At 40.0% G+C, this 72,089-nt stretch overlaps 1 protein-coding gene across 1 annotated transcript; it reads right to left on the bottom strand.

Moving 5' to 3' along the window:
* Positions 1–34,891: 34,891 nt before the first annotated feature.
* Positions 34,892–39,847, bottom strand: LOC148027171 (uncharacterized). The gene is made up of 4 exons (XM_087690398.1): positions 39,831–39,847; positions 39,506–39,701; positions 38,150–38,257; positions 34,892–35,886 (listed from the first exon to the last, which is right to left on the bottom strand). Exons 1-4 carry the CDS (start codon positions 39,845–39,847, stop codon positions 35,131–35,133), a joined length of 1,077 nt encoding a protein of 358 aa, XP_087546524.1. The 3' UTR covers positions 34,892–35,130.
* Between the last annotated feature and the right edge of the window lie 32,242 nt (positions 39,848–72,089).

Here is a 72,089-nt window from a genome sequence, read left to right as displayed (position 1 = left end):
GGAGAGATGATTTTTGTATCACTCTATGGAGTGATGATTGTGGCTATTTTATTATAAAGTAAAGTATTGATTTTAAATTGTTTTTAATGTACTAAAGATTGAGTTTAATGAACCTTGTTAAACGATATTAAAAAAGGAATCTAGTTTTATTTGTCAAAACAGTGTGATAGTATGCTCTACTTAAATAGAAAAATAAAGCAAACCCAATCAAGGAAAGTGGAAGGCTTAATTCTTGATGATTGAATGCCTAAGATTGGGTGGACATGATAAGTTGGACAACTTTCCAATACTAGATATAGGATATTTAGTTAATGACCCTCCAAATTCAAAAGGGTTAATTCCCAAATTTAATAGTTTTCACATAGACCTCTTGATTTTCAATTTTCAACAATGCTGAAAGATCCTCCATTGTATCCGAGCATGACAGCCTATCATAGAGACCCTCTACCCTATCTTCATCTTGTAAAAGACTGCAAGCTTCAATTCTTTTTCTTTTCTCTTCAAGTACTGCCTAGCAGCTCTAGGCATGTTGGTAATATGTTGAAAACACAAAGTACTTACAGTAAACATACCATAAAATCTTGAGGAAAAACTGCCACTACCAGGATGTGAGAGCTTTCCCTGTCTCGTACCACCATCGTCTCGCAAGACAGTGGTATCTCACAAAAATCCAGCTCTCCTACTGGAAGAGGGGAATCCCTCAAAGAATCCTTATTCCGTTGATAGTTGACACAAACCGTCATGAACTGGACAACCCTCTTTCGAATCCGTGCATAAGCAGACCCATCGTCCAAAATCTTAGTCCCCATCCAAGACCCAACAATGAATGGCTACCCCAAAATAATAGGATAGGAACAAGAATTCTGCAGAAAGAAATGATAAGTCTCATCCACATTTCCAATAGAAATCTTCAAGTTCGGACAAGCAGCATACAAATCTCCTGCAGTGTTGTTGTCCAGACGCATGTGCAAACCATGATCCACATCAACTGGCCATCTATCAGTATCATACAATCCACACACTATGACATTAATCTCAGAGTCATGATCCAAAAGAGCAACAAAAGGGGTCTCCATCTCACCAAGCTTGACTACCATCTCCATAGTCACATGAGCCCAGTGACTATGAGAAAAATAGCTACAAGGCACTAATCTAGGTGCGCCATCACTTTCTGCATACTATACAGGTTGAAGTAAAGACTGAAGAGTCTTCTTAGACTATGTACATAATGATCCATCTATAGACTCCTCAGTAATCTCCTCATCTACAAGCCATAGATAAATAATAGCCTCATCAATAACTAAAGCCTCTCGATGGATCATATCCTGTGTCGACTCTTTAACAATATGTTGTTTTCTTTTAATGATGTCAATGATAACATCATGAAATTCTCTTTTGGCAATTCCCAAGATATCTCCAACAATGAATTCAATTTTGCAGTTAAAAATCCGATCCTCTATCACCTTCTTCAAGTCTGTAGCTGTCTCAATATCGGAAAGCAGCTTGAATCTAGGTTGCTTTTTTGGCTTCAGATCCTTTGTCTTTGAGGCTTTCTGATCTTCCTATACTTTCGGCTTCTAAACATTAGGCATACTTTGCTCTAGTTCTAAAGAAGAAGGCTGAGAAACTAGATCACTCCTTCTAGTCACCCTCTTCAGGCTAATCATTATCTCTTTTTCGCTTCTCCTCAACAAGCGCTTCGAATCAATGAGATTTCGCCATATAGGCATAGATAGAAAATGCATCAACTCGATCATCCCATCCAGTCCCTTTCCCCTGATCTCATCACCTATGGCTAAAAGTTTGGATGTTGAAGCTTTTCCCTTTTTCTCTGCATGCAGTGCATAGGACGATGAAGGAGATTGGTCCTTTGGCAACTGCTCTAACTGAAGGCCATAGGCAGCAGCTTCTCTTGCCACCTCTCGCATCACATAAGAAGAGCACAAAAGAGACTCCTCTAACAATTTCTTCGTACCACCCTTACCAAAATTTGGTTTGATCGGCTACTCTGTATCTCCAAAAGATATCATCTTGTCTCTCCAAACTACCAACTTCAGCCTTTTTGCCTCTTCAAAATCTTGACAATCCTTCCACTCATGATTCTAGACTATCACACCACATGCAACGGCGAACACAATCACTCCTTGAAGAATTTGTAGGAGTAGAAGAAGTTGGGGCTGAAACCAGAGCTGGACTAAGCAGCTATTGCTCCATTCTAGTCATCTTGATTTGTAGGTCTTTTAAGTTCTTTGATATCTTCTCCACCATATCTTCAACAGTCAGTTTTGTAGTTGGTCTGACAACCACAATAGGAATAGGCATAGGCATAGACACAGGCTAAGAAATAGGAGAAGTAGTGGATGGTGCAATTGGAGAAGTAGGAGAAGTCGTGGTAGAAGAAGACATCGTTGGTAGAAGCCTTCCATCTCCGCCTCTTTGTCAGTGTAGAAACCGCATCGACAACATCCTGCCAATCAATCTTCAATCCCATAAGCTGCGTGCGATCCTCTAGTAGCTCTCCCAACTCATCTGAGAGCGGAGCTTTGAGCCCGAGATGTGCCTAAAATTTGCCAAAAAATCGAGAATTTAAGGGAAAAATATTTCACATCGAAGGCAGCGGCTCTAGCTAGGACGATTATAAGCATCAATTAAAAGACGACTTTTAAAAGGTGCCCAAGTGACACTTGTGGATTTTTGATAAATTTTCTGACTATCGTGCGGGATGTCAAGAGTTGCCAGTCAATACGGGATGTCAAGCGGGACGCCCAAGATTTTTCAGAGCTCGAATCGGAGCCAGGACGGGGAAATGGCCACAAAAGGGTCAAGATGCGAAAAGGTGGACGAGTTTAAGGCCAAAATTGGATGTGCCCTTTGAGAGCCTTGGAAACCCCCCCTCCCCCCCAAATTTTATGCATCACATGAAGAAAATCGTGGAGAAGAAGATGAAGACGACGTGAAGAAACTGTGCCGAAATTTGCGCCCCCATTCTCTCACATCAAGCATGGAGGTTGAATACAACCCCTGCAACCGATGTTACCCCTGATCTTCTCCCTCTTTGCCGGTCTAATCACTGCCCTTCACTCATGGAATGATAGATTGAATGGAGAGAACAGATTCTAGTCTTTCTCTCTCCTCCCTCTCTCTCTTCTCTATGGGCTGTTCATGTGTGCCATCTTGATGAAGGAATCCGGGGTGGAGAATGAAGGAAATGGTGATGGAGATGGATGGAGATGCTGAAGATTGAAGTATAGCATTGGATTGAGAGCAATGGAGGCTCCGTTTGCTGATTATGCAATCATTCAAAGCGTCTCGGGTTGCGTAAAAACACGATATGACCATTTTTATGAAGAAAATGAAGGATTTTTGATAGTTTATGATGATAATTATGTTCTTGTTGGATGAAACTTTGTGTGTGGGCTGTTTGCATTATGAATAATTGCTGTGTATCAGGAAATTTTGATTTTGCAATGATTTACATGCTTTATTTAATTCCTGTAATCCCGAAATGCGGGTTTTAAGTGGCAAAATGTTAGTTTTTCCATTTCGGGTGGGGAAAAAGTGTTCCCATGGGGGGAATATGGAAGATAAATTGAATGGTAGTATGTTGAAGTGATTGGAATAAGAAAAACCAGAAAATAGTATATTTTATTGCCAAATAAATCAAGAAAATAGAGAAAATAAGGAAAAAAATAGAAATACATCTTGGAAAAATAAGGAAAAATATGAGAATTGTTTATGGATGTGTGGTGGTGGTAAAGCATGAGGTTTAGCCTTAGTTTGCCCTATCTCTTTGTCAAAGTTTGTGATTTACCGCTTTTTCTACATCAAAACATGCTAAAATGAACCTCTACATCTATGCAACGAAATCAATACCTAAACGTAGGGGGTTGGGATGTTTGAATGGTGTGATTTGCGTGCTGATTGTTGCTGATTTTTTGATGCACATCATGTCATAGAGTACGTAGTATGTTAATTAAGAGGGTAGTAGCACGAGTTGTCTCGGTGCTATCCTTTCATCGCTGCAACGGGTTAGTAAGGAAATGCATTAAAAGCCTGATTGTGCACAAAGCACGTTGCTGATTTGAAAATGATGTTTGAGCACTTTAGAATCATTCACCTTTGCATGTGCAAGACGACCATGGTCTCGAAATAAGGAATCCTGGATGCATAGTACCTGTTTTCAATGACAATGACTACGTTTGAGTGTGGAAAGGCATCCTAAGTCGTAGGATAGACGTTGGTTCTTGGGGAATTATTTGGTGAGGAAGCATGGTATATCTCCTAGAGACGTTTGAAATGAAGAGTGGAGTTTGTTCGTTTGTTTTATATGTTGAGCAACACATCAAGGGGCTAATCCTTGCGATGTAGGAGAGCTGCAGTGGGGTCGCAGTGTTGTCGAGAGGTTGCCTTTCATGTATGTGATTATCGTGGTATTTATGGCCAATGTGTATGGGTTCTCCCTTTGTGGGGTTTATAGAAAGGGAAACATTGGACTACAAAACTATAAAACTATATACGGATAGATTAGGCTGTAGGGCAGTTTGTCCTTTAGCAACAGATTGACACTCCTGGTCCGTGAGGCCGTGAGGGTGTGGTTGTCTGTTATGAGCATGAGGTCCAGCTAGTGCCATAGCCAATGCCAACCCATTTCAGGTCCCATTAGTGGTGCATTTGCCGAGAGCTGCTGCCAACAAGTGGTGGTTCTCGAATCTAGGGTTTTTAGGGACCAAAAAGTTGGTTTATGTCCTCTGACAAGGACTGTCAAGCCGAAATACAAAAAGCAGAACGTGCTGAGAGGGCTAGACGGCGGTTGGAGATTGTAAGTCGCTATTTTCCTCAAAGGAGTAGCCCGATACGCATAAGAGGCAGTGGTCTTAGTAACCCAATTGTTGCACATAGTCCCTTAGGTGCAGGAGGAAGCACAAGTTCTTCCTCTCTTCTACCAAGTCAACCCACTTCAAGTGGGGGTGTGAGTCCATCAGTTCAAACTCCTATTGTCAATTCGACTGTCGTCATGGCACAACCCATTGCAATTCCTGCAGGGACGCCGAATTTGCCAGCTTTAGGAGTTCCTTTGCCCATTTTTAATGGGTTAGCCAAAGAAGATGCAGAGTTTCACATTTGTGAATTCCAAAGATTAATGTTTAATTACCGTATCCAAGATGAGGGACATCTTATGATGTTCTTTAACATGACATTAAAAGGAAGGGCTGCAGTATGGTATCATAGCATAGAGACTGGAACCATCACCACAATTGACCAATTTCATGCAACTTTTCGAGGAGAATATACCCCCAAAAGAGGCGGCCAATACTGGTTGCGTGTTTTGAATGTAACACGCCAAGATCCCCATGAGAATGTGAAAGCCTATGCCAAGAAGCTGAAGGAAGTGTTTCGTAAGTTACAAACTTACATTCCTATTCCGCCGGCTTCCCAATTGCAATACTTCTTGCATGGATTGGATTTCAATATTCAAGTGCAATTGAGCAGTGTGGCTTTGGCTGATATAGACACCGCCATCGCACGGGCAGAAGGAGTAGAGTCACGATTACAAATGGCCTACTCCTCTCAAATAAATCTTAATGTGGGTTTAGTACTTGGAGGCAATTTACCATTGATAAATGAAAGTCAAGGGATGCCTATGAATAACCCTAATGGGAGAGGAAGCATGGTTCAAAATGTACCTTTATTGCCAGCTCCTCCTAGGGTGACTATTCCTATGGCAAGTCAGTTGGCTCCACCAAGTGTTGGAGGCCAAGTTTCGAACCCTAATGCTGTTCCTGTGAGTCAACAACCAATGCCCAATCAAATTGTTAGGCCAATGGAACGACGGATAGACGATCAAGGCGTTGAGTCGAGTGCATCTAATGTCCTTGGCGAAGTTAAGGATATGATGAAGCACTACACTGATATGATTTTTGAACAATATCGGCAAATAGCTGTTGACATCAATTTCTTGAAGAAGCAGCAGAATCTGATAGGGAGTCGACGCCCTGAAGAGGGTGGACCCTCAAGATTCAGCTGTAAGTGGTGTGGCGGACAACATTTCCCTAGAAATTGTCCAAATGTTAAATGTGATATTTGTGGGAAGTTGGGCCATTTAGCCGCTACCTATTGGAGTAAGATTAGTTTCCTCCAACAAGGGAGTAAACAGCCAGGTCCCGTTAATCATAGAGTGCAAGGTAATAACCTGCAGCAAAATGACGGACCAAGACAAATATTGCAAAGGGGAAAGACCACTATAGAGGAGTTGCCACAAGGCAATGGAGTTAGCCTTATTGAGGCTGTACGCATCAATGGCACCAAGACCTCTAACCTACGAGCCGTGACAAGAGGCCAAAAGGCTAAAGAGGGTGATAAAGATAATGCAAAACTGGTCGAGGAAAACCCTAAGCAAGGGGATAAGGGGATGCAAGTCCTGAATCCTGGCATGGAAGGTGGACCTCTAAGGCCGGTTGACAGAAGAGTCGATCCTAAAAAGGATGAGGAAGTGCCAAGAAAGAAGGCAAGAGCTAAGAAAGAAGCACCAAAGCCGGTCCCGAGACCAAAAGAAAGGATGGTTTGGCGAGAAAAGAGAGCTTTGGCTACCTATCATGATTTTGATTTAGCAAGTTCTCTTTGCGAAGTCAAACTAGATGTAAACCTCTTACAATTGATTAAATTATCTCCAGGAGTATGCAAGGAATTCAAGAAGATCCTGCGTATTGGGTATATTGTAGAACCTTTGGGCATAGCACGAGTAGGGGAAGATTGGTTTGATCATGCTGAAAAGAATTGCCCTAGGGTTCCGACATATGTGGATGGAATATTAGTAGAGCATGCTATCGTAGACACTAGGTCCTCCGTCAATATCATGAGTTCAGAGTTGATGGAGATGTTGGGTCTAGGCATCCAAAAAGATAGCTCCACTTTTCTTAGTTTGGCTGATGATAGTCTAAGGCAACCAGAAGGTTGCGTTACTAAAGTTCATGTTGCAGTTGCAAGTGTAGAATGCTTCTTGGACTTTAGGGTGATAAGGTTTGCAGGACGTCCTAGCTATTGAGTCTTGCTAGGTAGGCCTTGGATCTTATGAATAGACTGTCAAGTCGATATACCCGTCGGTCGAGTGGTTTTAGGTAGAGGTGCTAATCGAGTAATAGTCGATGCTTACCCTGAGTCTCCTCAGAGTGAGAGAGCTCCTTTATCCTCTACTGAATTAGAGATAGCAGGTGATCCATCTGGTAGTGAGACATCATCTAGTGATGAATCTAAAGAGGGTTCCACTATAGAGGATATTTATCAGATAACTCTAAATGAGTCGATAGAGCCGCAATATAGGATAAGAGACGTGGATGTGATTGAGTTGGACCTTGACACGCTGAATGATTCGCGGCCAATTAAATTAGGTTCCATGCTCAGTTCAATAGAAAGGGAGCTATGTGTCCTTGATTCAAGAATTCCACGACATCTTTGCTTGGAGTTATGATGAGCTGAGAGGCATTCTTCCTAGCTTGGCTGTTCATACTATTCTTGTAGAAGAAGGTAGTCGTCCTGTGCATCAAAAAGTAAGGCGTATGCCTTTTGAATTGAGTGACGAGCTATTTGAGGAGTTACAGAAGATAAGGAAAGCTGGTTAAATCTTCCCTGTATAGCACACGGAATGGTGTTCACTGATTGTCATCAGGAAGAAGAAAAACAACCAAATCCGACTATGTGTAGATTTTAGAGAGCTGAATAAGCAGACGGTTAAGGATTACTACCCGTTGCCATTTATTGACCAGATTTTGGATCAGTTATCTGGAGCAGAGATACCATAAGGGGAAACTTATCTGGTGGAGCAAAGGATACAAAGTGATTGAGCAAGAGGACGGAACCTTTGTATGGGAGATCAAAGTCTTCTGCCATCACTGCTTACGAGTGTTGACAAGTATCCTTGTTGAGTTCAATAAAGAAGGTGGGATGGAGCCGTCAGTTCATGCTATAAACATGTTAAATTTTGACTATCATAATTACGAATAGGGGAGTTCGTGATGGCAGGCTGTGTAAACCCATTGTGGACGTACACATTATATTTTGACGGAGCCTCCAGGGGCCCTAATAAAAAAGGAAGTGTTGGAGTAGTAATCCGAGATCCCCGACGTAGAGTTACGATGAAGTTAGCGGCTTATCTCGGGGTAGGATTCACTAACAATATGGCGGAGTATAAAGCCTTGATTATGGGACTGCATATTGCCAAGCAAGGTGGTATTCGTCGGTTTTTAGTAAAAGGGGATTCCCAGTTGATCCTGAATCAGCTAGATGGGACATACACAGTGCGGAATCCCATTCTTTGTATGTATCATTGAACTGCGATGACCCTACTTGAGGAGTTCGAGAGAGTGTCTTTTCAGCTGATTCCACGTTACTGGAATCAGTTTGTGGATTCACTGGCAAACCTTGCTTATGAAGAATACCTTTTCTTCAGCTGTAGTCCTAGTTTGGATATTGCTATCAATAATGAGACAGGGCCCGGTCGCTTGTGGGGAATGTTATCAGAGCATGCAATATATGGCAGGCGATGGTTGATATGGGTGATGCAAAGAGTAGCCGAGACCAATCTACCGTTGTTATCCTGGACCCATAGGCTGATTAGACAACATGTTATGTGTACATCTCTTGCTATATATGTAGGAGGGATGGGTCATAATCTTATGCATTTAGTTTAGGGCTGTGAATCCTATTTTTCCTCCTTGGAAAGGAGCATATTATTGTATATCTATATTATTTCGGGGAGGGATGTTTAGGTACTATGCCGTTTGATCTTGTTAGGCTAAGAGGGCCAGCTTTGCGAGGTTTTAAATGTTTTATTTCATTAGGCCAAGAGGGCCGATCAATTTTTGTAGTGAAATGCTTTATTTCATTAGGCCAAGAGGGCCAGTCGTCTGTTTAGTACAGGTGCGGTTAATGGTTTCTTGTTTTAGTCTTGTGCTAGACAGGTTCGAAGAAGAGCTTGGAAGGAGCCTATGTCGGCGGAAGCTTCTCGTGGCCCTATCCAGGTGATATCTCTCCTTTACGAGTACCATGTTTTTATGTTATATGTGTCTGTGTACTTGTAGGGGATTTTTGTTTCTTGTTGGGGACCGGCGTCCAAGGCATGAAGTCCCAGGTCTAGGTTAGGTATGTCTGAGGGAGGGCTGAGTAGTTGTTGCCTCCTGTAAAGACATTGCCATGCATCGAAAGACCTGTTTTAGAAGGTAGTTCTAGTGACCTTGTTCTGCTAGCCTGCTAGGCAGCCGTTCTAGGAGTTCTTGTTAGTTGTGAGACAGTTAGAGAAGCCTACTGAAGGAAAATAATGATGATGATAGAGAGGAAAAAAACCTTGAATATCTCAAAGAAAATAAATATGTACAAAGGTGTGTAAAAAGGGGTTCAACCCCTATAAAAATAGAAAAGGAAAGAAAAAAAATTTTATAATCAGTTGATCATCGCCTTGCGAAGGCTTGGTAGGTTCCTAGGGACGAGTCAGACCTGGTGCCTTGTCTTCCTAGGGGTGGCGTCTTGCTAGCAAAGAAGAAAGTAAGGAAGGTTGGAGAGAAAATAAAAGTGAGCGTCAAAAAAGGATTAAGTATCACCTTGCGAGGGCTTGGTAGGTTCTTGGGTACCGAGACAGGACCTGAGGCCGATGCCCTGTTCTCCTTGGGTCACTACGCTCAGCTCCCTCCTTTTTACATGCCCGAGTATGGAAATAAAAAACCTAAAGAAGAAATGTGCTAAAAGTAAATGCTTTTTGATTAGGCTATAGGAGTCCTCGCCTAGTAGGAGCTCCTGGTTATGTTGTCCTTAGTTAGGTAGGTAGTTCAGACCACCACTTAGGGCGACCTCTTTGATAGTTCTTTTTAGTTTACCTGTGTTGGAGCAGTCGGTTAATGACTAGCTTTGGACCTTTTATTAGATTATGCTAGGCCTACTCCTTGTGGATTTCATGCCTTGGTTTTGTCAGGGGGTAGGGTGAACATTGTGCTGTGGTTTCAATATGTATATATTTGTATCGACTTGATGCTTCCTTTTGGTTGTTTTGTGCAGATCTATTGTGGGATTCGACGGGCTGAGTCACCCTATCCCATGGTCGCTAATGAGAGCGGAGTTTTGAGCCCGGGATGTGCCAAAAATTTGCCAAAAATTTTGAAATTTAAGGAAAAAATATTTAACATCGAAGGCGGCGGCTCCAGCTAGGACGATGTTAAGCATCAAGTGAAAGACGAGTTTTAAAAGGCGCCCGAGCGACACGTGGATTTTTGATAATTTTTTCAACTACTGTGCGGAATGTTAGGAGTTGCCAGTCAATGCGGGATGTCAAGCGGGACGCCCAGGATTTTTTAGAGCTCGAATCGGAGCCAGGATGGGGAATGGCCACAAAAGGGTCAAGATGCGAAAAGGTGGACAAGTTTAAGGCCAAAATTGGATGTGCCCTTTGGGAGCCTTGGACCCCCCCCCCCCCCCCCTAAATTTTATGCATCACATGAAGAAAATCGTGGAGAAGAAGATGAAGACGATGTGAAGAAATTGTGCCGAAATTTGCACCCCCATTCTCTCACATCAAGCATGGAGGTTGAATACAACCCTTGCAACCGATGTTATCCCTGATCTTCTCCCTCTTTGCTAGTCTTATCGCCACCCTTCACTCGTGGAATGATGGACTGAATGGAGAGAACAGATTCTAGTCTCTCTCTCCTCCCTCTCTCTCTTCTCTATGGGCTGTTCATATGTGCCATCTTGATGAAGGAATCTGGGGTGGAGAATGAAGGAAATGGTGATGAAGACGGATGGAGATGCTGAAGATTGAAGTACAGCATTGGATTGAGAGCAATAGAGGCTCAATTTGCTGATTATACAATCATTCAAAGTGTCTCGGGTTACGTAAAAACACGGTATGACCATTTTTATGAAGAAAATGAAGGATTTTTTATAGTTTATGATGATAATTATGTTCTTGTTGGATGAAAATTTGTGTGTGGCCTATTTGCATTATGAGTAATTTCTGTGTATCAGAAAATTTTGATTTTGCAATGATTTACATGCTTTATTTAATTCCCATAATCCCAAAATGCGGGTTTTAAGTGGCAAAATGCTAGTTTTTCCGTTTCGGGTGGGGGAAAAGTGTTCCCATGGGGGGAATATGGAAGATAAATTGAATGATAGTATGATGAAGTGATTGGAATAAGAAAAACCAGAAAATATTATATTTTATTGCCAAATAAATCAAGAAAATGGGAAAAATAAGGAAAAAAAATAGAAATACGTCTTGGAAAAATAAGGAAAAATATGAGAATTGTTTGTAGATGTGTCGTAGTGGTAAAGCATGAGGTTTAGCCTTAGTTTGCCCTATCTCTTTGTCAAAGTTTGTGATTTACCACTTTTTCTACATCAAAACATGCTAAAATGAACCTCTACACCTATGCAACGAAAGCAATACCTAAACGTAGGGGGTTGGGATGTTTGAATGGTGTGATTTGCATGCTGATTGTTGCTAATTTTTTGATACACATCATGTCATAAAGTACGTGGTATGTTAATTAAGAGGGTAGTAGCACGAGTTGTCTCGGTGCTATCGTTTCATCGCTGCAACGGGTTAGTGAGGAAATGCATTAAAAGCTTGATTGTGCATAAAGCACCTTGCTGATTTGAAAATGATGTTTGAGCACTTTAGAATCATTCACCTTTGCATGTGCAGGACGACCATGGTATCGGAATAAGGAATCCTGGATGCGTAGCACCTGTTTTCAATGACAATGACTATGTTTGAGTGTGGAAAGGCATCCTAAGCCATAGGATAGATGTTGGTTCTTGGGGAATTATTTAGTGAGGAAGATGGTATATCTCCTGGAGACGTTTGAAATGAAGAGTGGAGTTTGTTCGTTTGTTTTATATGTTGAGCAGCGTATCAAGGGGCTAATCCCTGCGATGTAGGAGAGCTGCAGTGGGGCCGCAGTGTTTCTACCAGAGGTTGCCTTTCATGTATGTGATTATCGTGGTATTTATGGCCAATGTGTATGGGTTCTCCCATTTGTGGAGTTTATAGAAAGGGAAACGTTGGACTATAAAACTATAAAACTATAAACGGATAGATTAGGCTTTAGGGCAGTTTGTCCTTTAGCAGCAGATTGACGCTCCTGGTCCGCGAGGCCATGAGGGTGTGGTTGTCCGTTATGAGCATGAGGTCCGGCTAGTGCCATAGCTAGTGCCGGCCCATTTCAGGTCCCATCATCATCCTGAAGTGTAGGATCAACCGCCTATAAGAGTAACTCCACTTTCTGTGAGTTCAGAGCCGTTTGCTCTAGTGCATCTAACTAGTTGTATCGCTCTTCAAACTCCCGCAACACTTCAGAGAAACAAGTCCTCTGTTGGATTGATAAACCCACTCTCTAAATGTCTTGTGTAGCAATACCGTAATCCTCTAGAAAATATTCATCTTTGAGCACTTTCTTGAAAGCATCCCAGTTAGATTCTTGTAAAAACAAATCTGTCACTCTAACCTGCAAAGCAGGAGTGACAAGTTGTAAGAAATAGTTGCTCTAGTTGGTCGAAACTGTGAAAAAGTGCATCTGGCTTTCAAAGGCCTTAATATAGGTTGAAACATTCGAGCCATCAAATAATTTTTGCTCACTAACCACAACCTCGATCGCCTTGGTCACACCAGCGTATACTCCTGCTCTTGATGCAACAGTCGTTGTTGATCCAACTGCTGCTGATGTAACTATTTTTATCCATATTGGTTCCTTGTAATATCCTATCATTCACCATGACATGGGATACATTTAAGATAATGCATATTGCTATGATGATGATCCTTTGAGCTTTGCTTTTGCTAAGTGCATCATGTGAAGCTTCCATGCTAGATCCACATCCACTTCATCATCAAGAGCCACTCTATCTGGTGCTTCTCTTGAAGAAAAGCAAGTAGTCTTTGCATACATAACTGATCACTCCCCAAACCTGTTGCCCAGTTGGTTTCTATCAATGTATTATTTTGTCTTCAGCAGATCTGAGGATACCAGCTATCCCCAAAACCCATTTCTGTTGTTCTTCGTGTGGTGGAGCCTCATAAATGTCTCTGAACCAAAGTGCAAGGAAGCTTCAATGTTCGAAACCTTGTTGTGACTAAGGTCGAGGCCCTACACTCTTCCTTCTTGAAATTTGATAAACTGTCCACCATCATATGCCTTCTCCATCATGCTATAGGCCATCCATGTGACTATAGTCATCTTCCCCGCCGCTACATAAGCACGGTCCTTCCTCTCTGATGCTATGGCTGCAATCCTGTCGAGATGGTCTCTTGGCTACTTCTTCGATTGCCACAGACATTTCAGTAGACGAACCCCTGCGATAATTGCACCAATCGGTCTTTTCCTCCTTTTTCCATAGCTCTAACTTCTCTAACACACTTACAGCTTGCCATTAGTTGCTTAAGAGTGGCAAGACTGTTCACCTTCTCCTCTCCAATAGTGCAGGTTATCTCCTTCCTTAGCAGCCCCTCGAATACTCTTTGTTCAGTGAAGCTCCTCCCCCCCGGCTTGTAGTCTGGGCCTCTTTTGATGGTGCCATTCTCCCCTCCCCCTCCCCCCCGAGATCAGAATCTCCACTCTAGCTATTTGTGGGCACACCTTTCTTAGCACCAAAGTGTGCCACTATGTAACTGTAATCTTCCACCCGTGATCATCTGATGCCAGGAGGCATATTCCACAATGGATTCCGTGATTATATTTATTTTTTGGGCTCTATACGAGGTGGATTCCTTGTGCGAGAAGTTGATGGGGACGCCTGTCCTTTTTGGACGTCACATTAATTTAATGTGCACATGGGTGATTCCATAGCGGGTGATTCTGTAAAATACATATTAAATTAATAGATGTTTATGAGTTTAGAGTGCGCACTCAAATTAAATTAAGGTCAGGACAGATTTCCAACCTATTTAATTATTTTTAGCTAAAGACTGCTAGGTATTCACTTTTTTTTGGGTTTTATTTAATTATTTTCTAACAATTGTGAATGCTTCAATTGATGTGTAGAACAGGCGGCAATGGCGTTGGGTAGCACTTGTGCGATGACGTGAATTCAAATGTCTAGAATAATTACTATTTTTTATGGGTGCGCGCCTTATCACTAAAGGCGTGGTGCCAATATTTATTCAAGTACAGTTATTTATTAAAGCACTTGACAAAATATTTATTATCTTGTATGCACATAGGTACTCAGTTAAATATTTCATTATTTGATATTTGTATTTGGACACAACCCACCATCGACTTTTGGACGCCCAAACGCCTTACTCTATATTTTGGCAAAAGCAAATTCAAAAGAAAAAACATGCTATTTGTAAAGTGGGCTATTTTTTAGCTTAAAGATAAATAAATCTATAAATACATGCCTTGTGAAGCACTCACACAAGGCATGGGGGGAGATTGCACCCAATTTGTCTTTTTGTCTCATGTTGTGCAAATTCCCTTTTGCTTTTTACTTGCAATTATGAAGGTTTGTAGAGTTCATTGTTCTTGGGGACCTTCCGAAATTCACTACGCATGCATACATCATTTGATCTACGCACCAGTGGTATCAGAGCAAAGTTGAAATCAAGAGCTTCCAATTGCTTACCATCTCGTGCGAAGGCAAAGCTCTTGGAATGAACGGGCTCTACAGGTTGTCTTGCGACGAATTAACAACACAGGCATGTTCTTGGCGGTGAAGAACTCCCTATTGTACCCTCTGATTGCGAAGGACATCTCCCAAAAGGCGGAGGACCACTCATGAAGTTCCTTTACAAGTCTTTTTTGTTGACAAAGAAGCAGACAAGAAGTTTATGAAGTTTGAGTTTATAAGCTTCATAAGCTTAAAAGAGGCACAAGCCTCACCAATTTCACGATTTGTGGTGGCGGAAGTATGTACTCACAGCCGTCAATTTCGATTAAGAACATGCCACTGTCCTACATGCTGATCTAATGATTTGCTTAAGCTTTTATTTTTTAAAAAAGTTTTAAGTTATTAAGCTTAACTAAAGCTTAAAGTTCAATTATCAATCTCTTACCAAGTAGGTGTTCACACTGTGATATTCCCAAACCAGTTTTGAAGCTTCAACAAGCCCCTATTCCCACTTGCAACTTGGCTGAGCAAATTTATAGCAAGTAGGCTATCACGCATAGTCTATGCGGAAGACTATTTTGCTTGGAAGAAGACCATTATCAATTGCCGTACTTGAGAACAGAAAGATCGTAAAAAGCAAAGGATATCAGATCATAATATGGGCGATTTTATGGGCGAAGGCGATTTGCTAGAGCTGACTATGGAGCAAAAATTGGATCTAATCATGATACAGCTTCAAGAAGAGCAAAGGGCACGTCAAAACTTGCAAGCAAAATTGGCTACACTTCAACAATCCACTGTCAATCAAGACAGAGTGCAACCTAAAGATGTTATTCGATGTATTATTGATACGACACTCGATGCACAAGCTCTTAGGAAAGAAGCCAAGATAAGTAAAAGAAATTTTGGATTCCGCAATTTTAATGGGCAACATGATGGTAAAGTTGTTCTTGCTTTCATTAGTCAGTTTGACGACTATTTTCATGAAGAGCAATATGCTGAAAAAGATAAACTTAAATGTGTCACTAACCATCTAGCAAATAGAGCATCATTATGGTGGACTATTGTCCACAAGAGTGTTGATTGTCCCTCTACTTGGGAAGCCTTTCAAAAGAAAATTTTTTAGAATTTCCTTCCACCTCAATTCCATGAGAAAGCTATCAAACAGTGGGATGTCCTACAACAAAGAGATTGTGAATCCACCCTGCAATACACTGAGTGTTTCTCGAGTGCTTTACTTCAACTTGGAATGCTTAAGATGTTCCTGAGGTGACCCACAAGCAGAAGTATATGTCTAGTTTGTGGAAGTGAATATGTTCAAGTCAAAGACTTTAGAGAATGTGATTTCTTTAGCGCATGATGCGAATGATAAAATTTGTGGACGAGAAAAGTAACCGCAATAATTTTTGATTAATGGTAACTTTGGTACAAAGCAATTCAATTCTAACTTTTGAAGATTCAATCAAAATCACTTTACTCCTTCTTCTTTTTGTAAACCCTGGACTCGACCTCCTACTTTACTATCAAATACAAATTCAAACCCTAAGCCTTTCCTCCCTCCAACCAATTCTCAATATACCCAAACTTTCAGCCCTTACCAATAATCCTTACCAATAATGTCCCCAAAGCAAAGCCTATGACAAGTGTCATCACCCTGAACACTTAGCAACAAACTATCAGTCCAAGAAGCAAGTTATTCAAATCAATCACTTGGGAGCAACTAATGACGAGGACCATAAAGATATGCCAAACTTTACTAAAGAAGATGGTGATATCGGTGATACTTCAGATACTTTACCAGGTATGCCAAATCCTCATTCATTATTAACGATGAAATGTTTTGTGCATGGTCAAGAAACGATTGTTTTACATGATGATGGAAGCACACATGATTTTATTTCAGTAAAGTTGGTAAAAGAATTGAATTTATCTACTATTCCAACTCATTATCGCATAACGGCTACATTCTTAGGCACTAGATACAATGATACACAAGAAGTACATGATTTAGAGATTAAAATCAGTGATTATGTTGAGCGCAAAAATTTCTTGGTTGTGCCTTTGCAAGCTAGTGATATTATTTTAGAAATGCCTTGGCATCACAAATATAACCCTGACATAGAGTATTTCACACATTCCATGAAAATTCATCTTAATCGAAACCAAATTACATTACATGGATTGCACACCTTTGATAATTTTCCACTACTTAGTCACACACAAGCTAAACGTGCATTGAGAAGAGGTAGTAAATCATATTTAATATGGGTGAATGAAATTAAAGCTAAGAAAAATCGGATGCATCCTAGGCATGCATAATTTCTTTCACAATATAAAGATTGTTTTGATGTTGATTTACCACCTACACGTCCTGAAGACCATAGAATAGATTTAATCCCAGGTTCTCAAACCACAATGTAAAGCACTTTACAGACACAATCTAATTGAACAAAAAAAAATCCAAGCACAAGTTGAAAAACTATTGAACCAAGGACTCATTAGGCCCAACAGTTCTCCTTTTGGTGCACCTGTCCTACTAGTTAAGAAAAAAAGTAATACCTATAGGATGTGCATTGACTATCACGTCCTAAACAAAATCACTATTAAGAATAGATATCCGATCCCTAGGGTAGACGACCTCATGGATAAACTACAAGGGGCCACTTTTTTTAGCAAGATAGATCTCAAATTTGGATATCATCAAGTACGTTTGGATACACTTGACATTTTTAAGACTGCATTTAGAACTCAGTTTGGTCATTATGAATTTCTTGTTATGCCTTTCGGTTTGACCAATGCACTAGCTACATTTAGTTGTATGATGAATTGTATATTTTTGAAATATCAGAATTGTGTTATTATTTTCTTTTATGATATTTGATTTTCAATAAGGATGAGAATGAGCATTGTGAACATCTATCCTTAGTTTTCAAATTGTTGAAAGAAAATCAATTATATGCTAACCCTGACAAGAGTGAATTTTTCCAAACTTAGATTGAATACTCAGGTCACATTGTTTCTTCTGATGGTATATGCGTTGATCCTAAAAAGATAGAGGCAATTTTGAATTGGACAATCCCTAAAAATGTGCATGAGTTACGTTCTTTCTTAGGCCTTGCCAGCTTTTATAGAAAATTTGTAAGAAATTTATCATTGCTTGCGTTTCCTTTTACGAAATTGTTAAAGAAAGGTGTTGTGTATCGTTGGTCTGACAACCAACAAAAGTCTTTTGATTTGTTGAAACATGCTTTAACACATGAACTTGTCTTGCAATTGCCTGATTTTAATTAAGTATTCTTTCTAGTAGTCACTAATGCTAGTGGATCAGGAATAAGAGTTGTCCTCATGCAAGATTCACACCCCATAACCTATTCTAGTTGTAAACTTAAACCTTCTGAGTTGAAATATTCCACTTATGATAAAGAATTGTTAGTTGTAGTACAAGATTTACATCAATGGAAGCACTATCTAATGGATCCGAATTTATGATTAAAACTGACCAGCAAAGTATCAAACATCTCCTTAGTCAGCCACAAATTTCTGACTGTCATATTAAATTGGGCTGCTTTCATTCAAAGTTTTCATCCACTTATCCAATATCAGTCATGAAGAGAAAATGTTGTTATCGATGCCTTAAGTAAAAGACCAAGTATTCATAATATTTCCATCCTATCTTTCAATTTCCTTACTCCTGTGAAGGATACCTATGATCATGACCCTAGTTTTCAAGCTGACTAAAATAAATTAGTTACTAATAATTGGATTCCAATTGATTCTTTGTCTTATTCTTATGGATTTGTGTTTTATGAGAAAAGATTGTGTGTCACTGTTCAATTTAGATCATTTGTGTTGCATGAAATTCATTGTCCTCCATATCAAGGTCATCGAGGTATTATTTCCAATTTAAGAACATTGCTTGAAGATTTTTACTAGCCACAAATGGAATCTGATGTTTCTAAATTTGTTTCTGAGTGTTTAATTTGCCAAAGAGTCAAGTGACACCATGGTAAGCAATATGGTTTGTTAATACCTTTACCAATTCCTGACCGTCCATGGGAACATATTTCAATGGATTTTATAATTTTTTCCTAATACACAAACTAATCGTGACATGATTTGGACTATAGTAGATCGATTTAGTAAACAATCATATTTTCTACCATGCAAGAAAACGTTAATTGCATCTCAAGCTGCACAATTGTTCTTGAAGACTGTTTTCACTAATCATGGTTTGCCAAAAGTTATTATTTCTGATTGTGATTCTAGATTTTGTAATAATTTTTGGACTACTTTGTTTGCTAATTTGGGTACTAAGATTGATTTCTCATCTACATTCCATCCTGAAACCAATGAGCAAATAGAAGCTACTAATAGTACAATTTTAGATCTTTTGTATGCATACACAATTTCAAAACTATAAACATGGGATACACATTTACTACTTCAATTTGCATATAATTATACACCACACACAGCTATGCATAAAGCACCTTTTGAAATCATTTATGGACATACATTGCATACACCTGTCACATCATTGTCGAATAAAATTAAAGCTGCTAATGATATTGCCAATATGCATGCTACTATTTTTTCTCAAGTTAAAGATATGATTGCAAAAGTCCAGCAATCATACACTAAACAAGCTAATAAGAAAAGACAAGCTATGAGTTTCAATGTTGGTGATTATGTTTGGTTACACATTGAAAAGAGAAGATTGAAAAGTGTTGAGAAACACCCTGTTGTTCCATTAGCACCTAGGTTTTACAAACCTTTCAAAATAATTCACAAGATCAATGACAATGTATTTAAATTAGAACTACCCAAACATTGGAAGATCCATAATACTTTTCATATCAGTTTATTACAATCTTTTAGAGGCCAATTACCTGTCCACCCTGTCTATGAAAATCCTCCTTTGTTAGAAGAAGAAATTGAAATCCTTGAACACCTGAAACTATTCTAGACACTGACTTTATGACCATTAGAACTGGCCGTAGATATTCTAAATATTTGGTTAAATTTAAAAATCATCTTATTGAGGAGGCCCAATGGATGCACACCCACGACCTAAGTGCTTATCCCTCACTGCTCGCTCCACATTGAGCTAATAGCAATTGAGGACAATTGCTATCCCACCCCAAGGGTATGATGCTAGGAGGCATATTCCATGGTGGATTCCTTGATTATATTTATTTGTCGGGACTCGTACACAAGGTGGATTCCTTATGCAAAACGTTGATGGTGTTATGCCGCTACGTGCACATCATGTGAAAAACTCTAGAGTGCGGTTTTCTTATAGATCTAGAGAGCCAATGTCACTTTAGGCATTAGTGTTAGTGTCCATGGTTCAAAAATATTAGATTTTTGGACAAGTTTTAGCAAAAAAAAAAAATATTTTAGATATTATCTCTTATAAAAATCCATAAAATTGTAAAAAACTTCTAAATTAGGATAATATGTAAAAGAAATCATGTAGTTTTCAGCTACTTGGAGAGAATTTTATGTAAAAATAAAGATTAGTGAAATCACACGACGCAGATCGTTGTTTTCAGGGAGTAAACAGCACTCTAAAGTGGAAGATGAAGAGGGAGTGATCTAGTAGAATTCTGGTCAGGTGTGCTGGTATTTTATCCCTCTTTCAGAACCAATGGAAGCATCCGATTGGCGATTTGAGTAGCATAGAGGAAAGTATGTTAGAAGATTGAATTATTTCTTAAGGCTATAGATCCCATTCTGCAAGAGAAGCTTGTTGATCTCTTAGAAGATGCTACCTCCAAATCAAGAGTCAAGACTGCATGGACAGATGTTACTAATGTAGTTAACATGATTGCTCAAAGAGAGTGGATGCAACTAAGATTGGGCTCTACTTCAACTTCAACAACTCCATTCATGGAGCTTGTTCCACCTTCAAAATCCCCTATTCCTTTGACTAATCAACCAACTCTTTCTTCTTCTGTTTTCCTTCTAAAAATGATGTCATGTATGAAATCATTAAAAGCATGTGTGACCTTCATCTAAATCTTACGAAAATTAGTTCCAAGGTGGAGAAGCTGGATGTCAAAAGTTGAAGAACGAGGATGATCATCAACTCAAAGACCCATAAGAGAAGGCTATAAGAGGCTCTATATTTGGTGTGATAGCCAACAACATGACAATAGGGAGTTTTCTGCCTTCCCTGAGGCTGAACCAAAAAAGCTTGTCTTTTGGAAAGACGGAAAAATTCATGCAACTAAAATTGGTCTTCCACTGGAGCCAAATTTTGGCAATGGTCGAATGAAGAAAAGATTTGAAGATTTAGCTGTAAAGAATGCCTATGCAGCAATTGATGTAGCTACATATGCGCTGCGAATCGAGCCAACTAAATCAAATTTGAAAGCATGTAAAGATCATGTGCAATCTAAAGTATGGATGCAGGCATTAGATCAAATGAAACACGGCAAAGTAGCCAAAGATGATTTGACTAATACTAGTCAGTGTATTCAAGGAATAACTGGTTGGAAAGAACCAGTAGATTCTTTTTCTGCCTTTGCACATTTTGGTTGACGTCAATCATAAAGAAGTCTTGATTGAAGAAAAGAGAAGATAAACTAGGGCCCTCCTCTTCTGGCCGTGCAAGACGGTAACTAGAAGAATCCATGAACAATCAAAGCTTGCTCAAAATATAACCCTAGATCAAGAGATGGAAGATGCGCCACAAACAAAGAAGACCGAAGGAAAGAATAAAGGTAAGCAGCCAAGCTATAAATTGTAGTCTGACATAGAATCTACAACCGATCTCAAACGAGTTCTAGAAGAAAAAGACAATGTAATTATTTCATAATGTAATTATTAATGGAATCAAAAGAAAAAGACAATATGTTGGTGATGATGCTGAAGAAACAGTGCATGCTCTTCAAGTCTTTATGCATGATGAAGAGAAGCTAACTATACAACTACACAATGAATTCAGCTTGAAGCAGTTAAAGAGTTAACTGCAACAATTGAAGCTGAAGATAAAGAAAGCATAGATGCAAAAATTAAAGAAGTGAAGGCTGAAAATGTAATGGTTGGTTGGTCCAAACTAGTTGGGTAGCCCACTCAAAAAGAAGGTCGTCTACAGCACATGCATGATGAGGAAGAAGCCCGATTCATTCCAAGTAGTCACTACTCCCGTACACATTGGGCAAGAGCAACAACGAAGATAGTCGTCAAAATTGGAGAAAAAGAAACACCATGTATTGCACTCTTAGATCATGGTTCTAAGATAAACATCATGGCAAGGAGTCTCTATGGAAGTGGCAGTTTGCCCATAGATGTTGATCCAGGTTGGTGAATGAGAGCTACAAACAACTCTTTTGGAGAGTTATATGCTGCATGTCCTAATGTGCAGGTAACTATTGGAGACATAAAATACAATTTTCACTTTTTTGTTCAAGACTCTTGTAGTTACCCTATCATTCTTGGGCAACCTTACATTTCTGAAGCCCGCTTGGAAACAAAAGCCCTTGATGATGGTTCTTCCTATGCTTGAATCTGAAGTAAGGATAATGAACGAGATGTCCAATTTCTTACTGTGTGTGTTAACTATCATCGAAACAGAGATCAACTGCATGATTATCATGTGCCTCCTAATGCCCGAGAATTCAAGGGTTTTCGGGCTACATTGCTATAAAAGGAGACTATGGTAGTGTGTCATATAAAAATATTGAACCTCCTTATGCTATAGAAACTGTATCTCTAGCAAAATCTGTATGTATGTACAACCAATAGTATGGGCTGTCATAAGTCTCTTCTAGCCATGACTAAAGCTAAAAGAAAATATTTATGTCATGTAAAAAGAGTGCGGAAAACTTATGACATGATAGCTGAAAATGGGGATATTTCTGGCTTTTTTTTAAACTAATTACTACTGACACATTGGCAGAAATATATGCAGCTGCTCATACAGAAAATCAAGCTGAAAATCAGTCCATAGAAGTATGTACATTGGATTTTAATCAAACAATTCAAGAATTTTATGAGCAAGAAGACATTGATTTACTCAACAAGGATGAAGCACAAGTGGAGACAAAATACAAGACGGTGGATAAGAAAGTCAAGCCTGTGGCAGTCCCACTGCCTCCTGAAAGTGAAGGGCTAGATGATAGGGCAGCAAATCAACCAAGTCTTCATGATCCTTCCAACATTGTCACAAGTTCACATTTGAAAATATAAAAGAGGTCAAAATGGGTGAAATTTCTTTCCTTTCGCTGGTGGCTGAAAAACACTCTTTTATACAAATGCTAATGAAACGTGGAAAAACTTTTACATTTTAACCAAGTGAAATAGGCTATGTGGATCCAAATATTGTGGCTCCTATGGTCATTTTTACTGTCCCACATGTGCCTTAGAACCTTAAGCCCATTGCCATTCCAAGGGCACATTTGCCAAAATTATTGAAACTTCTAAATGAGAAGATCAGAATGAAGATTTTAGAACCTTCTTCAGCACCTTACTCAAATCGATGATTTACCGTGCCCAAGAAAAATGGATCCTTACGATTCATTCAAGATCTACAGCCTCTTAATCGTGTCACAATCTGAAATGTTGGTTCGGGTCCAATTGTTGATGAGTTTGTTGAAGTTTTTGCAGGTAGAGCAATTTATTCTATGGGTGACCTATATTCAAGATATGACCAATTTCAACTTTCATTAGAAAGTTGAGACATTACCACAACAAAGACGCCTCTTGGATTGGTCTGCATGTGTGCTCTAGCACAAGGTGCAACAAACTCCGTAGCCCATATGATGAATGCCATGCACAAAGTCTTAAGGGACTTTATTCCACAAATTACTCTTCCATTTCTTGATGATGTACCTATCAAGGGATGTGAAGTCAATGAAAAGAATGAGGAGCTTGACGAAGATGGTTGCATGACATTTGTAATTAACCATATTCATGATTGTGACATGATTTTGACAAGGCTAGAAGAGGTACATATTACCCTTTCTGGAGCTAAGTCGATTTTTGGAGTAGAAGAAGTTCTAGTGGTCGTACATCTGTGTGGCCCCTACAGACGTAAATCTTCACCAATCAAGATAGATGCCATCAGCAAAATGCAAGAAAAATGCACAAATATTTCAAAGGTGAGAAGATTTCTTGGCACATGTGTATTTTATCTCGTATGGATACCACATTTTGTTCATGTAGCCAAAAATCTCTATCAATTATTAAGAAAAGGCCAAAGATTCTCTTAGGGAAAAGAGCATACTCTCACTGTACACAAACTAAAGAAGTTGTTAATTTCAGCCTCCACTCTCAAAAGGACTGATTATTCAAATGGTCAACCCATCATCCTTACTGTGGATACAAGTCCCATTGGGATAGGATGGGCTGACCAAGAAGACCTTGAAGGTAACAGGTATGCAATTCGTTTTGGAGCAAAGGTTCTCAATGAATGTTAAAGAAGGTATGCACAAGTAAAAAGGGAACTATGGGGAGTTGTAACATCATTAAAGTGTGATCGTGAATACTTTATAGGTGCTTCCGTAGTGGTAGAAATTGATTGTCTTTCACTCTTGGGCATGATTGCCAACTACTCTACACCAACATTGCTATGCTAAGATTGATTGCATATATTAAATCTCTCAACCCCGAATTAAAGCATATTGCAAGAAAGGCAAATCCAGTTGCTGACATGTTGTCACGTGCAAGATATGACAATGAATAAGAGCTGATGGAAGAAGATGAAGCTGAAGAATCTATACTTGCTGAATTTCATTCCATGGCTATTGAAAGTACCTTTTCAGTTGCTGCATATACAAACCCAAAGCTGAATCTTGCAGGTGAAGCTAATCTTTTTAATGGTATAGCATTAAGTATAGTAAGAATAGGAAAAGGTATTACTGTAAATCAACATACATTAACAAAGATCAAAGATTTATCTATGGAAGAAGGGTGGTCAACTAGAAGCCAGCATGCTCATTGCATTGCTCAAGTTTTAGTTCATTTCCTTGAAGAATATTATAAAGAGGTATAGCATTAAGTATAGTAAGAACAGGAAAAGGCATTACTGTAAATCAACATACATCAACAAAGATCAAAGATTTATCTATGGAAGAAGGGTGGTCAACTAGAAGCCAGCATGCTCATTGCATTGCTCAAGTTTTAGTTCATTTCCTTGAAGAATATTATGAAGAAGATTGGCTGAAGATCGGCCAATATTTGAGCATAATGAAGAAGAAAGAGACTTGGACTGATGAAGAGTTCAAGCATATTAAGAGGAAAGCTTATGGCTTCTTTCTTAAAAATGGGCATCTATGGAAGCACACAAAGAATAAGAAAGGAGCGCCTGTCCGAGTTTTAGGTAATAAAAGGTTGCAACTACAAGTAATGAATGAATTTCATGAAAGCTTGTGGGCTAGCCATAGAGGTATATGGGAAACCTTTATTAAAGTCAAAGAAAAATACTGGTGGCATAGTATGTATTGAGATATAGAGCATTTTTTTGAAACTTGTTATGTGTCTCAGATGTATTCTATGGTCAAGCATCGAGATGGGTTACAACTGACTTATCCCTTATCTATACATTATAGATGGGTTATTGATCTTGTAACCATGCCTACAAGGATGTGGAATATGCGGTATTTAGTGCTTGCAAGAGAAGACCTAACCAATCAAGTTGAAGGTAAAGCTTTAAAAACCAAGACCACTAAAGCTGTTTGTTACTTTTTGCTTGAAGAAGTATTTTGCAGATATGGTTGTGTTGGAGAGGTAATTGCAGATAGAGGAGAATTGGATGCCGATGAGGCATGCAACTTCTTTTCTCAATTGGGTATCAAGTTGGCTTTGACATCAGCCTACAATCCTGAAGGCAATGGAAAGAGTAAGAGAGAACACCAACCTATTCTCAAAGCTCTAGCAAAGTCTTGTAGAGGAAAGATCAAAGAATGGCCTAAAATGCTACCTTTTGCATTATGGACTGACCAGACTACTCACAGTACTGTGACTAGCTATATGCCAGCTGAACTTATGCATAGACAACAATCAATTATGCCAATTGAAGAATCTATTCTCACATGGAATCTGCTACCTTGGGAGAAAGGCATCAGTAGAGAAGAGTTGCTGACTTTGTGCATATGGCAGCTAGAAAGAAGGCCTGAAGATATTCAAGTAACTATTAAGAAGTTAAAAACAGCAAGACTAAAAAACAAAAGAAGATTTGATAGGCAACATTGACTTCGGCCAAGAGCTATCCAAGAAAATGACTGGGTGCTTATCTATGACAACAACCTAGATAATCAATACAATGCCTCTAGGAAGATAGTAAAGCGTTGGTTTTGCCCATATGTGGTAAAGGTTGTTCATGACAATGCCACATATTCATTGGCTGAATTGGATGGGACAAGCATGAAGATGCCCGTAGCTGGAAAAAGAATCAAGCTTTTCAAACGAAAAGAAAGTTCAACGTATGAGTTAGAAGATTTGGATATAATTCAAGAGCATGAAGACATAGAGGAAGAAGAAGAGGCAGAAGATGAAGACACTGACATGGCAGAAGATACTTCTTTTGACACTGCAGATTCATAAGACTTTGGCACATGCCAGAGGATGTACAGGTTAGGAGGTGGATGTCATGCCGCTACGCACACATCGTGTGAAAAACTCTAGAGTGCGGTTTTCTTATAGATCTAGAGAGCCAATGCCACTATAGGCATTAGTGTTAGTGTCCATGGTTCAAAAATATTAGATTTTTGGACAAGTTTTAGTCACTTTTTGATATTTTAGATATTACCTCTTGTAAAAATCCATAAAAATATAGACAACTTCTAGATTAGGATAACATGTAAAAGAAAGCATGTAGCTTTCAGCTACTTTGAGAGGATTTTATGTAAAAAGAAAGATTAGTGAAATCGTGCGACGTGCGATCGTTGTTTTCAGGCAGTGAACAACACTCTGAAGTGGGAGATGAAGAGGGATTGATCTAGCAGAATTGGCCAGGTATGTTGGTATTTTACCCCCCTTTCGGAGCCAATGGAAGCATCCGATTGGCGATCTGAGTAGCATAGAGGAATGTATTATTTTATACACAATTTTTTCTACAAGAGTTTTATCTTCTCATAATGCAGAAATAAATTGACAGGCTTCATCTCTGTTAGTATTCTTCTACATTTTCTATTTATTTCTATGAGTATTCTTCTACGTCTTCTATTTCTTCGAACCCCTTCTCTTCCTTCTACTCCTCTCCTTAAATCTCCCTTCACCCTGCTGTCTCATACCCCCGTGGTAGATTTTCGACACCAAACGCATTGACACCGTGTTAAGGGAAGTTTATGCTATCATTAGAGGTGAATTTCAGAAGACATTTGGGTTGATTTGGGACTGATATCTTTAGCTATATTCAGAGAATTAGCTACAACAATGTTCTTTTAATTCATTTCTTACTCTACAGAAGACATCTTGTCAAAATATGCAAGTATTATGTGCCCCTATGGCAGGGCAATGTTTGTAGATCATTCATAGATGCTTTGAGTTGAATTAAGAGGAGATTTTTCTCTTATTTCTTGGTTGTGGTTACTTCTCCTTATCAGGAACTCAATATGAAGCTCTCTTGAAGCAAGTCTCTTTGCCCTACAAGCCTTGTATTTGACTTGTAAGCTTTTTTTCCTAAGAGTCTACATTGAATGTAATCATGCAAAGTTGATTCGTGCTATGGCATCATGTATGAATGATGGGATGCAAAGTTGTAAATACATGACGGCATATTGTACTTGATTTTATAATTTGTGATTCCTCTTATAGTCAAGAAAACAAGCTTGATTTGAGATAGAACTTATGAGATAATACTCTTGTGATCTTAGCTAAGAACATGCACTTGGAAGCTCTATTAACATCTTCAAGAACTTGGATTGAAACCTTCAACACTTCTCTTATCTCTACCATCTCGGGAGTCTAAGCTCTTGAAGCCCCATACATTCTTCTCTCTCAAACCCCTGTCATTGACCGTGAAGTACCTCTTAAACATTTAAACATTTACTGTAACCTACTTATCTCTTGAAGACATGTCTCTATCTATCTTGTCCAGTTTTCTTATCAAACCCCTGTGGTGACCTTCAACCCTATGTGTTGTGACAACGGGGACGTCTGTCCTTTTTGGGCATCAGTTTAATTTAATGTGCACATGGGTGATTCCATAGTAGGTGATTCTGTAAAATACATATTAAATTAATAAACGTTTACGAGCTTAGAGTGCACACTCGAATTAAATTAAGGTCAAGACGATAGAGTTCCAATCCATTTAATTATTTTGTAGCTAAAGATTGCTTGGTATTCACTTTTATTGGATTTTATTTAATTATTTTCTAACAATTGTGAATGCTTCAATTGATGTATAAAGCAGGCGGCGATGGCGTTGGGCAGTATATCGGGCGATGACATGAATCCAAATGAGTAGAAGAAACACTATTTTTTATGGGCACACGCCTTATCACTAAAGGCGTAGCACCAATATTTATTCAAGTGTGATATTTATTAAAGTGCTTGACAAAACATTTATTATCTTGTATGCGCATAGGCGCTCGATTAAATATTTCATTATTTGATATTTATATTTGGGCACAGCCTGACTCCCAAATGCCTTACTCTTTATTTGGGCAAAAGTAAATGCAAAAGCAAAAGCATGCTATTTGTAAAGTGAGCTATTTTTTAGCTTAAAGATAAATAAATCTATAAATACGTGCCTTGTGAAGCACTCACACAAGGCGTGGGGGAAGATTGCACCCAATTTGTCTTTTTGTCTCATGTTGTGCAAATTTCCTTTTGCTTTTTACTTGCAATTATGAAGGTTTGTAGAGTTCTTTGTTCTTGGGGACACATAACCCACTCATACCCAAAAACAATTATGAAGGTTTGTAGAGTTCTTTGTTCTTGGGGACTCATACCCACTCATAACCAAAAAAAAACGAAAAAGGGAAAATAAAAAACCACTTACCTTGCCCCCCTCCATTTTTTCCCCCTTCCCCCATTTTTTTTCTTTACCTCTTTTCACGCTTGATTGCCCCTTTTCTGTCATCGCGTGCACATGTTGATATTTTTTAAAGGTCATATTTGTGTGCGGGGTTTTTAACCTTGACGCACGTGTTCATGCTCGCAGTCATTCACACCCGAGGATATGCATTCGTGATTTTTTTCCACGTGGTGGTGAGCTAGTAGTTGTTCACATGAAGTTTCTAAAAACACATTAAATTTTTCAGGTAGAGGTTCCCCAATCAAGCTTTGTAGCCCCCTTTTCATGCATAAAGCTTCATACGACATGACTTAACCTTGCATAAATTTTCGTACTCAAGACATTATACATAGAACAAGAAGAAAGCATGCAAGCAAGGCTTATCCTTACATTGCTCTTGTTGTCTTCTTTCATTCGAGAAGCAGACGGAGGGTGCTTGCCATCATCCAAGCTCTTTGCCATGGCAGAAAGGGAAGTTATGCATTGTGAATGGGCCAACACCCCCCCCCCCCCCCCCATGATCCTCTGCATCCCTCCTCTTCAGCATATGGCGTCCCAAAAAGCACATAGCTTTCTTTTTTATGGCTAATATTAGCTTTTCTTTACCAGAAATTTGTGATCTTTCTCCAATCTGGCCTCGCCTCCATACAAAAATAGCCCCGTACGTCTATCAATCCGCCACCCAATGACTCAAGAAAACACCTTAGTCCTCCACCCTTATAGAATGGCATATGCTTGAAGACCAATGAATCATTACTTTGATTCCACTAGCTTTGGTAAATCCCAAGAGTAGTCTTACAAATAGGCGTTTTTGTTGATCCCTATGAATTCCTTTGAGGTTGAAACTGACTTGATGTCGATCTTAGCTTTTCTTATGCACATGTGAATAAATCACATGACAAACCATAGATCTCCATCTGCATGTTTCCCTTGACCACAAGCAAATACAAAAAAAATTAGGATGGAACGAAGCAATCAAATTTTCAAATTGATAGTTCAAAATGAACGACAAACAAAAAGATGCACGCAATGGAAAACAAATTTCTAATGACGCTGACTAAAGAGTTCAAGTTCCTAGCAAAAACTCCACCCTCAAGTTCGCAGTGGTGGACGCGTAGCATCACGACACCGTAATGAGTGCAAAGAGCAAGGGTGTTAGCAAGCATCCTTATCTAATGGACCTACAAAGAGTAAGTGTGGTAGTAAATACTCCATTAATGTTGATTATATTATAGGCATTTTGGAAAAGTGAAAACATAGAACCAAACCTCATTGCTGAGAGCACAACCAATATGAAAGTCTAGCTAGCCATGTCATAAGCTTTGTTATGTACTACTGCTAAGAATTTTCAACACTAGGTAGTAGTGGGATAATAATGGGATAAAGGTGAATCTCACAACTTTAAAAAACATCCACTAGAAGAAACAAGAGAGAATGTGAGAAGGAGAGAATGAAGAGAGAGAGAGAGAGAGAGAGAGAGAGAGAGAGAGAGAGAGAGAGAGAGAGAGAGAGAGAGAGAGAGAGAGAGAGAGAGAGAGAGAGAGAGAGAGAGAGAGAGAGAGAGAAGAAGAAGAAGAAGAAGAAGAAGAAGAAGAAGAAGAAGAAGAAGAAGAAGAAGAAGAAGAAGAAGAAGAAGAGAAGAGAGAGATAGAAGGTGAAAATGTGAAGAGAGAGAACCCTATCTTCACCATCACCCTCAACTCTCACAATACCGCTTACCCATGAGCATGGGTATTGTGTGTTTCTAAAGCCTTTGATAGTCGAAGAGGGATATGACATGGGAACTGCTCCAAAGAAGCAAGCATTAAATTCAAGGATTGCTTTTGAGGCCACTTTGTTAAACGTTCCAATCATGACTACTTAAAGTAGTGCATCAAAATATGGTCATGGAAGTAAGAGACAGTAAATAAAGTAACTATCCAAATTTTATTTTCTTGTAAGATTGTAACATTAGTGCTGGGGAGGTATTTCATGCATCTAATCCTTGATGTTTTCAATGTATTGGGACCTCATTCTACTTATTTAATAATATGCCATCTTCCTAATGCCACATATGGTTGAAAACTATTGGGCAATCTTCTTGGATATTTAAGAAACTTTGCTTAGTCTACCTTAGACCATTGGTTAGCTATCACTTGTGGGAAATTGTTTCTTCATACCATGCTTCATCCTAGGGAGTCTTATTTGTGCTCTCTATGAGGCACATCCTATTTTAGTAGGATTGGAACATGGTTCTAGCGCTTTGTTAACTTCTTCGTGGCAACATTATATTCTCTTGCTGCTTATCATGTAATGAGTATTTTGAGGGGGTGTCAAAAATGCATATGTTACTCTATAAAGTGCTTCTAATGTTCATCTAGGAGGGTGCTCATATTGAGTTCTCTCATGTTCATGTGCCACTTGACTCTCAAGTCTCATCACACTTGTAGCTTATATAAAGGCACCCCACACATACTGTGATACATTGATTTGCTTACTTGCTCTTGGTTGGTGCCTCATTCTTGGCTTCAACTTGATGTGAGCAACACTTGATGAGGTGGCAAGGACTGAAGATTCACTTGCAGCTTATGATAGTAACTTTCTAATATACCTAGTCAAAGAGGGGATTGTGAAAAGTAATGTTGAGGGGGATTCATGAATGCTACCAAAAACATTTGACCCTTATTGTGAGAATGCTCTGTTGTTAGCATATCTTGGATGTATCTCTTGTTTCATTTTCTTGTAGGGTGGTATTACTAGTACTTGGGAGGTGTGTCAAGAGCCTAGTCCTTGACATTATTAGAGGCTTAGAGCATCATTTTTCTTCTTCAAGTTTGCATGGCTTTTCATATGCCACATATTCTTGGAGAGCCTTGCACCCTCTTCTTAGATTTTTGAGTAGCTCTTGCCTCGTCTACCTTGGACACTTGTGAGCAACCACTTGTGAGGAGTGGTTTATTTACCCCATGCTTCATCCTTGTCTTCTTTGTGCTGTCTATGAGGCATTATTAGAGCTTGAATAGCCACATAGCATGTGCACTCACTCTTAGGACATAAAAAGACATCTTCACATTAGTCTATGGTTTGATAGGTCATAATGTGTCGATGTGTCTGTTTCTACTTTTGTGGAAGTTATGGATATGCGATATTGTGAAGGAAGTTGAAAAGACAATGGACTATCATATTGTGCCATTTTTGCTCATCAAGGAATACAAGAACAAAGATATTTCTCTCTCTCATTGTTGTCTTGTTGTCTTGCTACTTTCTTTGTGGTTTGTGTGCTTTCATGATTGCATGAGTTCATGCCATAACTAGGCACATCTAATCTCTACAAGACTAGGGCATCGATGGTCCCAAGACTTTTTTGACTTCTTTATACATTGTATTCTCTTGGTACTCAATATTTATTGAGTATCAAGAGGGGGTGTTAGAAATATCCAAGCTACTCTATAAAGTGCTTATATAGTTCCTATAGGAGGGCACTCGTGGTTTTCTCTTGAGTTCTTATGCCCCTTGACCCTCTCGAGTCTCATCCCACTTGTAGCTTATATGAAGGCTCCCCTCACATAGTGTGCTATACTTATGTGTCACCCACTCCTGCAACTAGTTCTTCAATCTTGGATTTAACTTGTCATGACTAGTATATGATGGCTTGCTTCAACAAAACTCTTTTGTGCTCTTCATCATTATTAATCTACTTGCTTGTCCTCAATGCTTGTTTGAATGCTTTACATTCTTGTTACTATCAAAGTTTATGTAGTATAAATGACATTAATTGAGTAGCCTAGATGACATAAACCTCTAGTTTGGCCTATGCAACTGGAGTCACCTAGGTGATTACTATGACTCCATGTCACTTAGGTGGAAATACTTATATTGTCATGTATATGACTCTAAGTTGATTTACCCTATGTCATTATTTGTAGCACAAACAATCTATGATCCTATGCAATGCAAGCAAGTATATATGTGCATTATGCAAAGGGAATATTGACCATTAGTTTCCAAATTGCACCCTTAAAATGCCTATATAGAGCTTTGCTCCATCACTCCAATCTATGGCACTACGTTCAATTCACACAATATCTTCTTTAGCACTTAAAATAATGATTTGCACATGCATTTAAGAGCCAAATAATTCAAATTTTATGTGCATGAGATTTTTTTTAGAAGTCTTTGCACCACACAAAAATAGGTAGAAATGTAAATTTGGGTTATTTGAGAACATTTTTCATCTTCTCTCTCTAGGTTGACTTAACACTTCTTGCACAATTTGAAAATGAGTCCATTTTTCTCCTTATGTAGCTTTTGTTTTGGTGGATTGCAAAGCTTCAAACTTTCCCATGTGAAAGAGGTTATGTAGCACCCACTTTGATAATAGTCCATTGCCTTATTTCTCCATGTTGGGGATGCATATCATTGAGCTCAATACATACAAAGGACCCATCAACATGATGGTCCACACTTGGGGAGTGTTGGTGAGTATCATTGTTCCAATGTGCCAACAATCCTCTGCTATATCAGTTGCCAATATGATACACATGCTCACATAGGAAACATCAACCTATCAAAAAATTTCAGTTGCCAATATGTTACATATGCTCACATAGAAAACATCAACCTATCAAAAATTTTCGCTTTTATTCACACTTCAAAAGTTCAAGCCAAAAAAGCTTGTTTCTATATAATCATGTGTTATCCACTTATCAATATTCATGGGAGTCAAAAACAAAGAAAAAACGATTTTTCCTCCATTTCACTCCAAAACTCTCTTCTCCATCCTATTCTCATGTTGCTCCCACTTTTATTAAATATCAAAGCTTCACTTGCAAGCAAGCAACGCATCAGGAGCATCAAACAAGCAAGAAATCAATATCAAGTACGATTAATCTCTATTCTCTCATTTGTTAAACGTGCACCTTTAAAGCGCAGGTGGAGCCAATCTCTAATTGAGATGCCCATGGCAACAAGCAATTACTAAAACATGTGTGTGTGTGTGTGTGATATTTATGCCTGCAAGCAATAGGCAATGGCAACAATGAGCATCTGCCAAATAGGCTCGCTCACTCTCTCTCTCTCTCTCTCTCTCTCTCTCTCTCTCTCTCATAGTAAAGGATAGAAGGTTGGAACCAAGAATTTTTCTAATGTCTTCTCTCATCGCATATCATTTCCTATCATCCAATTGTTAGTATAAAAGAGTTGATATGACATGCTTCAGCTATATTCAATACTACCTACCTATGTGGACAGCAAGCTAGAATTGATAAAGCTCCAATTGATCATTTGGTGCATCAAATGATACCCAAAAGTCACAGTTCAAAAATGTGGATGTAAGTATTGTCCTCCTTTGATAGGATTTGTTGTGAACTTTCACTATCATGAGCATTGACCTAGATGATGTTGAACATAAAGCCCTCCTCTAATTCAAAAATGTGGAAGGATTTGTTGTGAACTTTAATTACTATGAGCCTTGACCTAGCTGATGTTGAACATAAAGCCCTCCTCTAATTGTTGCTGCAATACTGCTAGCTTCATCCGTCGCACCTATAACACCCAAGGGCTACAAGGCTTACGTCACTATCCAAAGGGATACACAGAGAATGTGGTCACACTTGGAGCACTAGCAAGGGTAGCATCTAAGACATTGTTGTTGATTAGCTGGAGCATTATCTCGTGTCGGATGAGATTTGAACCACCTGCACTCTATAAGGACCAACAAGAAGTGTTGGATGCCATTAACCCCCTTAACATTCCATTAGCACCCCCTTTTTTGGGGGGGAGGAGGGGCAAGTCAAGGTTATACAATAATCTTCCTTCTAGACCAAAAGGGTGCAAACTCAAGGCTAGTGGAGTAGCATTTACTCCCCCCACTAGCCCTAGGTGTGACTCTACATTTAGAGTTGTACAACCAAGAGGAGAATCATTTGTTGATTCTAACTAAGATAATGCTCAGGAGTCCATGTCGAACAAGCACACAAAGGCTCTCTCTGACTGTGGGAAAAAAAAAGGACTGGCAATGTTTTTTCATTAAGCTATGAAGGCAAGGAAAATCATGCCCTCCCCTGATTGGGTTTTGTGTATGCAAAGAGACTGGACATGACTTGAAGGTACTCTTCGTGTCACAACACACTGTTGAAATCAGAGATGGTCATCAATTCAACCAGGTAACCTACAAATGGCAGTTAAACTTTTGGCAGTAAAGGCCTAAAAAAAGCTTTGATTTTACATCATTATGGCTGGAAACAGACGGCCTGAAAGTTCTCCAGGAGTTTCCACAAAAAGAGACCACAAAGCATCATCGAGAAAAATTGCCATTGTAACTGAGCACCTGCGATAATCTCAACAGCAAATATGCAAAAATGAAATGCCAAATTTCTTTTCAGCTGGAAAAGGCAAGCTTGGGCAGCCCCACAGATTACAAGATATTGACTACTTCTACTCAAGACTACTCGCTGCTGCCTACATACAGAGGATTGATGCCAGACTATGTTCAGCATTCTTGAATACAATGAGACAGCTATTGCCAATACTTTTACCTCTATACTGCTTACAAGTCAAAAACTAGCTGTACAAGGATGTTTCTGTGCACTATGTTATATGTTTTTGAAGGACACTAGCCGTGAGAGTGAGCGCTGTAGAAAGGATGTCCGATATGATGGAGATGTTGGTCCAGGAAATTTGGGTGAATCCAGCAAAGTCTCTCTCCAAAACTTCAGAACATGCAAGCTTTCCTCTTCAGTATAACGCTGTACAACAATTCGTGATGCAAACCCCTTTTGTCTCATGATCTGGCAGATCTCTCCAGGATTGTTTGCCGTCACAGTCACCATATAAAACAAACCCTTGCTAGATAACAATGAATCAACTATTCCCAGCATGCGGTCGATGACAGCCCTTCCTCTAGCACCACCAGCCCAAGCAGAAGCTATCCCATTAACACCAACCTCATCTTCAGGTGTGGGTACACAAGGAGGATTAAAAATCAGCACATCCACTGCTCCAGCTACTTGTTTTTCAAGTCCCGAGACGAGATCTGCAACAACTACATCAGCATGGACGTGGTGGGCTTTAAGGGTTGTGATTGTGGTGTTCACTGCAGCTTCACTAGTATCTGTAGCCAGAAATTGCACCTTTCCTTTGGTATCACCAAGCATAAGTGCAAGAGATGTAATAACGTAGCCACTACCGCATCCAACTTCCAAACAGAAACTTGGCTCCAATTCTCTCAGATTTGTTTGATCAGCTAGAAGAGCATCAACAACTGCAAAAGAGTCATCACATGGCTCATACACCTCAGGGTGGCGTCCAACAAGGTGCAAGTCTGCAGTTTTTCTTCGAGGGGATGAAACCTGAGAATAAGCAAAACACCAAAAGGTGGTCAGTTTACACAGCAATCAAATTAAGCGTGCATCTAAAAGCAATTGAAATAAACAGGAAATAAGCAGGAATAGCATCCCAAGCAGTAAATGTATCAGTTCGGTTCATTTAACCCCTGCTCAAAACACACCTTACAATGAGTCAGTTGAACGAATTTAGTGTTGTCAAATCTTGCCTATACGACCAAAAATTATGTTGTAAAAACTTGATTATGCCAACTGAGTCACACCTTGCATTGACATAGAGATGCCAGTTGAGACTGCATGGGCAACAGTACAACTGGTAAAGCCACTCAACCGGGCTTTTGTTCGCAGGTTGATCATGCCATATGGGCAGTGCCTGTTTAATACTCTAATTTCACAATGCCAACACCCCATGTCACCACCCAACTTGGAACAGATCTGTTTTAGCTTGCTGTTATGGAAACTGGACAGGTAATCCTGTTAGAGAAAGATATGTTTGAGCACAATTCACTACATGCATTGTGATAAGTGTCTCCACATTAATAAGCACATGTGATGGTTCTCATACCCCAGTTGTACTCCACCATTTGAGTGAGACTGTGACCCCGAGTGTTCATTGATTGGAACTGAGCATGTCGCACATTCAGCAATTGGATCCACATTTACAGACTTCAAATTAATTTTTCAATTTGAATGCTCGTTCAGGTTGCACATTCAGTGATCAATCTCAATCATGAACTCAAAAATCCAACATTACTCACTGAAGAGACTATCATGGATTCTGAAATTCAACTTGAACCATCAGCTAAAGGGAATTTTGTCAATTGCATTAAGCATTCAGTTAAACCCTTTATGTGAATCATGCTTGCTCTTTACTTTGCATGTTTCCTTTCAGATATCAAGATTGCCTGAGCCTTTCTTGTCAGAGCAAGATCATCTTTGAATACTCCTTGATTCATCTCTCCTATTCAGTAATTGGATCCCAGGTAGATGATCATTCTTTTATACAGCTAAGAAGGCTTTCAAAATTTTCAAATATGCAACATGAAGGCCCAAGGCCTTAAGCATCATACATCATTGCCAAAACCATCATGAATCTTGTTTTCCCCAAGTTTATTGCATACATGAGTATGCCTATTACATTGCATTCAAACCAGTTATACTGATGATGAAGAACGATGCCAAGGCCTTGAGCATCATGTTGGCCCTAGCATCATACATCATTGCCAAAACAATCGTAACTCTTGTTTGGCCCGAGTTATTGCATACATGAATATCCCTATTGCATTGGATTCAATCCATTTGTGATGAAGAAAGATGCAAAGGTAATGGGCAAAATGGCTCCTTTACCTGCTCCCTAAGCTGCACATCTTAAACCTGGGGTAGAGGATTGTGCTTGGGCCCATAGCTACTTACTTCAAGAGATCTGTAACGCTTAAATAGCATAAAAGATTTGTATAATATAGTCTGAAATGCTGGAAGTTAAACAATAAAGCTCAAAAGCAAGACACAAGACCTTAAATCATTTAAGGCAGTTGGAGACTGTCAAAATTGAAGACGAGTGAATTCTAGGGTAAACAATTCTATGTTCTGGTCTTCTTTTTTCTGGCAGACATCTATATTTTGCCAAAGGTCTTGGGAGGTCTCAGTCTCTTTAAATTTGTCAAGGAATGGATGCTTGGTAACTTCATACCCTATAGGAAGAGGGGGATTTCTCCCAAAAAAAAAAACAAAAACTTTTTTAAGTTTGACACAATTGAAGGGACTTTGGAAGTGTGTGCTTGATTAATCTTGAATTTAGAAGATAAAACATAAGGATAAAACAATTCAAGCATATTGAAGCTGCAACCAAAAACGAGTTAGCATTCATCTCTCTCCACACTTCTTTTGAAGTCATTACTCCTTTCCACACATCTCTGAGTCTCTACCTTCTTATGCTCGACCTTAAAGGCAACGAGCAAAGAGAACTTTTTCTTCATTCTCACTCCTTTCACATTCTCAAGTGGAAACCCAAGGCAAAGGCCAGGTTCCAGACAGTATCTGGTCTGACTTATAAAAGGCTGATTAGGTGTTATTCATCCTAGTATTTACAGCTGAAACCAACTCACATAGTGCTACAACAGTGCTGCTAAGCATCTGAATCTGTGCAAGTACAAGAATAATGGTAATAAAGTTTGTTGTCCATGCAAATAATGAGAAACAATTATCTGCAAAAACTGACAATAAACAAAAAAAAACATCATTATTCAGTAACTTAAAATTTTTCTTATACCGCAAGGTTTAACTTTTCTGGTAATCTGCAAAGATGCAGTGGTTTTCGGGCTACAATAGCTTCCACATCCAGAGATACTTCCATGCCAAACTCAAATATTAGAAAAAGCTGCACCAAAATAAAACACCGTGGGTAAATTAATTAGGTGTATGCAGCAGTGAAAGTGTTTAGTGCCTTTCTACATCCCTGTAGCACATGCAACTCTCAGTTAAAGCTAATGGCATTAAGCTACAAATGAACTGCGCTAACAATGCAAAAACTTAATGAATTTCATTAGAAACACAACCCTCACAATTGAACGTTGTACATTTCCAACAGTCAAGTTTTACAAGCTAATTGATGACACGTTTAACTTCCATCTAAGATCGAATTCTTTGACTTGTGGCAAGTGGCATATATCATCGTTTTTGGAAAAAACTTCTAGAGGCATGTATCATCGTCACCAAATAAGTCTTAATTCTTCGACCAGAAAAGGCTTAATCCTGTTCTGACACACTGGTAAGTGCAAGCATCAGGAAAACAGAGAATACATAGCACACAGGATCAGCAAATAGAGATCACGAAATATGACCACAATGCAAAAGAGAGCATGAGTGGGCGTACCACCAGAATGCTGGTAAGTGCAAACATCAGGAAAGCGGAGATAATACAGAGCACACAGGATCAGCAAAAGAGATCATGAAAAGCAACCACAATGCAAAAGAGAACAGGAGTGAGCGAATCCAAAGGGAGCATGAGAAATACAGACACTGTGGACAAGATGGGATCGGTGGAGAAAATACGTTTGGTGAATATGCCTGCGCTGAGGATTCAAGATGAGGATTTCCTGGAAGCAATCAGACTGACTCTTCAAGCCAAAAACGCTAATAAAGTGTTTCGTACCGGGACTTTGCTATCATAGCGAAAACCTTCTACAAGCAAGTGATACAGAAAGACATTCAGGAGCAAGTATAGTGCCAGGGTGACCGAATCAAAAAACGATTTAAATGGCACTACATACGGAGTTGGACCAGTGCGACTTCACGCACTGCAGCTACTGTTTTCCGTGTTATCTGATGCCAGACAACAAACTTTTGACGGATAAAGGATATTCATATCTATGGATAAAAACAGATGATCATTAGCGGGGGGGTGGCGAAACGACGAGAATATGGACAAATTTAATGCCGTAATAAGCAGATCTCCAGAGAAGCAGAGATTGATATACATGCAAAAATCTTTGTGAATAACTGAAAGGACAGGGACGAAAAGCGAGCAAAAGTTGCGAAAATCGGACCAACCTACGGCAAGCAGACATGCATGAAATGGAAGACATGGAAGGCAACAGGAGATGGAGGGACAGGGATGGGAGCAAACCTTCTCGAAACCGAAGCGCACCGCAGCAGGAAAATTGACGACGATGATGACGAAGACGAAGCGACGAACGACAACGAACGGCGGAAGGCGACGAGGTTTATTTCTCTCATCAGCGAAAAGGGAGGATGGGAGGCAGAGAGGGCCCAGTGTAAAGCTGACTTTCTGTGCGCCCGAGTCCCTCCTTGTTTTCCTCAAACTATGGGTCCTTTCTTATCCTTTCATCTATTAAGGCAAGGAAAAGTCGTCCTTGTCACCACACTTACTATGGACATTGCTTGAATTTATACTTTTGAATATTGTGTTCTTCTTAGGGGCCTGATCACACAGTACCTCTCGCGTCATGGTCGAGATTCAAGCTCGAGCATGAGCAGCACGAGAATAAGGCAATAGTTGTTTTGACATTGGAACAACGTCCACAACACTTCTTTGAACTTTCTTTCTACTCAATTGAATGAAAGCTTGTTCTTTCAACCATTGAAAAAAGTCGTGGTGCTAGTAGAGTTGAATATGCTTACGAAAAAGACGATAAAAGGTCGGTTGATGGATATCTTAATGCTATGTCTTGCATACGGTACTAATGTACCACGAATTGATTTATATAAAATCTCAATGCCATGTGTTGGGATGAGACCAAAAAAAAAGTCACGAATTGACATATATAAAATCTTATGCCACCAAAATTAGATCTCTCATACCAACAACCTGTAGCTCTACTGGTTGAGGCAGGTAGGTGCATTTCTCTCGGTCCATGAATCGAATCCTCCTTGCAACATGGCTCCTTGACACTCGCTATCTTCCGAATAGTACCCTACTTAGGGATTTCGCGTGACTTCTGAACAATAAGCCAAAATAATGTGTTACAAAAAAAAAAAAAGTTCTCTAGACACGTCCCGAAGAATAACATTGAGTATGTTAAGAAAGCCCTAACATGAATCTATCAATACCCCCAAGCAATGAGAAAAAAGTTGTCGAGTTTGGACCTAATATTTAACGGTCACCAAGCCTTCATAAATTATAAACTCATGTGGCACATCTTATGCTTACTCATTTATAGACTCTCTCTCTCTCTCTCTCTCTCTCTCTCTCTCTCTCTCTCTCTCTCTCTCTCTCTCTCTCTCTCTCTCTCTCTCTCTCTCTCTCTCATTCATTACTAACTTTATTCACATTTTTGTTAACTTGCTTCTTGTAATATATATAGCACCCATGCTAGACACATAAGCACATGTGTGTGTGTACACGTACACACATGATATATATATATATATATATGGTTGCAAAAAGCACGTACACTCACCATTTTAGTCTTGTGTAGGTTGCATACAAACACCTTTCCAAGGTATGAATAAGGAATGTGGACTATCCTATGATATACTTTCAAAGTTTAGAATGGTTCAACTTGGAACTCCCATTACATTCTCAAGAAGTAACTTCATAGTAATATGATTGGATGAAAATGATTCCAATAATCGTACACACATACTCAAACAACTTTTGCACAAATCATGGCCAACTAAGCTTACAAAATGATCAAGTAGGCTTACAAATTATTAGAGTGTAAAAATCAATATAATTTCAAGAGAGAAGAGTATCGTATTTAAACATTACGTCCATGGCAGTACTATAGCTGTTGCTTGCTAGATCATCTCATTATGTAAGCACACGTTGCTGGCATTGTGATCAAGGGCATTCTTGACCTTAGATCCCTTCTTGGTGACAAAGAGAATATGAATATGTTAGTTAAGCTATGGGATTAGGGCTTATTAGGCAACATGAGCTCTAAATAACATCATGTCAATGGCTGGCAATATAGGACATCCATGAAGCTTTCATAGCACCACCAGCTAATCCTCTAGTCCTTGTACAACCTTATCTCCTGATTGGAGCAAGTATAAAGGTACCTTCTGTGGCAAACCCCCACTATTGCCAATCTACATATTCTCATTGTCAATCATCTCCATCACTGGGATATACACCATCTTTGCCACCCCATCTCGCAACATCGACACCCCTACCTTGCCACTTGCTATTTTTATCACTATTTGTAGCTCTCAAGAGTAGGCTTCTCTTTGCACGACATAGAGAGAAGGAGAAGAAGAAGAGAGAGAGAGAGAGAGAGAGAGAGAGAGAGAGAGAGAGAGAGAGAGAGAGAGAGGCTCTCTCTCTCTCTCTCTCTCTCTCTCTCTTAGATTAAACTTTTTAATTAAATTTTTTAAAAGCTTTCTTACTACTACATTATTTTTGTTGTAGGTTCGGAAAGCCCCAAACCTCCAAAGGGCTTCCCAAACCTACCCCCTTTTTTAAACCTCCCTTTTTCAATCAAAACCCTTTCCCTTCCCCTCTTTCTCATGTGTAATCTCGCATTTTCTCTTCCCCCTCCCTTTTTTCATTAAAGCTCTCTCGTCCCCCTTTTTTTTAAATTAAAACCCCGAACCCTCTCTCTCACTTATAATCTCTCTCTTTCTTTTCCCCCTCCCCTTTTTTTAATTAAATTCATCCCCCTCCCCCCCTCTCTCTCTCTCATTTGTAGGGCCTAGGCTCTCTCTCTCTCTCTCTCTCTCTCTCTCTCTCTCTCTCTCTCTCTCTCTCTCTCTCTCTCTCTCTCTCTCTCTCTCTCTCTCTCGGGGGGTTCACTATATAACCTGCGTTCATGTCCTATTTATAAATATCCTAATTTGTGAATTTTTATTGAATAAAACACAACCCTTTTCTATTCAATCTGTAAGTAACCCCTTTATATGATACCCTTCTGTATGTAAAAAATGTATAAAAATGGTATTTTAAAAACCCCTTATTTTGAACTCACGTTATATATACATATATTCATAAGTGACCCCCCCGAGCTCCTTGAATTAAATCAAAAATTTTTTAATCAAAACTCCTCTCTCTCTCTCTCAAATTAAAATTTTTAATTTAAAATTTTTTAACTAAATATTTAAAAAAATTTACATTAAAAGTTTCTCGAACATAGTTTTTCACACACTTTGAGAGAGAGAGAGAGAGAGAGAGAGAGAGAGAGAGAGAGAGAGAGAGAGAGAGAGAGAGAGAGAGAGAGAGAGAGAGAGAGAGAGAAGAAGAAGAAGAAGAAGAAGAATAAGAAGAAGAAGAAGAATGATAAAAAGAAGAAGATGGAGAGAGGAGGGAGGCAAAGAGGAAAGAGAATAGTCTTTTTTAATTAAACATTTCTCTTCTCCCCCTCCCCCCTCTCTCTCATACATAGGGCCTAGATTCTCTCTCTCTCTCTCTCTATTAAATTTTTTATTTAAACTTTTAATTAAAAGTTTAAAAACTTTTTTAATTTAAAGTTTTTTGGACAGTTTTTCACACACTTTGAGAGGGAGATAGAAGAAGAAGAAGAAGGAGAAGGATTAAAAAAAAGAAAGAAAGAGAAAAAGACAGAGAAGGGGGAAAGAGAGAGGGGGAACATAGAGAAAGAGAATTATAAAGAGAGGAAATATAAAATTTAAGAAAGAGATAGGAAAAGAAAAAAGAAAAAGAGAAGAGAGAGGGGGGAGAAGAAAATGGGAGAGAGAGAAAAGAATAAGAAGAAGAAGAAGAAGAGAGAGAAAAATTTGAACACAGAGAAAAAATTATAGAGAGATGAACGATAAAATTTAAAAGAAAGAGAAAAGAAAAAAATTAGAGAGAGAAGGAAAAAAAAGGAAAAAAGAGGAGAGAAAAGGAAAAGAGAGGAGAGGGGGGAGAGAAAAGGAAAAGAGAGAAGAGGGGGGGAGAAAAGAAAAGCTGGGAGAGAGAGAGAGAGAGAAAGAAGAAGAAGAAGAAGAAGAAGAAGAAGAAGAAGAAGAAGAAAGAGGAAGAGAGATGAGAAAAAAGAGAAAAGAGAAAAGTATTTTTAAGTTTAAATATTTTTTGAGAGAGAGAAGAATGGAGAGAGAAGGAGAGAGGGGAAGAGAGAGAAAAGATAAAATTTAAAACAGAGAGGGAGAGAAGAAAAAAAGAAAAATTAGGAGAAAGGGGAGGACAAGAAAAGGGGACGGAAAGAGAGTCTAGAGAGAGACAGAGAGAGAGAGGAGAAGAAGAGAGAGAATATAAAAGGAGAGAGAGAGAAAGGAGAAGAAGAGAGAGAATATAAACATAAAGAGAGAATTATATATGAAAAATATAAAATTTACATACTTTAAGAGAGATAGGGGGAAAGAAAGTGAAAGAAGAAGAAGAAGAAAAAGAAAAGAGAGAGAGAGAGAGAGAGAGAGAGAGAGAGAGAGAGGGAACATGTAGAGAGAATTATAGAGAGAGAAAATATAAAATTTAAAGAGAGAGAGAATAAAAATAGAGGAGAAAGAGAGAAGGAAAAAAGAGGAGAGAGAGAGAGAGAGAGAGAGAGAAGAAAAGCACAAAGAGAAGATAAGGAGAGAGAAGAAAAAGTTGAAAAATAGAATAAGGAGAGAGAGAGAGAGAAGAAGAAGAAAAAAAAAGGAAAAAAGAGGAGAGGGAGAGAGAAGGAAAAGAGAGGAGAGAGGGGGGAGAATAAAAGAGGAGAGAGAGAGAAAAAGCGGGGAGAGAAAAAAGGAGAGAGAGAGAGAACCAAGAGAGGAAAAAAAAACTAAAATAGAAGCCAGAGAGAGAGAGAACCAGAAGATGAGAAAAAATAAACTAAAATAGAAGGCAGAGAAAGAGAGAGAGAGAGAGAGAGAGAGAATTAAACATAGGAAATTTGAAGGGGAGAGAGAGAGAGTAAATTAAAAAATTAGAAACAGAGAGGAAAAAGAGGAGATAGAAAGATGAGAAATGGATTGTTGAGTGCACGACAACTTTCCTCGCTGTTTTGAGGCAGCTAAGTTGCCGCAAAGAGGCCTAGCGTTCTATGAGCGCGAAGCGCGCACTAAACGCTAGTATATGTTAGATAATTAAATAAAATTTATAAAATGAATTAGTATAAAATTTATTTCCCTCTTGCAATTGAGACCCCCAACACTTTGACAATATTGCCTGATGTTCTATGGAGTATTTTGAGTTTCCCACCTTCTACTACCTCGATTAGTGTAAAATATCGAGTTTTCATGTTAACATGAAAATACTAATCATTATATATATACCTTTTTGTAAATATTAAACCCCACGACACACTTATTGATATCCCAAAGGTAAGTTGTGAAAAACTCTAATTACATAGTAGCCTTGCATGGTCTAATTTATGATCCAACTTGAAAAAAACTCGTAGAATCTTTGATGGTATATGCTTGAATCATGAAATAGTTATCAAGGCATTTGTTGTGTCTAGCCTAAAACCGCTAGGGTTCTAGCAAGGAGAGATTACAGTAGATAGATAAGAAATTCTATAGAAGATGAAGGTAAGAATCAATAGGAATACAAGAAACAAAAGAAACCCAACTGCAGATGATTGTATTTATTGCACAGGAGCTTTGGCTCAAACCTTGTCCATGAGGAAATTATGGAGGATATGAAAGAGAGTCATTCATCATAAGTTTATATGCAAGAAAGATGTTTGAATTATACTTGAGCAAGTACATGAATTTATAGCTTTTCAGCTTGCACACTCTCCCTTCTCTTTGCCTATGGATACATTCCACACATTGTAGGTAGCCTCTTTTGGATGCCAACTCATCCATCCTTATCCATCCGCATGTCTATCCATTCTCTTAGACCTAGTTCCCATACATACACATCAAATATGCTAACAACCCCCCCTTGATGTGTGGTTGGTTATTACCAATTGCCATTATCGTTAGGAATGTGTTTACAAAGTAAAACTTCCCTCCCTGAGTCCCCTACCATACTCATAAGTATGTGGTGTGACTAGGATGTAAGAAAATGACATTGAATAGGAGGTTTGTCCCCTTGGCTACATCATTGTTGCCAATGGTACAACTATGGGATTTAGAATAGGTGTCCATTGGATGGAGATACATCATTGGATTCGTTTGATTTAGATACATTACGATTTTGAAGCAGCGTTTTTGCTTGGTTTGAATTGCACAATCTCTCAAAATGACCAAAGTGTCTACAAATTGTGCATTGATATAAATTATATTTGTTTCTAAAATTATTTTCTTTATGATTAGTCAATTCAGAATGATTGCATTTGAGTCATGAGTTTCTTGTGGTAATGAATATATTATCACAAGTAATGGCTGAAGTGCTCCCATTAATTTTGCTCTTTCTCTCTAGTAAGGATATCTCAATGTCATGAAGCTTCAAATCTTCCATATTAGATAATGTTTCAACTAAATTTCGATAACCATCTACATCACAACTTGATACTAAAATGGCTTTGCCTTTATTTTCATATAGTGTTCTTTTTAGAATAGTCAATTGTTATTTAATGCCTTTATATTTATTCAAGTGACTTGTGAGATCTTCTTTTGGATTGAACTTCAAATTATAAAGTTGCATTAGTAGCTTCACCTTGGAATGCTTGGATTCGGTGCTAAAGACTTTGTTGAACACCTCCCATACTATCTTTGTACTTAGAACACCATCAATGTGGTGTATGCATTCATCACCTAAGCCTAGTGCTATATATCCCAATGCTTTCACATTGCTTTCTTCATGTTCCTCTTTGGAGCTTGTTGTGCCTCTCCCAATGATAATGCCCCCATAAGCTCTTTCACTTAAGAAGATACATCATTTTTTATTGTCAAGTGTGGAACCCAAATCCTGTAAATTTATCAATGCTATCTTGAGTTTACATGATGGTGGATAGGTTTTATTAGGCTTATAAGCAAATATTCGATAGTGTCTAACTCTAATTATAATACATAATTTTCAAGAGGCTAGATGCATAGATTACATAGGTTAATAAACCAGTTTCGTATGAATGCAAATTTCCTAATTCAAGTCAGTGTAGGAAAGCAAGTACTATAAATAACAACTTCAAGTGTGAACAAGGCTTTCCAAGAATTGGTTTGAGTGATGAAGATATTGTAAAAAAGAACCCTTTTTAAAACCTTAATGCATAAGGGTTGAAGGGAAGGAGATATGATAAAAGAAAATTGATTGTGAGGAACAAGGCAGTAATCTTTTGGCCGCAAGATGACACATGGCTTGAAGGCATTTGTGATGATGATGAGCAATAGCATGTGGATTGATGAGGAAACTGTCTTCTTTTGGTGCAACTTCTCTTCAACTTGTGTGAGGGGAAGCTCTCTCCACCTTGTCTATGCCTTCTTCACCGTTGAGGACCTTTGGTGTATTTACAACAATATATTTTAGCCCAGCTAATCACTAGATATGGATGTGCATTGTTTCAGAGCTAGAATTGAACCAAATGGAAAGTTCCTAAATGTGCTCATGGTGGCTCATGGAAAGGTCTACGCTATTTCAAATGTGTGAGTATAAGGACCAAACTTGAGAAGTTAGCTTTGTGGGATAGCATCCAATGAAGCAGCCCATGTGAGTGTTGGAAAACAATTGAAGGAACTACTAGACATAAAAGAGAAGATAGGTTTTATAGCACATGAGGAGTTTGATAGTAGGAGAATGGATCGAGATGTAGCAACAAAGAACAAGTGAGAGGCATGTTTAATCTAGTGTTGTCAATAGTGTGTAGGAAGAAGAAGAAGGATGTGATACAGATGTGATTGTAGACTTTTAAAAAACAAAAATCTCTTACTCTAAAAAAGAAGAAAATGGACAACTTCTCTCTACCTACCTACCCATTAGGGCCAAAAAGGCTTCAAAAAATGCACTTGTAAAAAAATAACTAAGTTGTTAATTAGTTGAGATTTTGGAAGAATGAAATTGCCAAATTTGGTTACTCAGATGTGATTAATGAGAGAATATTTGGTTCATTGAAGGGGTCATTAGCCATTAATTGCCCTCATCTTTTAATTTATATCAAAGTCACCTTTTCGGCCATTTTTTTCTTGAAACTTGGGAGATTTTGTAATTTTGAGATATATGCACCAAAATCACGTTTGTTTGCTCCCACATATTCTTTCACCATTCTCTTCTTTGCGCTCACAATCTTATCACTATGAGATTTATTTGTGATTGATTTGCTAAAATGTTTAGCAATACCTCTTCAAGTAATACAGATGCAAGCACATGCAAGTACAAACTTACCATTCCACTAAATCCAATTTATACATCTTGGAGAAGTATACATCATCAAGTACTAACAAATGAAATGGAGGCTAATAGATTGTGAATACAACGAAATAAGCATATAGATTTGTGGGTGGATGAAAATATTTATCCCAATGACCCTTCTACAACTAAACCTCATTAATATTCATGACTATATAAGGTATGCTGGAGAATGTTATAATGGGATACTTGGCTATTGTACAAGGTTATGATTTGCATCTTGCACATACATGGCTCAAATGCATAAATTGAGAAAAGCATTATTAATTACATAAACAAGCATTTTGAGCTAATGAATATATGAAAAATCCTAATAAGTCATTACAAGACAAGCTAGCACACTTGAAGGAAACTCTAGTAAGGATTTCGAGAGAGGAAGATACCATTAAAAAATATAACTAGCTTGTGTGTGAGAGTAAAGAAAATAAGACTAAATCTTGCAAAAAAATATGTCTCTAACATATCGAGCATTAATATCTAACAGAGTGAGGAGAGAATCAATCCTTTATAATAGTCCATGAATAAGAAAGATATTTTTAGGATTCTTAAGTCACCTCTGAATGTGGATTTGAGAGGCCAAACTCTCAAAGAATTGGTAAAGGACTTTAAGAACACAGTAAAATCAAACAAAATTGTAGAGACATGTGATACTGTGGGTATTAGTTAAGAAGGTTATTGTGCTATCTCTAGATTATGGTTAAAAAACCTTAAATGTAATAGTAAGTGCATTTGGGTTGCCTCCAACCCTTCCAGTATCAGTTGCAAGGACTGCTATGAATCGTAAGATTCCACATGTTCTTGGGAATACATTCATATTGAAGGGTCTATACCATACAAAAAGCCAAAAAGAAAATCCATTTTTGAACACAATGTGTTTAACAATATATGGATTATTCTAAGAAGAGTGTAGATTGCAATTGTCCTCATGGATTGACTCATAGTAGAGGAATGTCATGGTATTTTGAAGTTTGCATTGCAGTTAGATTAAGCACAGATTCAAAAAGGACAGAAGATGGAAAGAGTTAGCATTTGCATCATGAACATGGTATTGGACTATAGCAATGGCAGGGATCAAGCACTAGTGCATAAGTTCCAGTTTGAGTGGTGCAGCTCAGGCACCAATTGAGAATCATCAAACATTGAAATTGTTGTTCACTCATATAGGTATTCCATTATTAAGTCTCAATGTGAAGGAGAAATGTTGGTGGTTGATGGGGTTGGTAATTTCAATGTGGAATGGCATATAAGCGCTGACTTAAAAACTATCAAATGTATGCTTGGAATATGTAATGATACAAATGAAAAATATCCTTGTGTTTATTGCATGGAAAGTGTTGGGTCTAAAGATTGGAGCAACTTGTACCTTGCAAAAAAAGCCCTGACTAGAGACTCTATAGATCAACAAAGGTGAGGCATTACTCTCGAAAATGGATTTTCATGGAGGTCAAGTTTACTTAAGAAAAGATCAAACACTTTTAGGGAAAACAAGAGATGTCTTGGTTGATGTCTCAATGGAAGGCTCAAAAGCCAAATGTTTTTCAAAAAACCATACAGAAAAAAAGGTGAGCATTACTTGGGAGTATTGGAGAGAGCTGTGTGGGATAATGAATAATGTTGCAAGCACACCGCGACTTGCATTTCTAAGAATGGATGTTTGAAGACACCTAGATGTCTTTCTAAAGCTCCTCAAGCAACAAAAGACAACATACATATTTCTAGAAGAGTTCAAATGTTCGATTACAAATCTTGTTCAAGCAATAAACAAGGCATGGGGAAAAAATGATATCACATTCTATTTGGTAAGATAGAATATTTAATCCAAGTTTTCTTTTATAAAAATTTCAATGCTATAAAATGATTGTTACTCTCTTGTATTTGTGGGAGCTTCTCGCTTGACCACCTCCAAGACCTACGAACCGCTTATTATTTTAAGCGTTTTAAGGCAAGTGCAATGGCTACCTCTCACATAGTCGTATGCACTTTCACACCTACGAGTGTAGTGAGCTTATATCCATGCTCGATTGAGTTACCTCCTCCCTCAAGCCCTCCAATAGCTCCACGATCCAATGTGCAAGCTCAAGCAATCCTCAAGCTCCAAGCTCAATGCTCCATTGTTGCGTGCAAGATAAGAGAAGAGAAGAAGAAGAGAGGAGAAGATGGAGAGCTTATCCACCACGGTCCATTACCCTCACACACTCACTCCCTCACACTCCCGCTCTCAAGCACAAGCTCAAGCAAGCAAGAATAAGAAGAAGAAGAAGAGAAGAGGAGAGCTAGCTTTGGCCACATACAAGAATGAGCTTTTTTATTCACTTTTTGCCTTTATACAAAACCCTAACCCTAATCTCCTTTGGTTACCCATTCCTTTTTTACATGTTTGACCATTTTAGCCTAGGTCCTATTCCCTTCCTATTTGCATTGTGCTTTCACCCATGCCCATCTACATTTATGAATTGCATAGGGGAGAGCCTAGCGCTCTTTTACAAGTATTTGGAGTGCACTTTTATATTTAAAATTCGCATTTTCTCTTTTGCACTTGCCCTGAACTTTTAAGGTTGTCCTTGTGCTTTTGGCATTTTTTCCTCATATTTCTTTAACTGAGGGGCTGCCTTTCCACTTTGCACTAACACATTTTTTAAATTTTCTTTTTGATTTCTTTGCACTAGGGTTAACATTATCCCCCTCCTAGTTGAGTGCCTGTCCCATGGCACTTATTGCATTTGTTGGTGAGGGCTCGGGTGGTCAAAGGGTTGCCATGTGGGTCAGTGATGGGACTTTGTGGAGATTGGACAAGGAGAAGAATCATCACAAAATTGGATGAGAGATTGCGAAGGTTGAGGAGGGATTTGAGTGGGTAATGGGGACCTCTGATGGTGGTCGGTGGTTGATTGTAGCTGTTGAGCGTACCTGAAAAAGGAAAAGTAAGTGCACTACCTAGGGGTGTGTCTACCTCGTCGTGTAGTGCATGGTATCCATGCCATTGAAACTGGGAGGTGGGTTGGTAGCCTATGGTATTGTCCCACACTTAAGGACTCGGTTTGTGTATAGGGGAGGTGTTGTGGTTGTGACTTAGGGTGACATGTCTAATCATAGGTGAGTGCAAACTCCCTAAGTGTGTCTTGCCCTTGATGTGCCCTAAGTGTGAAGTGGAGGCACATGAAGGCTAGGAGATTAGGCATGCTGCCGGCCAATTGAGGCCACCCGACACATCTAACTTGAGAGCCCCTAGATGCAGTGTTTGTGGCACTCTGATATACATAAGAAAGCTAGTTGTTCCTTTTCTTTTTCTTTGTGTGGGTCTTTTCTTTGTTTTCTCTCTTTTTTTTTTTTGGTGATACATTGGGAGGGAGCATGCTAGACATGATCTTGATGCTCTTTAGTGGTTACATTTTGAGGGGGCCTAAGAGATTTGGCAAGGAAGTATCTACTCTGCAAGTAGCCTTTTATGTTAACGCGTACATTTAGAGGTGTTGTTGATAGGAAGGGGTGGCTATACCTGGTGAATTCATATATTCTAGGATGGCCATGCAAAAAGAAGGCAGGAGCGTATCCCTCATCATTAGAGGGGCCATCACGCAACTATCAATACCTACATTTAGATAAAAAAAGAGTGGTGGGAGTTGAGCCTCTTCCACTATGGGCTTTTGTTTGAGAAAAATCCTAAGAACCCTAAGATAATTACATGTGGTAATAAAGGCAGGGTCAGGGAAGGATGAGAATTGGTCGAGAAAGTGCATGATGGATGGACGGATGTCGCATTGGCACTCCTCTAAGTTTTCTGCATTCACATTATGGATCCTTGGGAAGTCGTATTTGCCATGCATTTTCAGGTTGTAATCTACCCCTATTCTCCGCGGATATGGCATATAGGTAAGGTCATTGTGCTAATCTATTATGGTGCCGCAGAAGGCCATCCAAGCATCAAGGTCGGTGTCCCAAATGCATTGCTGCCATTGTGGTTGGGCTTCGTATCCACTAACTGCCTTTGGAATCTCCCAAGCCTTGTCTTGCCAATAATCTGCATGCTCTCTCTGCCACCTTGTGAGGTGTCTTCTTCTCTCCTCTGTCCACTTGTTCCCTAGCCATTGCACAAGCTTGATCACCCGCTCTACCACCCTTAGAGATAGAAATTTGTCTAAAAAATGTGGATAATGGAAAGAGAACTTGAAAGGTCGGCATTGATTTTCCCATTGCTCCCAAACAACCAGTTCTTAGGCTCAGTTTATGGGGTGGCATTCCTCGCTTTGTGGGACCTGGACCTTAGGAACTTACTACGTCCTTGCTTGGAGTATCCTTTGTGCCAGCTCTACTTGCTCCCTTTGCTTGTGCTTTCTTTCCACAACCCTCTCAGGGGCGGCTTCCTTGTCCTGCTCTTTTGTGTGTGCTTGCACCTGCTATGCTGGGCTTGGCACTTGCGGTTGTTCTTCTTTGTCTCGGCCTTGTTTAAAGTATGGCCCTTCTTCTCTTGGTGGTTCCGTTGGAGCTTTAGTAGGTGGTTGAGCTAGTTGTTCTGGCTCTCTAAACCCTAACTCCTCTAGCTCCTTCATCGAGAGCCCAACTTGCCTCACGTGTTGTCATTGTTGCTCCATGCTTAGGCTGGTGCTCTCTTTCAATACTCTTTCATGAAGCCCTATCTCAGGGTTCCTTTTCTAAGTTCTAGCTTCCTCCACAACCCTTCTATGATATTTGATAAGGTGCTTTACATGGTGGTTGAGAACCTGGTATTAAGTCTATTTTATGATCTTCAGGACGTGTAGGTGGTAAGCCAGGTGGTAAGTCAATAGCCAAACAATCTTTAAATTGTGATAGAAATTGTGCATGCCTAGGATGCATCTGATTTTCCTTAGCTTCAATTTCATTCACCCATATTAAGTAAGATTTGCTACCTTTTCTTAATGCACATTCAGCCTGTGTATGACTAAGCAATGGAAAATTATCAAGGATGTGCGTACCATGCAATGTGATTTGTTCACGGGGGATTCACTAGTAGTAATAAGGAGACGTCACTTGCATGCAAGAAATATATGAAAATACTCCTTATCTACCCCCTATTTATGGGACCTTACCTTATAAAATGTACCTTCCTTCCCTTAAATAACCCCCCTCCCTTACATTCACGTGGTACCATATGGTAAACGCTAGTGGATCCCCTGAGGATTTGTTTCCCATTAGAATGAATCTTCATTGAATGCGTGGAATAATCTATATCTGGATTATATTGGTGAAGCCAAGGCATTCCTAAGATAATGTCACTAGATTGCAAAGGCACAACTAAGAAATTTCTGCGTTCAGCATAATCACCAATTTTAATTCTAAGTCATGCACTTCTTGTGTTCCATTGTATCTAGTGCCTAAAAATGCAGCCTTGATGCGATAATGAGTCAGAACAGTATGTAAATTCAATTCTTTGATCAATTTTACAAAAATAAAATTGTGTGTACTCCCTCATCATGTAAAACAATCTTTTCTCTACCATGCACAAGAAATTTCACTGTTAATAAAGAATGAAAATTTGGCATACTTGGTAAAGCGTCTAAAGTAGTTCCGATATCGTCATCGTCTTCTATGAAATCCAGCATTTCTTCATGGTCTTGATCTTCAATCACTCCCAAGTAGTTGATGTGAAGAGTTGAATTTTTGGATTGAAAATTCACCGCTAGATGTCCAGGTTGATGGCACTCGTTAGCAGACTATGGATTTGACTTTGTAAACATTATTGGTAATAGCTGGGAGTTTAGGAATGTTGGGATTTGGCTGGAAAGATGGCTTAGGATTTGGATTTTTGTTCGATGGGTAAAGCAAGGGGTCGTGTCCAAGATTTACGAAATGAAGATGGAACAAAGCGGTTTTGATTGAATCTTTGAAAGTTAGAATTGAATTGCTTTGTATCAAAGTTACCGTTAGTTGGGAATTGTTGTGGTCACTTCTCTTGTCCTCGAATTTTGTCTTCAGCATCATGGGCCAAAGAAATTGCATCCTTGAGAGTCGTTGGCTTGAACACGTTCACTTCCACATAGAAGTGACCAAGCAAACCAAACATAAACTTGTGCTTATGGGTCACCTCAAGTACATCTTCGAGCATTCGAAGTTGCAATAAGGCATTCCAGAAATGCTCAGTATATTGTGAAATAGGCTCGCGATCTCTTTGTTGCAGAAGATCCCACTATTGAGGTGGAAGAAAATTCTGCAAAAATTTATTTTGAAAAGTCTCCCAAGTGGTAGGACAATCAATGCTTTTGTGGACAATAGTCCACCATAGCGATGCTCTGTCCACTAAATGGTTAGTGACACACTTGAGTTTGTCTTTTTCGGCATACTATTCTTCATGGAAATAATCATCAAACTGACTGATAAAAGTGAGAACAGTCTTTCCATTGCGTAACCCATTAAAAGTACAGAATTTGAAATTTCTTTTACTTATCTTGGCTTCTTTCCGGATAGATTGTGCTTCGAGTGTCGCATCGATTGTATGACATATAACATCTTTGAGTTGCGGTCCATCTTGATTGACAGTAGATCGTTGAAGAGTGGCTAGTTGAGCTTGCAAAGTTTGTCGTGCTCTTCATTCCTCTTGAAGTTGCATCATAATTAGGTCCAATATTTGCTCCATTGTTGGTTCCGGTAAATCACATTCGGCCATAAAATCTTCCATATTTTGATTAGTCATCCTGCAAAATTTCAAACAACCTCACACACTCGAAATCTTGTTAGTGGGATGAGCATAGCTCAAAGTTGGGTTTACAAGGATTGTTTCTTTCTTTTTTTTAAAAAGAAGGGTTTTTGCAATCTTTCTTCTTTGTGGATGTGGAAGTTGATGAAATCCTTTTTCAACAAATACTTTGCCCGTGTAGTCTGCGTATTGCAATCTATTTGCTGGAAATTATCTCTGTCACAGTATGGGTGTGAACAGAGGCTTGCAAGGAGTTATAAAACCGGTTCGGGTTTGATTTGTAGAAGAACTCCATGTGAATACCCGCTAGAGGGAAATTTTAAGATTGACTTTGAAGCTTTAGAAAGCTTAGAGTCTTAAGCTTTATTAAAAAGCTTGAAAATTTTAATGAATGGAATCGGGACGATAGGATGTCGTTGATGGATTTGATGCCGTCGAGAAGATACCGATGCTACAGATGATTATTTTTTGAGGGATTAAGCTTTATTATAAATCTTATTAAGCTTTTAAGCTTAAATTCACTTATCTTTATTCTTCGCTCTCTCTGAGAATAAAAACGTGTTGATGAAGAAGCTTCCTAGGTGGTCCTCCACAGCAGAGACTACTCCTTCACGATCCAACAGCATAGGAGGGGGTTCTTCACCGCCAAGAACACACCGGTATTGACAGATTGTCATGAGACTGAATCTAGAGCCCGTTTGTTCCAGGAGCTTCGCCTTTGCGCGAGATGGCAAGCAATTGGAAATCCCTTGATCTAAGCTTGGCTTTGATACCATTGGTGTGCAAATTGGATGCTGGATGCATACGTAGTGAGCTCCGAAAGGTCCCCAAGAACAAAGAACTCTACTTTAAGCTCAAAAATCAAGAGAATAGACTTGCACTACATGAGGCAAAAAGACCAATTGGGTACAATCTCCCCCCATGGAGCCCCAAGAGGAACACCAAGGAAAAGGGAATTCTCTTGCAAGAAAATCTATCTTGTAACATCAACAAGCTTGTTTATTATGTTTCATATGATCACAATGAAGAAAAGAACACCATGCACAACAAATCTTCATACAGCATCATGTAGACCTCCCACGGTTTTGATAGAATCAACCATATTCTTCAATATATTCATAAAATCCATCAATAGAACAAAGAAAGCAAAGGAATACACCATCTTTGAATGGAAATACATCACATAGTATTCAACTTCAATATCTTCATAGTCTTCTCTCTCAATCTCTCATATACAATCACTCTGTTTGAGTAGAATTGGCTATCTCTGACTCTCTCTCTCTCTCTCTCCATCAATAATACATCATGTCCTCTCTACAATCTCTCAAAAATCACTCTCAATAATCCTTCTTAGGTCGTGGATACCCCTCCCAAGAGGTATGTCTGATATGAAGAGTCACCAGAGCCACTACAGTGTCCTTTCATAGCTCACTACTGTCACTTCACTCTAGTTTTCACTTGAGTCTTTAGCAGCTACTTCTTCCACTTCCTCCAGCTCTTTTGCACTTGTATTCACCTCTTTCCAAGGCTAGAAAACTTTCCCAAAGTCACACATACATTCCACAGAACACATACAGAAGCATACAGAACAGTCTACAGAACAGTACGAGAACAGCTACAGTACAGAACAGAACAGAAACAGAACAGAACAGAAGCTCTACAGAAGACCTACAGAAGGTTACAGAAGGTCATCAAAACCACATAACTCACTCTCAAACCATTCCAAACTCTCACAAACCATTCAATAAACTTTCACAAAATCTCAATCTTCATCAATCAATACTCCATTCCTCCATACAGAAGACAATCAGAATAAAACAGACCAAAACAGAGCAAAACAGAAGGTATACAGAACCATTCAGAACCTATCAGAACATCACAAAACCACCAATAAACATCATGAACTTCCAAAACACCATCATTACCATCCAAAACACTCTCAAACCACTTCCAAACTAATCAATCATCTCATAAAATCAACCATTCAGCTCTCAAAAACAACAAAAATCAGCCAAAAAACAAGTCATTTCAACACAACATATCCCCACACTTAATAAGGAAGCGTCCTCGCGACCCAAGAAAAAGGGAATACAAGTTCAGGGAAAAGCTCAACTTTAATCTTCAATATCTTCTGAAAAAGAATCCATCCACCACGACCCCAACTTATAACTTGTTTCTAATATAAAAATACAAAGAAAGGAAAACCCTTGATACATTAACACTTCTTATTAAACTAAAAATCACAACAAATTTGTAAAGGATATAAGAGTTTGCTTCTTCTTCATCTGCATCTGCGTCAATTCTCCAACCACGACCCCATCACCACAAATCTCCAAAACGTAGCTCGTACACGAAATCCAATAGGAAAGCACCACGTTCGTTTGACATAAATGAACTCACAACACAAACACTAATACACAACACAACCATCTGAATGACTCCTTCAAAAAGAGAGTTTTTCATTAGAAAGCTTCCACCATACATTGGAAAGGTATCAATGAAGATGATCCCTCTTAAAAGATTGATGTTGTCGGAAACGATCCATAGATAAGGATTCATCTACAAAGTTTTTAGGAGGATTTTGAAAAAATTGGAGACAGCACATCCTTTCCAACAGGACCAGGTATCTGCTAGGCAAACAGAGGGCATGAAAATACAGTATCTCCAGCTGCTGGGAATCAATCCTTACATTGACATTCATGCACAACTTTGGAATAGGCTTAGAATCATTATGAGAGTGCCTATGCATATACGCCAGGTACCAAGCAAAGTGAGCAGTTAATCTCACTGAGGGATCGGCAGACTGTGAATACTGCTGGGTAAAATGAACATAGTTCTGATAAGCTTGACTTGAAGTTGTCCATTCTCTTGGAATTACTGGCCAATTAATCTGCGGTCCTGTAAGGCAATCATCCGAACTCCATCCCCTTCTTCTGGAAATCTGAGTATCAAACCCGTCACAGTCACTAACCAACTGAGGTGGTTGAGATATGGAAGTGTTAGGAGAGGGTAGTGGAATAAGGAAGAGTGGATGAAGTGAGGGATAGGAAAAATCATAAAAGGAAGAAAAGGTTAAAGAAGGAGTGGCAGAAATTTGTAAGGAATCACTAAGAAATGGTGTTAACTGATAAAGAGGAAATGTGGAGGGTACATTAATGGAGGGAGAAGGACAGGGTGGAGAAGGGGAAAATACCCTATCCTCAATAAAGGAACAGTAAGTGAAAATGGGAATTTGAGGGAAAGATGAAGGTTGGAAAAGAAGGGGTAAAATTATTGTGGAATTAGATTGACAAAGGGAAAGATATATAGCATAGCGGTGAGCCATTTGTTGGTAATAGAGGAGGGTAGGAACAGAAGGTCCTAAGAGAGATCGTCTATGATAGGCATCAAAGAAGGGAGCATCAAATGGATTATGTTTTGAAAGATAGGTTAAGAGATCCATCCTCAGTTGATTAGTACTTTGGGCAAAGGTAGGAGCTGAGTTTTGTCTTTGATTGAGGACCACCGAATCAATCATGGGATGCCACGAATTATCATGACAATCAGCCAGTTTGGAGGAATAACTCTAGAACATGTCAGCTATGTGCAACTCCAAATGGTTGACATACAAAACAGCTTGTAAGACCACATCCCCCACATACCATGCCATATCTACCTCATTTGGAATTAACAAATCTCCTCGTAGATACATGTATGACATCAACATGGTGTCTGGTGTGACAGAATCTTCAAAGACCATTCTGACTACCTCTGTCAACAACTCAGCAGACCAAGCCCCACTCCAGCCATCCTCTGGAAAAGGTAAATCCATCGTGGAAAGCTTCATGTAGAAGACCAACTTCTGTAAGTGGTAGTGGACAAAGAAAGAATGGTCTCGTAAAACATATTCCTGAAACTGCTCAAAGGTAGACCATAACAAGTCCATTCTGGACTGCAATCTTTCCACTTTATCTTGGAATAGAGGGCACAAAGTAGCCTGTCTCTGAAGAGCAGCCAAGTCCTGCTGTGAAAGAAGGAATCAATGGAACATTAGGGCTTGGAGGAACAGGGCGGAACTTTGCAAGTTGATCTTGCAACTGCTGGATTTGGGAGGCTTGGTTGGCCACTGTGTCATTAGCAGTCTGTAAAGTTGAAAGTTTGTCATCTAAGATAGCTTGGAAGTCCTGTGCTTCTCTGGACATCCTCTCCTTCTCGTTTGAAAGGCTAGTAACCTGTGATTGAGCCTCGAGTAACTGGGTCTTCAAAGAAGAGATCTCATCGCTTTGGGTGGCAACCAGTTGGGTTTGCTGTTCCATTTGCTTAAACAAATCTGCTAGGGTATCTTTAGCAGAAGCTAACTCAGATGTTGCCTTATGCAACTGGTCCTTAGACTGCATGAGCTCCTCATAAAAAGACGCGTACAGCTGTTGAACACAGGCTGTCACTGATAACTCAATGGAACTTTGAATATCCTTGCAGAGGAAAGGAATGGCATCTCCTGAAACTAGATTGTTCAGGGAGGGAACTGAGATGTCCAAAGATCCTTCGCGATGTGCTCTGAACAGGTTAGTACAAGTGAGATACCCAAGGAGTTCACTGCCAGAAGTAGCAGGAATGGGCACTGAAGGAAGTACAGAAGGTGCTTTGTCCGCTACCCTCTTCAAGCGTTTGCGCTGTATGACCAGGGGAGGCGGAGAATCATCATCCTCTATGTCAATAGGTTCTGACTCTTCTGAAGGTGGAGGAGGAGGTACTGGATCTGATGGAGGAGGCCGAGGCAGAGTCTTCTGTAAACCTGAATAGGTCAAGAAGGCAAACAAATATGATCCATATGTGACATTGGTAACATTTCCCCTGGTGACTTTGACGAAATGCTGATCCATTTTATTAAGGAGGTAAGTGCTCCAATCAATAGCAACTCCTTTCAGCACCATCCTGGAAGCTGTAAGAAGCTCTTTGGACAAATAGTGGGATGGCGTTTTGGCAGGCATAAACCTGTCCTGAAGGAACTGATAGATCGTCTTCCATACGGGATCAGTGATCATAGAAAAAGAAACTCCTGAAGAGTTTATCACCTTCTTAACATCGAGGATTTCCCTTGTCTGCTTTTGCAACAGCTTGAGAATCTCTTCATTAGAGAAAAGCTGACGAGTGGTCACAAAAGGTTCACCTTTGAAGGGAAGAGACAGAGCCTTCCCTAAGCCTTGAGATGTCAAAGTCATAGAAATGCCTTGGACTAGTCCTGTCTTCTTGCTGTAAGAGGCTAGGAACTCATCACATAACGACGGATCCTCTGGAAGCAGGGGAAAAGGAGTGGCCACAAAAGCAGCAAGGCCCGCCTTCGTGAGGGGCTCAAAAGTAAGTAGGAAAGAGTAATCCCTACTAACTAATGGGACGTACTGGATAGGGGGAGGAGCATGAGAAGGCGCCATTCAGATGGTTACACACACACCACAAACACAGACAATCAAGGAGAATGCCTGCAAAGCAAAGACAAAAACCAAGGATAAGAGAATAACCAAACAAGAAAACGTGACTCGACCAACTAACCCTAAGCAAACCACATCCTAGAAAAAATTTGACATGACCTTGAGACAAATGCGACCGAAAGCTTCATGCGATGCATCAGACAAACACCCTGAACCCCGTAACAGGCAATAAAAGAAAAAACTCCATACCGTACCCGTAACCGTAATAAAGACAGAAAACCAAAACAATACCATATCCGACACATATCAATGCTACATCGGGGATAGAACAAGACTGGACCATGGAAAATAACGCTAATGACTGCGCATACCCATCCCACGAAACCGATTCATTAAAAAAAAAAGGAATTAAGTGCAGTGAGGGGGAATTAATTTAATGAAGGGTTGATTTTAATAAATTATTAAGAATGGGTGAATTTTTATTAGGTGATAAACCTTAGCAAGAAAACGGCGGTTCCTTATTATAAATTAAATTACCAATTATTAGGTGAAGCGGTGCATTTATTCGAATCCCGACTTCGATACCCGACTGGGTCTCTAAATGCAAGTTCATTGATTATAATTTAAGGTGATGTGGAGCACTTTTTTGCCAGCGCGTGCTCCTGTGACGGCTGGTTCATTTTAATTAAAATTTAAAGTGCCTCTTTAGCGCACGTAGCGCGTGCTAAGTGAACGGCTGGTTAATTTTATTTAAAAAGTATGTGTGTTTATAGCGCGAATGCGCGTGGAAACTGTGGGTGAATAAAGAGTTCATGTTAACAATTAATTTGTGATTAAGGGGGAAATGAAAATAAATAAAACACATAAAATAAATACCTGGAATGGGTGTGTATATAATGCAGAAATGCGCTCTCCTCAATCCAAAAATATCTGGATTTTGTTTCTAGACGGTTAGTTGGTGTGTTGGATGAAAAAGGGGGTTTTTATATTGTTGTTTTTTTTGGTTTTTTTTGTTTAATTTTCGAGGAATTTAGGTGTGAAAGGAAATATTATGACAGTTAAGAAAAATATGCCAAAAATAAATAAAAATGGGAAGGAAAGGGTTAGGAATTTTTCAGAAATTAATTGGGAATTTTTGAGTATTTTTAATGAATTTTGATTATATTTTTAGATAGTTGGAAAGATTTTAGAATTTTAAAATGGGCAAAAAATATTTTGTTCTGAAATGTACAGGTTGAGAAAAATATGGCCAGGGATTGCAAAAATAAAAAGAAAGTTTTCGAAATTGTTCTGGATTTTGTTTAGAATTGAAAGGAGTTTTTAATGAGTTGTTTTGTATTTTTCAATGTTTTTGTGTGTTTTATATTTTTTTTTCTTGTTTTTAAATTGAAAAGGGATTTACATGTGTGTTAATTAAAAAGCTGGGAAAAATACCCAGCAACAGGCTGCGTGGCAGCAACAGACAAATGATCTTCCGCACGCGATCCCGCACACGAACATGCACAAGCAACTGCGATCACGCACTCGGGCGTACACACCTGCGCGCGTATCGACAGCTCAAGGGTATTTGCAGGTGGGACTGGGGTTGATGGAGGGGGTTACGGTGGTGCCGTCGTGCAGCGAGGCTACAACGTGGGGCAGGGGGCTAGGTGGGAGGTAGGGGGGTGTGTGTGGAACGGGGGGCTTAGAGGGAGGTGTAGTGGGTTGCGGGTCTGGTTGCAAAGGGGGAAGGGGGGTTTAGGTAGAGGGGTTCAGCGGGTTGGGAATGGTGGGGGGGAAGGGGGGTTAGTGGGTGGGAAGGGGGATTAGTAGGGAGGGTAGGTGGGTGGAAATGGGGGGTGGGGTATGACGGGTAGGAAGGGGGGGTAGTGGGGGGTGGGTTTAGTGGGTGCAGGGCCACGTGGCAGGGGCACGAGGCCCTGCGGCGATGGCAGGGATGGACAGGACAGGGCGGGCGCAGAGGACGACGTACCCCCGTCCCGCGTACATGCACGGGGCGGGGTAAAAAAAATTTGCCGTGACGGAATCGAAATGGCACCGGGATGACGGTACGGGTCATGCGAACACGACCGGGACACGTGGAGACTCGTAAAATCGAAAAAAGGCGCGTTCACGCGCAAAACGGGTGCGCGAATACACGTAAAAATAAAGAAAAATTAATAACTCCCAATCCGGACATCAAAACGAAATAGCGTAAAAACAAAAAGTGGGCAGGACAACAGGGGGAAAACAAGGAAAATACGGGACGGAGGATCCGGGGGGGAAAGGGCGGTCACATGCAAAAAATTCAAAAAACGAACCAAAAAATGTAATTAAAAAGTAATATCGAAAAATCCATGCATCGGAATAAGGTGCAGAAAAAAGGAAAACTGTGCAAAAAGATGTGCGCGACAATCGTATCTCATCAAAACATAATTCCGACTGAGATAAGACGCGTTCACGTGGGAAAAACCCATAAAACAAACCCGAAAATGGGATCGGAAATGAATATCGGACAAACCGTTCACCGGAATGTCATGCAGTAAGAAGGAAAAATGTCCGCAGGAAGGAGTGACACAGGGTTATCACGTTAAAGCGCATTTCTGGTGGAACTAGGAAGGGTTCACATGCCAAAAACTCCAAAAATACTCCCGAAAACACATTTAAAAATTAATAATAAAAAATCCAGAAGTCAAAAGAGGGTGGAGGAAAAAGGAAAAAGGTAGGGGAAGGCACAGGGAACACGGCTGGCAGATCAAAGTGGAATTCCAATGCAAACAGGGCAGGTTCACATGGAAAAATGTCAAAAATACGCATGAAAAAGTCTTAAAAAACTGGAAAATTAATAACGGACAAACTGTGTATCGGAATGATGCGCAGTAAGAAGGAAAAAGATCAGGGGAAAAGTGGTGGCAGGGCTATGACGTCAGATCATAGTTTCGAAGCAAGAAAAACACGTTCACATGGAAAACCGGCTAAATTGTGCAAAATGCTTCAAAAATTAATAACGCAAAAACCGTGCACCGGAACAGGGGTAGGTAAAAAGGAAAAATGGTCAGCGCAAAGGGAGGAACAGGGCTATAAGGTTGGATTTGGACTTCGGTGAACGTAGGATGCATTCACAGGACAGGACCTCAAAATTAGGGAATGAAGGAAAACTGCAAGGGAACAGCCCCAGGGGTGGGTGGAACATAACCGGGTGGGTGGGAAGGGACCCCATTAGGGTAAAAGCAAGTCATAGCATACATGCATGAACAGGGGAAGGCATATGCAGAGGGATATGCAATATAGACGCGCAGGGACGCGTCCCCACACTTAAGACCTTAATGGATAGGGTTAACCGAGCAACCGGGACCTAAGACCACGCCACAGACCATCCACTAACTTCCCCACACTTAAAACATGACTGTCACGAAGAAACAGAAGGTGTAGGGTTAGAAAAACTTGGCCCGTTTCGTCAAAAATCAAGGTTGAGTGTCGATGGCACGTCCAGTGTGGTTGTTGGCTTCTGGAGGAACCAAGGCATCTTCTCGGTACACGTCCGTCATAGCAGGGACCACGCGGCAGTATCCAGGGAGGTAGCTGGTTGAAGGAATCGCAGGAAATCCGTTGATGATGATGAGGGATACTACACTCAACTCGCAGTCACTCAATTGGAATGAAAGAACAGTCACTCGCCCCATGACTAATATCACTCGAGGAAAAAGGATTGAAACCCATATCTCATACCCGGTTGAGGAATCGACAAGGGAAGATGGTGCAGAAAGAGTATGCCAGGGTACACAGTTGATGGTGCATTAGTGCGTCCAACCCGTCTGGCATAAGTGCAAGGAGGAAGGCAAGGGAGCCTTACAGTGCAGTGGACAGAACAAGGTGATGTGTCTTGTGATGAGGGCAAAGTCCCATCCCGTGGGTGCACAGGGAAACGGAACATACCTGACTCCAAGTGTCGTAACGTCCCTCAATCTCACCTCTCGGTAATTGATTGAAGAAACTCCAGTCACACTCATCCCACCCTCTGTCTCACTCTCTGTTGATAGATACAGAAGGGCAGCCTTTTCCTGAAACCCATTGATGTAATCCTCACACTTACTTGTGCAAAGATTGTATGCCTTGTGCACATTTGATGGTGCAACTGTGCATCCCGCCTTGTGCCGGCATACGGTGCGAGAAGGAAGGCCAGGGAGCCTTATAGTGCAGTGCACATAACAAATTGTGCTTTGTGCATTGAGAGGCCCATCCCGTGCGTGCAACACTTCATTCACACTTCTCACCTCTCATTTGATTTGAAGGGAAAAGACTGGTCTCTCGACCCACCCTCTGTCTCACTCTCTATTGATAGATATAGAGGGCAACCTTACTCACTTTCCCATCCGGTCAGGATGAAAGCTCACATCACTCGATTGTTTGTCAATGAAGATCGTGTCGTCAGTTGTTGAAGAGGCGTACCCAGGGAGGTAGCCATCCAATCGAATATTTTATTTGACAGGAACATGTCATCTCCTAGAGGACAGGTAGTCACTTTACAGAGAGACCCAGGACACAGCGTACCAAGGGAGGTAGCTTCGGAATTGGATCCTAGGGATATCAATTAATGAATCCACTTTCTGGACTGCTGGGTGTTACCACCTTTTCCACAGCCAGCTTCTCGCCCAAGGGTGTTTACCACCTTTTCTTGGAACGAGGCCTGCTATGACAGGGAATTGCTTCCTTTTCGCTCATAACAGATTTGTTTTTCTTGTTTTTCTTTTTTCTTTTTCTTATTTTTCCCTATTCCCGAGGGTGTTTCCACCTTTTCTCGAAGAATAGGTCGGCATGACAGGGACCTCAGTCCTTTTCTCCCATGACCGATATGTTTTGTTTTGTTTTGTTTTGTTTTTTTTTTAAAAATTGAGCAAGGGAATGGTAGAACTACCATTTGTCAGAACCAACTTCGCCACTGTCGCTGGGGGAAAATAGAGGATAAGAAATCAAGGCTGGAAGGGGGGTTTGAGGAGATAGAGGGTTGCGTCCACTTCATCAGGAGTGACTGAAGAACGGCTATCAGAAGTAGCATCATAAGAAGTACAGTGCCGTGCCAATGAGGGAAAAGATCAAGTGACCATAATTGTCAAGATCCCCAAGGAGGGAAGTACTTCTTCAGGCGATATCCATTGATCAGAAAGGGATCATCAGAGGCATCAACGGTCTGCACTTGGACAGAGCCATTAGGGTTGACTGCAAGTACCTTATAGGGGCCCATCCACCGCTGCTGGAGCTTGCCAGGAAACTTGCCAAAGCGTGAATCATAGGCTAGGACCAAATCACCTTCTTTGAACTCCTTGTGCTTGATGAAGCTGTCATGGTAAGCCTTGCGTCGAGCTTGCGTGGCTTCCATGCACTGTAGAGCCATCCTACGAATTTCGTCCAAACATTCCAGGTGCAGGAGACGGCGTTGCAGTGAATCATCATCCCCCAAACGCTCTTTGATAGCCACTCTCAAAGAGGGTAGTTCCAATTCAACAGGAAAAACAGCTTCTGTTCCATACACCAGCTGGAAGGGTGTCTGTCTTGTTGCTGCTTTATGGGAGGTTCTGTACGCCCAGAGGGCCTCTGTAAGTCGATCGTCCCAATCACGACGATGTGCGGCAATTGTTCTTGTCAGAATCGAGCAGAGGATGTGATTCGTGACTTTTACTTGGCCGTTGGCTCTGGGGTAATAGGGAGTGGACTTGCGATGGCGGATCTTATACAACTCTGTCAACTCTTCCATGACTTTGTTGAGGAAATGAGTGCCTCTATCACTTACCAGCTCTAAGGGACTACCAAAACGGGTGATGATATTCTCATACATGAACATGGCCACGCTGTTACCATCGTCTCGCTTTAGGGCTTTAGCTTCACACCACTTTGTAACATAATCCGTACATACGAGGATGTATCGGTTCTGTTTCCTTCTGGTGGGAGGATCGATCGGACCTACGAAGTCAATGCCCCACTTCTCAAACGGCTTCAGGGGAAGGATAGGTTGCAATGGCATGGCACTTGTCTTCGTGGGTTTCCCCATTCTTTGACAAGCATCACATCTTTTACAGTAATCATAAGCATCTTTGTGAATTGTAGGCCACCAATATCCTGCTAGTAGAGCCTTCCTGGCTGTAGCTTCTCCTGCAAAGTGACCTCCACATGGCTCGTCATGGCAAGCCTTCAGAACAATCCCAATCTCATCTCCTGCAACACATCTTCTGAGCACTTCATCTTTACCTTTCTTGTACAGTGCACCGCCTAGCAGGGTGTAGGGGGCTGATTCCAGCATAAGCTTCTTCCTTTCCCGACTAGAAATACCAGGAGGGTACTGTTGGGTTGCCAGCAGATTGGCAATGTCTGCATACCAGGGAGTTACAGTTTCTACCAAGAAGAGGGAAGCATCAGGGAGGTCTGGATCATCTTGCTCCTCGTCTTCAGTTTGTGGGATTCGGGACAGATGATTAGCCAGAACATGGGAACGACCATGCTTAATAATCACCTCAAAGTCGAACTCCTAGAATAAAAGGAGCCATCTCATCATTCGTCCTTTCACATCTGCTTTGTTCATCAAGAAGGACAGGGCCTCATGATCCACATAAAATTTAAAGTGGGTGGATAGGAGATAATGGCGAAACTTCTCCAAGGCAAACACCATTGCCAAGCACTCCAGCTCTGTCACTATATAGTTCCATTCCCTATCAGTGACTTTTCGGCTTGCGTAATAGATTGGTTGATCCAACTTCGAGGAGCCCTTCTGGCAGAGGACAGTACCTAAGCCTTCAATTGATGCATCAGTGTGTACATGGAACTCTTTCGTCCAATCAGGAGGTTGCAGAATGGGTGCCTCTATCAGACACTGCTTCAGAGTATGGAAGGCTTTGTCACATTCTTCCGTCCAAGTAAACTCTGGATCTTTCCTTAGAAGCTTGTGCAAGGAAGTTGCCTTTGTCGCAAAATGGGCTATAAACCTTATGTAGTAACCCACATGGCCTAGGAATCCCCTCAACTGTTTAAGGTTGGTGGGTGCTGCCAGAGCTGTGATCTTTTCAATCTTTGCAGGGTCTGTTGATATCCCTTGTGCAGAGACAATGTGGCCCAACAAAACTCCAAAAGAGACCCCAAAGATGCATTTGTCGGGGTTGAGGGAAATCCCATACTCTCGGCATCGGTCAAAACATTGTTCCACGTGTTCCCAGTGTTCACGGATCAAACTATAGACACAGAAGTCATCCAAATATACCTCAATAAAGTCGTGCAGATGATTTTGAAATGCACCCATCATGACTCGTTGGAAAGTAGCAGGGGCATTGCAGAGTCCAAATGGCATCACTCGGTAAGCGTAGGTCCCCCATTCTGTGGTGAAGGTTGTTTTGGATTGGTCTTCTTCTGCGATTTGGACTTGGTTGTATCCACTGAATCCATCCAGAAGGGAATAAAGTTCGTGTCCTACCACTGTGTCCAACAGTTGGTCTGTGAAAGGGATAGGAAAGTGATCCTTCTTTGTTTTAGAATTGAGCTTTCGAAAATCCACACATATACGAAGCTTGCCATTCTTCTTGGGTACAACCACGATGGGTGAAACCCATTCACTATTTGCCACTGGATAGATGAACTCGGCTTCCAGAAGCTTCAGCAGCTCCGCTTTCACCAATGTGGAATAATTCGGGTTCATTCGCCTTTGTCGTTGCCGTACTGGCTTGGCATCAGGCTCCAAGTCAATATGATGTTGACATATTGTGGGATCAATCCCCTTTAGGTCTTTGTAAGACCATGCAAACACGTCTAAATTCTCTTTCAACAAGTTGTACAAGGTTGACAACTCCTCTTCTGGGAGGCTGCTACCCACCTTCAAGTGGCGTTTAATGCCTTCTGCATCCACAAAGGTTAACTGCCTTTCACCTTCTACTTCACGGATGAAGGTTCCACGGACTGCTTCTGGATACAGATCCAACTCCTTCAAGGGAGTGATGTCCTCTTCGGATGTCCCACTAGAACCAACTTCTTCTTTTGGTGGAGACTTAGGTTGCTCCTTAAGATGTTGAAATGGGATTAGAGCCGTTTCAGGTTTGGTTTCAAAACTAATTACCTCTTGGCTTGAAGACTCCTCTTCTGATGACGCATCCAGGAACGTCACACAACAGGGACCCTCTGATTTCTGTTGGGTTTGTGGGACTGGTGCTCGTTGGCACGGTGCATTATCATCATCTTTCTTTGGCAAGGATGGGTGAGAACGGCATGAGCCACCGTTGAAAGACGGCTTGTTCTTCTTAATCCATTTCTTATAAAGGTTTTGCATATGAGAAGATCCATTTACCAGACCAAATGGTACCATCACCATTCTGTCCCATAGCATGAGCTCGTCTGCTTCTGATGCTTCTGGAACTTCTTCTCCATACATATCCTCTTCAGGTGGGATAGATTCTTCCGTTTCACTTTCATAATCTTCTTCGTCCATATCATATCCAACCTCTTCTGTCTCTGCTTCTGCTTCTGCTTCTGTAGGAGCTCTATAACAGAAGAACAGATTCTCTGTTTCCTCTCCTGTCTCTGTCTCTGTCTCTGCTATGGCTATATAACAGGGAGAGCAGTACATCCATGCTTCTATCTGTCACAACTCTATAGAAACAGAATTTGTATCCTTTTTCATTAATTTATCTATATAATGATTTATTAAATTTATTTTCTTTGCACTAATTAGATATAAAGAAAAGTGCATTGGAGCTGGCCACTGATGAGTGGTCACAGGTTATGGTGGACCCACACGGTGGGTTAGAGAAAAGATAGTTCACACTTCCACCTATATGACCCGATTGGGCGCCTGTGACTAGAACTCACGCATATTAGGGTTAGACTTGCACACAGAAAGGATTGATGCCTTGAAGTGTGGACTAGATCCACCAGAACAGACAGTTACAATCAACAAGATGGCATGATCATGAAATGCTTGTATAATGTGCATGTGTGGGCTGAAAGCTTGAAATGCACATTTCTTTGCATAGGAAAGTCACACGAAGATCCGGATACCATTTTTGCGATGTACACGGAAAAAGCTTTCATATGATACCCATATTGGGGGGGTCCCTAAATTCTAGGAGATCCCTAAATTTTAGGAGGTCCCTAAATTTTAGGAGCCTCGAATTAGCCTAAAAATGCTAGTCCTAAAAAATAGGGATGTCATTCTAAAAATAGTAAGTTCTGTACTCTAACTGTGCTTACTAAATTTGGTTGTTTCTATTCTTGACAGTATTCAACCCAAAAAGGAAGGCCATAAAGAAGAGACAAGTGTCAAGACACTTGTCACACAAGTTTCCAAGTGTCCCACCACTTGTCACATCTCATGACATGTGGCTGGACACTTGTCTTGTGCTACTCCACTTTCCCCTTTTGTACTAGCTCTCCCCTCTCCTATAAATAAGAGCTCGTTTTTCTTCATTGAGCATCATTTTTCTTTGTTGTAAACTCATGTACAGCACCCACAGATAGCCAGAAACTGGCCCCATCCATCCCCATCATCATCCCCCACTTCTCCATTATCAAATTCCTCCATATTCCCTCTTTTATCACTGCTGTTTTACAAGACAGCAAGCCTGTAAATTCATTACAACACCTCCTTCTTGAGCTCTTTCTTCCATTTTAGCTACAAGAAGCAAGCTCTATCCCTGTACTGCTAATCAACGATGGAGAAAGGCTGAATTTCCCTTTTTCTTCTCTCATACTGTAAAGAAATCAGTTCTTATCATTGCATAATAGATAATGCATGTGTGTTTGTACATATTTGCATGATCTTGTGAGAGTGAGAATTACTTCTTCTCACTCTCAGGTTGATTGTAACTGAGCTCTTCCCTAAGGGACTTGGGTTGAGCAGAAATACGTTCCTTCGGGGGGGGGGGGGGTTGCCCATCTTCAACCCTCAATCTTGTGTCCATTACTTTTACATTTTTATGGCTGTAATTTTGTGAGTAATTTTCATTTTCAACTTTAAGTGTTCATTCTCTTTTATATTAAATCTCGAAAACAAGCGAATATCATAATTGTTAAGCATACTACGTTGTTCGGGGCGTTTACAGTGGTATCAGAGCTTTGGCTCGGTCCTCACCCCCAACACTGGTAGTGCTTACAACTATAAGTTTGTTTGTTTTCAGCCCTTGCATTGAGTGCGTGAGCATATTTTTTTTTCTTTAGTCTCAATGGATCAATCGAGTGCTATCCTTCAAGCCATTCAAAGTCTTAGAGAGGAGAATCAGCAAATTCGTGAGCAACTTCTCAAACTAGAAAAAGTTGAGAATCCCAAAGAATTCAAGGAAAGAAGCCCATCTACTTCAAGGAGACAAAGCCATACCAATGAAAGGAGCCGATCAAGAAGTCCAACTACTTCTAAGAGGCAGTCCCATTCTACTACAAGACAAAGAAAGAGATCGCGTCGAAGCTCATCCTCTTCTTCAAAGTCATCTGGCGCCTATTTTGATGGATCCTCTTCTAGTAATGAAGAGTCACACCCTTCTCGTGGAAGACCTCATCATCGTCAAAGGCGTCGACATTCTTCACCCTCGTCTCCATCTCCATCCCCATCAAGCACTTCATCATCTTCAACCTCAAGATCTGAGCATGGATGAAGGCATAAGAAGAAGAAGAAGACTAAGTCACTATCTCAACTTGAAAAGAAGATCAAGTTCAGTATGTATGATGGTTCCCGAAATCCTGATCTTCTTCTGAAGTTTATTCGTCAATTTCAAATTTTGTATGGTCGTGACAAGTATAAAGAAAAAGAAAAGATTAAGTTTGCAGCTTTACATTTAACCGACTTAGCCCATACTTGGTGGACGGGGTTGGAATATGATCATGCTGCCCCAAAATCATGGCGGTCCTTTGTTCGCCTGATACAAAGCCAATTTCTTCCTGTTCATTTCAAAAGAGATGTAAAAATGGAATGGGATCAGCTTTGGCAAAGGAAAAATGAGTCACTTGGTGACTATACCAAGAGATTTTGGGAGCTACTTTTGAAGGTCCAACATTTCAAGAAGATCAGCAGTTCGGAAAAGCTTAGGAAGTTTCAAGGAGGTTTGCATTTTAAACTTCGTACTGCTCTTAATCATTATCATTGTTCTAGTCTCAGGGAACTCATTGACCATGCTGAGACATGGGAAATGGAGCACAATGGCAACAAATCATTCCAAAAGAATGATAAGAAGAGAGTAGCTGATGATGAGGAGTATTCAGCCCCAAATGAAGGACAAAAACAGTGGCAAAAGCAGCCATCAAATCAAAAGAAGATGAAGCCCTATGCACCTCCTAATGCTCCTCAATTTCGCTCCAATCTATACCCACAAGCAAATCAATTTTCCGAAGAAGAAAAGCAACGCTTCATGAAAGAAGGGAAGTGCTTTAAATGTGGACAAACAGGCCACATAGCGAAGCAATGTCCAAACAAGGGACAAAGCAAGGTTTCTGACAACAAGCCTAAGTCACCAGTGAAAATCAATGCTATCAGTGATGTAGTTGCAAACACAACTCACACTCCAGAGACGCGCAAATTATTAAAAGCTTGGGGACAGTTGCAAGGTAAGCAAGCACTATTCTTGATAGATCTTGGGGCGAATGAAAATATCATTTCCTTGCAATTAGCTAAAGAGCTTGGATTAAAGAACGAAGAGATGGACACTCCGGCAGAAGTTCGCCAAGCTTTAAATGCTGATGAAGGTGACACAGTGAAGACTGTGATACCCTACATTGGCAAGCTCAAGTTTCAAATTCAAGGCTACAGTGACGAAGATACCTTCTGTATCGGAGACCTTGATGGTTGCGATGTGATTCTTGGCATGCCCTGGAATCATAGAGTAGATTCAACGATCTTCTCTCAGAAAAAGAAGGTAGAACTCACCAACAAAGGCAAGAAGTACGAGATCCAAGCTGGAGTTTCTGGAGACACCATACCTATGGTAAGCCATATGGAAGTCTCTAGAGCAATTAAGGATTGTGTTCAATGTTGTCTGCTTTATGTCACTGATGTAAAATATAATATGAATGCTGAAAACCAAGAGCAACTTCAGCTCTTGGAAAAGTATAAAGATTGTTTTTCGGAAGATCTTCCTTATCAGCTTCCCCCAGAAAGGCCATAAGACCATCATATTGATATTATCCCGGGCAGTTCTCCTCCTAATATAGCACCATACCGTGTGAGCCGTCCTCAACAAGAAGAAATCAGAAAGCAAGTCGAAGACCTACTCAACCGTGGGCTAATTAGGCCAAGTAGCTCACCATTTTGTTCACCGGTTCTTCTTGTTCAAAAGAAAGATGGCACATTCAGGATGTGCATTGATTATCGAGCCCTCAACAAAATCACTGTGAAGAATCGGTTTCCTATTCCCAGAATTGACGACATTTTGGATCGTCTAGGAGGCTCAAAGGTTTTCAGCCGCATTGATCTAAAGAGTGGTTATCATCAAATTAGGGTAAT

This window comes from Lygodium microphyllum, chromosome 13 (assembly GCF_053477565.2).
Source record: "Lygodium microphyllum isolate KBCC chromosome 13, Lygodium_microphyllum_v1.1.10, whole genome shotgun sequence".
NCBI classification, from domain to species: domain Eukaryota; kingdom Viridiplantae; phylum Streptophyta; class Polypodiopsida; order Schizaeales; family Lygodiaceae; genus Lygodium; species Lygodium microphyllum.
The sequence above is the reverse complement of the archived record's forward strand: the minus strand, read 5'-3'. Positions and strand labels throughout refer to the sequence as shown.

What these genes read in the sequence shown, in the direction of transcription:
- LOC148027171 (XM_087690398.1), bottom strand. An exon ending in TGCGCTTCGGTTTCGAGAAG is followed by an intron (nt 38,258 to 39,505) that starts GTTTGCTCCCAT and finishes ATTTTGGTGCAG; the next exon opens with CTTTTTCTAATATTTGAGTT. An exon ending in CAGAAAAGTTAAACCTTGCG is followed by an intron (nt 35,887 to 38,149) that starts GTATAAGAAAAA and finishes GCTTATTCTCAG; the next exon opens with GTTTCATCCCCTCGAAGAAA.